We start from the raw sequence: 64,199 nt of genomic DNA on the forward strand, positions 1-64,199 counted from the left end.
CACACACAAAACAGAACAGAACACAATAGAATATTTAACTACAGGTAAACACTTACTAAAATATGTTTCAGCTAATGGCATTAAAACACTTAGAACACATCACAGATGAGAGCCGAATAGAATAGAATAGAACAGAATAGAATAGAATAGAATAGAATAGAATAGAATAGAATAGAATAGAATAGAATAGAATTTTTAACTACAGGTATAAATTTATTAAAACAAACATGTTTCAAATGGCTGAAGTCATTAAAACACTTAGAACATACTAGAGATGAGAGCAAGACAGAATAGAATAGAATAGAATAGAATAGAATAGAATAGAATAGAATAGAACATCTAACACAGAGTCCATTTTAATTTGGTTTAAGTTATTTTAAACACAAACACACACACACACACACACACACACACACAAAACAGAATAGAACCGAACCGAATAGAATAAAACAGAAAAGAATATTTAACTACAGACATACACTTATTAAAACAAAAGTTTCAGATGGCTGAAGGCATTAAGGCAATAAGAACACAGCACAGATGAGAGCAGAATAGAACAGAATAGAATGGAATAGAAAAACAGAATAGAATAGAATAGAATAGAATAGAATAGAATAGAATAGAACAGAATGTCAGCTTGTTTAAGAAATGTCAAAATCAAAATCAAACTACAAACACAACATATATAATAAACATGATTCTAGAACTTTTCGGTATATAACACATCACATGTGTTTTCTACACAACTACATACAGCAGTAAGCAGAGCACTCCACCAGCAATCAAATTAATTCATTAAATTATTTACTGCTTCAATAACAGACTGTTGTTGTAATTTTCTTCAAATTGAGACTCCCTTATTGAGACCAGAGAGGAAGGAGAACATACCAGTAAGATTCTGTCTGGTTGCTGTGGGTACATTGGGAAAAAAATGGTACAATACTCTTGGAAGTTTCTGGAATTGATGATTCTGTTTTTGATGTTTCCTAGAAACAACACCAGAACTTTCCTTAACAGATGAACTCCTTGTACAGAGAAGAATACAGCCCAAATAAAGACTCCACTATACCACAATCATATTTTCATTTTTATAATGAAAACATCATTGCTTCCTGCCAGTTCACAATACTGTAACTACTTCTGCACAGAATAAGGCATTTAGGGAGCATCTAAAATTATGACAACATAGGAAAGTTTACAGCCAGTCTTTAACTAGAATATCCCTCTGCTCTTCCTGGTGGTGTCAAGTTGAAACTCACTCAACTACATTCATTCTCAACTTCTGCACACAAACCTTTCTAACAGAAACCTTAAACAACCTTTGAATGTTTCTTAGACGCAAGGACTTTAGTTTACCATGTGTGAACTTGGAGAATAAAACAGAAATCTAACACTTCCCCATCAAATGCTCTGCTTCAGCACATCTGCTTGCTGACCAATGGGACCATGTGTTTACATCAACTATTATTTCCTTCAGTCACAGAATAAGAAATGATTATCAAACCAAAACAATTTGCATGATCATGATCATGATTACCAATAGGCCTACTTTTCACCAAAACACAGTGTTATTGTTACTAAAAGAAATCAATACATTTTCACAAGAAACTTGGTGTCAGTCACTGTCGTGAAAAAGAAAATGACTAAGTTTCATACTAAGTGAAAAAGACCTGTTTATTATGAGGCAGCAGCAATAACTGCGGTGCCCATGGTATTTAGAAAGAAAAGTGTGGTTACCATGGTAATTTTTTTAAAAGGGGAGACGTTTTAACCAAACGAAGTGCGCTTTGATAAACACAATGAAACAGGAGATAAACTAAAAGAGCAAAAAGATGCTGTATGGATGACAGCTAGGACTCTCACCCGCACGAGGTTGCTGACAGCCGCTTGCACTGCCGCCACTGGGCTGGTGAGATCTGGGATCGCTTTCCCATCAACTTCGCCCTCCTCGTGCATGATAACCAAGTGGGAAATCTGCTGAGCCACCGGCTCCAGGATACTCTCTATCGTCTTGGTGTGGAAAACTGGCATCCTGAAATCTAAATATCCTCAACACAAGTGGAAAAAAAGGCACGAGTTCGCTCTGTCCTGCGCTTTCCCCCGTTATTTCTTCCAAGGGCACCACGATCCAAACGTCTATTCCCAAGTCTATTCCACTCATGCAGAGAAATCTCTAAACGCCTCCTCAACGACCGACGCCTTCTTGTGGATAACCAAAGCAAGGCGCCCGGTGAGTGCGAGGGAACGCACGACTTAAAACGGCCAGGGCTCGTCAACCAATCAGCGCAAAGGTTTCACGCCAGGCAGAGCATCTGATTGGTGCGCGCTGACGCTGTTTCCACTCTCCTCCACCCCACCCTACCTGTGATAAGAGCTTCCCTGACTACGTCATGCGGGCAGTAGCCAAAAAAGCGAATGCGTCGGACTGGAATGACAAAGTGAGGATTCCGTGGACTACATTTGACTTAATGCTAGGTAATGGTGTTAGTGAAACGGAAACAAAGTAACTGATATCTCAGTGACAGACCATGCAAGCATGTCTATATTTAGGCTGCAGCATTTAATTCAGATCATCTGCTGATGACTTCTTCATGTGATCATTTCTGCGTGAATGAAACGTGTAGGTGGACAATTAATTAATTTTAATTTTAAAAGATAATGCTGAGCAAGACACAAGATTCAGAAGTATTGGAGATACTCGGATGTAAGCAACAGCATTGATTGCACTTTTAATGCACTACTGAATATGTTGTTTTGCTATTTTATGCTGTCTAAACCACGGAAAAACATGTGGAAGCTGTTAAATCATATAGAGAAGGACCTAGTAAGCAAAAAAAGGGTGCAATATTTTGACAAACTGAAGTTAATAGGTGGTAAAGATACGTATTAACCTAATATTTCACCTACCTGACTGGAAATGATAAGAACAAATAATTATGTTGTCAAGATTTTAACCCTGGATGTTCAATTTGGACAACCACAAATGCCTTTTGTTCCTCCGAAAGTTTTTTGCATTCTTCTCCTTCATTTTTTATAACTTTTGGCATTCTATAGTACTTCAAATGTTTTTCCCGGTCCAACCGATTAGTACAGCCCAAAACATGGCAATAACTGACCATTTTCAGCAGCAATAATTAGCCAAATTTGCAAGTTCGGTTCATTGTTTACGTTAAGTGCCGCCAATATGGCCGACTGATGGCGTGTTTTGAAAACACTCTATACTCACTCTAAAATTTTTTATCAAAAAAATATAGTAAATGAGAAATAAAGTGAAATATTATTACAATTTAAAACAACTGTGTTCTATTGTAATTTATTACAAAATGTAATTTATTCCTGTGGCAAAGCTGAATTGTCACATGATCCTTCAGAAATCATTCTAATATGCTGATTTCAATATGCTACTTAAAAAACATTTCTGGTTACACTTTACAATAAGGTGTCATTTGTTAACATTAGTTAATTTATTAACTAAAATGAACGAACAATGAACAATACATTTATTACACTGTTTATTAATCTTTGTTAATGTTAGTTAATAAAAATACATTTCCATAAATAAAATGTTAGTTAATAAAAATACATCGTCCATTCATTACTGATGTTAACTCACAGTGCTTTAACTAATGTTACCAACTTGTGATTTTAATAATGCATAAGTAAATGCTTAAATTAACATTAACTAAGATTAATAAATGCTATAGAAGTATTGTTCTTTCTTAGTTCATTTTAAGTAATGTAGTTAAATAATGTTAACAAATAAACTTTATTGTAAAGTGTTAACACATTTCTTATTATTATCAGTGTTCAAAACAGTTGTGCTGCTTAATATTTTGTGAAAAGCGTAAATTCTTTGAAGAATATTGTTCAAAAGAACATCATTTATTTCAAATAGAAATATATTACAACAATATGAATATTTCCTGTCAGTTTTCATGAATTCAGTGTGTTCATGCTGAATAGAAGTATAAAAGAAATCTTACTTTTACTAAAGATTTTACCCATACTTTTACATGTGACCACTAAGTGACCCCAGAAGTGACCACTTGCAAACTATAACACTGTATAACAAAGGCTATGCTGAGGCACTGTAAATTCTTCATTTAAGGCTAACCGCTGAACATTTAATACACTGACCTCGTTTGGTTTAGCTTAATACTTTAGATGATGTGTTTAGAGTCACGAATAAACATTTGGTTAAAGAGAGACTCCCCATAATGAAACACTTGTTTTGCTGGCAAAGGGACAGAAGTCTATGTAGACATCTGTGATGTGTTAAGGATATCTAGAGGAAAATAATGTTTAAGCATAATCATTATAAATAATTCACAGGTTAGGTCTTTAGACAAGTAAGACTCCATTGTGACTTTGTTTCAGACACCATTCAGTGCTAAGAAAACACGAGACCACTGTAAGGCTACCAAATAAGGAGGGATTTCAGATGGAGGAGCACAGAGATGTGCCTTGCAACACTAATAAGGTAAACTGTTTATTATATAAGTAGCAGCTGTCATTGAACCTTGTAAGTGCAGACTCACTCGGGGATGCTGCTTGCGTATCTAGGACGTTGTCTGCAGTCTCTCAGTGTTCTCAGACTTGACAGGAGAACTCCCGCTTTGGCTGTGCTTTTAAACTCTTTCCGACACCAAAAGTTGTCAAGTTGTCAGTTCACACTTCAAACCACCTTATAAATAAATGTACAACTCTTCCCTTCAGTATCATTAGAATCTGTCTATTTACCATTTTAATCATGAGTTTTATTTTGCTAAACTGACATATTTGTTTGGAAAATGTAAATGGAAAACAGCTGGCTGATTAATATGTTTACTTATGGTCAATTTTAATTATTAATTGTCATCAGTAGAAATTATAAATTGTATTATTGGTGTTGAAACTGTTTGTATTGACATGGAACGGTACAGAATCGCACCTATTACAGCCAAGGTCAGTAATGCTGCGCTCAGCAATTTTATGTCATCCAGCCCTAGTGCTGACTAGTCCATATTCTTTGCATTTGCTCCATTCACTGTGATTGCATTGTTTTCTCTCTCACACATACACATTCACTTACTCACAAACTTTTAAACATGCAAATAGATACTAGAATTAAAAAAAGAAAATAAATGAATATAAAAGCACAAGATACTTTTTGGATGTTTTTAATTAGAAAACAGTTCACAGTATATATATATATATATATATATATATATATATATATGAACAGTATGATTCATACATATACAGTATGATTTTTAATGTTTTTTAAAGAAGTCTCTTTTTCTCACCAAGCCTGCATTTATTTGATCCAAAGTACAGCAAAAGCAGAACTATTTTGAAATACATTTAATATATTTAAAATAACTGCTTTTATTTGAATATATTTAAAAAGGTAACTTATTACTGTGATTTCAAACCTAATTTTTAGCATCATTACTCCAGTCATATGATCCTTCAAAAATCATACTAATATTCTGATTTGCTGTAAACATATGTATATATATATATATATATATATATATATATATTATTATTATTATTATTATTATTATTATTATGTTGAAAACTGCTTAGTAGAATTTTTTCAGGTTTCTTTGATGAATAGAAAGTTCAGCATTTATCTGAAAGAGAAATCTTTTGTAACATTATACGTCTTTATCATCACTTTTGAACAATTTAAAGCATCCTTGATAAATAAAATTATTAATTTCTATAATTTCTATAGTTTCTTGAACATGTCAGCATATTAGAATGATTTCTGAAGATCATGTGACAATGAAGACTGTAGTAATGATGCTGAAAATTCAGCTTTGATCAAAGGAATAAATTACATTTTAAAATATATTCAAATAGAAAACAGTTGTTTTAAATAGTAAAAATAGACTGGTAGCGTATATAATGAATAAAGTTTAATCACTGTAGCCACAACAGTAATGCCATTAAAAGACAGCACACCTTGAAGCAATAATCTAATGATTTTAACTAATGATGATTATATGACTCAGACCTTCTTCAGCTATATATAATTGGCAGTGTGGTTTTTAACGAGTAACTAATGAATATCTAAGAGAGAACCAGATGCACATATATATATATATATATATATGTATATGTATATATATAATTAGATAATAATAAGAAAAATACCAGCTTTCCATCATTCTTGTAATGTAGCAGCGCCCTCAAATGTGCAATGACAGTCATTACAGAACTCAAAAACATATCTGTCCTACAACACATGCTACGTATATAAACCAGGATTTATATATATATTGGCAAGTATATCAACATATTTTAGCCAACTTTTGAACAGAAAATGTAGTAATCTACACAATGTACTAGACCAGGGTTGGCGAACTCCGGTCCTGGAGAGCCGCAGCCCTGCAGAGTTCACCTCCAACCCTAATTAAAACTCACCTGCCTGTTGCTTTCTAGTAACCCTTCAGACTTTGATTAGCTTGTTCAGGTGCGTTTGATTAGGGTTGAAGCAAAACTATTCAGGGCTGCAGCTCTCCAGGACCGACGGCCGCCACCCCAGTACTAGACAGTGTATCCTTCTAAGGAAACAGTTGAATAAAAAAACATCAATATAATATTATTTAATATATATAGTATGAATCTATGTATAGTTGATGTTTAAGTATAGCTAACCTTAACTGTCTGCTATAGCGAAGGACATGAGGAGGTGTCGTTGCAAGAAACAATGTGTTTAACCCTTGTATGGTGTTCGGGTCTATGGGACCTATTTACACTTTTTGTCAAAAGAAAAATTAGATGCAGAATTATTTTTTCAAGCTCATACTCATTGGCCTAGGCTCATTTTCTGTGAAGAGCATATATCAGAACAAATTTTCAATGTCCGCTCACTGTACACCCCCAACCCAACCCAAAATTTTAGGTCTTGTGTAACTTCACTCTGTCCCCCTATGTCTGGGCCTGCTATTAGTATGTGTATGGGTGTTTATGTGTGTGTATGTGTTAGTATGTATGAGAGAGAGAGTCTAAGTGTGAGTTGTGTGCTTCTGCCCCTGCCATTCCCGCACAAGGCTGTAGCACTTTAATTCATAAATGTGATCTAACAAAGGAAAAGGGCAAATATTAGCCAAACATTCTGTTTATATTGCTTGTAATTGGGATGAAGTAAACATCTGTTGAGTATTTTAACATAATTTTTTTAATTGTGTTGAATTAAAAACCCCAAAATGCAGCGGGTCCACCAGACCTGTGAACACTGGCTGAGTAACAAAAATATGAACAGCATACAAGGGTTAACACTGCATATATTATATTTCATTGCTCGTCATTTGTCTGTAAACCAAACTCTTTCCTTTTTAGGTCAAGGCGTTTTACTTTCATAAGCATATTGTATTCTTGGAAAAAGGGAAGGATCTTGTCCACGTATAGTCTTCGGTGATTCACTACTTCCACTTTTTCTCTCACGTTCTCAAGTTTTATTTTGATTTTGATGTCAACTCTTGCAATTGAGAAAAGTTTTCTGCTTAGGTTCTCACGGACACTTCCCCAAAATTCAGATATCACCTTCTTGTACGCAACAGCTTGTGGTTCTTCTCAGGAAAGTTCTCAGCAACTGAAAAGTGAGCATCTCACCACTAATTCACAACAATGACCATGAACAATATATGCCTACTGTATAACAGCATGATACATTCATGTACTGGGGCGGCCAGGCCGAGTTATTTTTAACAGTCAGCTTCTGTAGATACTCATACTTTAAAGCAGTGGTTCTCAACTCCAGTCCTCTGGGCCCACTGGGGCACATTTTGTAAGTTTCTGAATCTGACACACTCAGTTTAGTTCATGGATTGTTCTCCTGTTTCTGAATCTGACACACTCATTCTCAAGTTTTATTTTGATTTTGATGCCAACTCTTGCAATTGAGAAAAGTTTTCTGCTTAGGTTCTCACAGACACTTCCCCAAAATTCAGGTATCACCTTCTTGTACGCAACAGCATGTGGTTCTTCTCAGAAAAGTTCTCAGCAACTGAAAAGTAAGCGTCTCACCACTAATTTACAACAATGACCATGAACAGTATATGCCTACTGTATAACAGCATGATACATTCATGTACTGGGGCGGCCAGGCCGAGTTATTTTTAACAGTCAGCTTCTGTAGATACTCATACTTTAAAGCAGTGGTTCTCAACTCCAGTCCTCTGGGCCCACTGCTCTGTACATTTTGTATGTCTCCCTCATTTAATGCATCTGATTCAGATCATCAACTCGTTAGGAGAACAATCCGTGAACTGAACTGAGTGTGTCAGATTCAAAAACATACAAAATGTGCCCCAGTGGGCCACAAGGACTGCAGTTGAGAACCACTGCTTTAAAGTTGTGGCTATATAAAAAAAGACATTTCCATCATTACAGACCAGAAAAAAGGAACATGGTGGGTTTTTTTGTTTTAAACATGTCCTAATTTTACCATACAATATGTGACCCTGGACCACAAGTCTTAAGCAAGGTGGGTATATTTGTAGCAGTAGCCAACAATACATTGTATGGGTCAAAATGATCGTTTTTCCTTTTATGTCAAAAATCATTAGGATATTAAGTAAAGATCATGTTCCATGAATATATTTTGTAAATTTCCTACAATAAATATATCAAAACTTAATTCTTGATTAGTAATATGCATTGCTATGATCATTATTTGGACAATGAAGGCAGTTTTCTCAATATTTTGATTTTTTTGCACCCTCAGATTCCAGATATTCAAATAGCTGTATCTTGGCCAAATATTTTCCTATCCTAACAAACCATACATCAATGAAAAGCTTTCAGATGATGTGTAAATCTCAGTTTCAAAAAATTGACCATTATGAATGGTTTTGTGGTCCAGGGTCACGTGTTTAATTACAATTAGTTTAATGGCACAAGAATGTTTAAAAGGGTAGTTGCCGTAAGAAAAAAATATATACACATTATATGTATATTCCTTGTTCTTCCGACCTGAATGGCTTTCTTTCTTCTGTAGAACACTGTAAGAAAAAGTGAGGAGGACGTAGAAGATCTTGATGAAGATGTTTATTGCAGCATAGCAGTGGCAAAGTACATGTTGTACCTTGGGTTCAACGGAGTCAGAATGAACCCAGAACATCCTTAGCTCAAACCTTTTATACAGTTAAAGTTTACTACCCTTAATGTAAATGAAGTTGCTCCTTTCATAACAGCTGTGGTCTGTATGTTAATCATGTTCTAACACCTCTTTGTCTGAGATGGTTCTCAGTGTCCCACACCCGCTTCCATGCTACAATGGGTCACCATTTGCTCAGGATGTAATCATCCTAAATGGTCTAGAAACAACATAACTGTTGACTTTCTTCTTCTCTATAATAATTAAGCCATATTGTGAAATGAGCATGATTAAACATATATTGTGGAGTGGAATCTGGGTCGAGGCAGACTATAATTTCTTACAGTCCCCTCTTTGATGCTCTTGGCCCGGAAGAAGCATCACATCCACTCCCTTATACAGATTACACCTCCCTTCCTGGGTAGGCACCCAGTGGCGGTGAAGCCCTGGCTTAGGTTGTTCCCTTATGGCCATCGGAGAATCTTACCCGTCTTTGGGTCAACACCTCATGCACACTGGTTATTGCTCCATCCAATTAGGCAAAATTATCATAGACTTTTCCAAAATTTGGCAAAATGACATACAAACATTTTCTTAGGTTTGGGAGAGGAGCACTTGAGAACCATAACAGCAAAAGGAATTATGCAAACATACTAAACATTGTGACAGTACAAACACAGGCAAAAGCATAAGGAGCAAAAACATCCATCAATACCATAAAGTGTGTGTGTGTGTGTGTGTGTTTTGCGTGTGTGTGTCTGTGCGTATGTGTGTGTTTTCTTTCACACACGTTCTGTCCCTTTTATCAATGTGAACATCCTTTGTCCACGTGAGCATTCATTAGACAATACTTTTTCTGCATTCGAGTATTCATATATTTGTCTTTCTAGTGTCATGTGCATTGTGTCTGTTCTCTCAGTGTGGACGTCCTTTATCCACATATGTGCCTTCAGCAGACAATAATATATTTTCTGCATTTGGGTATGCATATATTTGTCTTTCTAGTGTCATGTGCAGTGGTAAGTCTGTTTCTTTGTGTGGGTATGTCCTTTGCCCACTTGTTTTCTAACTTGGTGATAAGACTGATGTCCATAGTCTCTAAAAATCTTGATCTCCTTGTGTTTCCCTTATCTGTTGTCCATTCTTTTCACATTGGATAGTAAGTTCTCAGAAAGAAGCAGTCACTGGTCTTGTTGCAGTTTGTGCGTTTCTCTCAAGTCCATCCATGCCATTGTGAATCTCAGAATTTCCAGATCTTTTAGGCCGGGAGTTCTGGATCTTGCAGGTCTGGAAATGTCTTGATTTTCTTTGTCATGGTGATCACTCTGTTCTTTAAGCAGACCTTTTCTTGTGGAAGTCATCTGGCTCCACTGGTTCTGCTGGCCTTCATGTCCTTCAGATGACCGGATCATTTTTCTCCAGGAGGTTACACCTTTCCAACAAACATCTCAAAGCTTATGCCTGAAACATGATCAAAATAAGAGGTTGCCCCCCTTTCCCCCACAAAAATCTTTTCACATTCAAAACATACAGAAATGTAATCATAGAATGTAATTAAAGAATTTCTCAGAAATTATATTTAAATATCAATGTCATTAACACTTTTCTCATACATTATGAAGAATCATTCCCCTTTTGATAGTAAACATATTTTTCTAAAATATGGTACTATGATAAAAAAAAAAAAAAAAAATCTCCAATTCACATCAGCATCTGCTTGTGACTGGACAACAGTCATGTTCATGCAGTGCTGTGTCTGGCAAGATGTGAATGGCCTCTTCCTTATTTCCTTTCAACAATGCCAACTGGGTTTCTAAATTGCCTATCTTCTTAAGCAAATCATGATAGCCCATCTTTCTTTTGTGTGAAAAGTGACACTGTCTTGCCTTGTGTCCCATCCTTCCACAAGCAAAACAAACAACTTCCTGACCTTTCTCCAAACAATGTCTTGCTATGTGACCATATTTTCCACATGCATGACAGACAAACCTTTGATGAGGTCTCTCACGGTCTTGACAATGTCTAGCAATGTGACCAGCTTTTCCACATGCATAACAAAGAGTAACACCTTCTGAATTTACTCTGTCAAATCTCCTTGGTCTCTGATGGAAACGACCAGATAATCTAGAACATTCTCTCCTGCCAAAGGCAGCAACTGGTTGTCTAGATTCTGCAGCTTTCCTTTGACTATTTGCATTGAAATACTGTGTCATTTTGGAAATGATTTGCTCGTATGGTGCATTTACATCTACATGAAGAGCAATGGCTTCTCGCATGTGTGAACTGCTCTGTGCAATTAATGCAGACTTATACATGAGGTTTTGTTTAGTTGCATTTGGCAAACCACTGTAACAGCTAAACATTTCCCACAACCTGGATGCAAATGTTAGAGGATGCTCCCCAGGTTCCATTGTCACCTCAGTTATCTTTCTCAAATTAACCATATCAGTCCCAACAAGTCTAAGTAGAGCTTCTCTCCTTGCCCCTTTGTCTGCTCTTTTGTCGCGAACTTCCTGTGAGAGAGCACTAGTTAATGAGCGAGGAATGGAGATTGTGAGAAGTCTACAAGCATCTTCATCTGACACACTATAAGTCTCCACTATATTCTCCAGTTTTGACAAGAACTCTACAGGATCCATATTATCAGGGTCAAAAGTACCCACTGCCATAACAAGACTTTGAAAGTCCATAAAAGACAGCGGTCTAACAGCTTGGCCATTTTCAGTTCTTTGATCAAGAACCCTCTCATTTCCCTTTCCATTCTGTCTTGTTCGCACTGGTGCTATTGGGAATCTAGCTGTGCAATCAGAATATTGAGTACTGAATGACTCAAAATCTCTTTCCCAACTCTCATCTTCCTGCAAATCTAACATTTCTGGAATTGGGTTACACAGTGTGACCCCTAATGGAGTCTTACTGCTGTGTTCCTTAGATGAGCCATTGTTTATCATAAACTGACAAGCAACTTTTGCTTCCTCCAACTCATTGGACAATGCTTCTACAGAGGATATAAGCATGTTATTGTTAGTTCTCAGACGTGTGATCTCACTCTGCATCCTAAGGTTTTCTTCTTTCCATATTGTTTCACTTGCATGGTACTTTTTAGTAGATATTATTCCAACACTAAGTCGTTCAATTTCAGACTCTAACTCATCTACTCTCCTTCTAGTTACTTTGTACGATGCAAGAACAGCTTGAAGTGCATTGGCAATGTTTCCTTTTTTGTTCCTAGGCATTTTTGGATAGTTTTCAAATTTAGAGATGGCCCATTCATATGGTTTATCAACAATCTTCTCTATCCCATCAAACATTCCTTGAGTGCCGTGTTTAGCAATGTATTTAACAATAATTTCTTCCATTTTCAGAATCGTATTCAATTGTCTTCAGCAATTCAATAGGCTTTATTCCTTCACTGACTGAACATTATCTAGTTACTTTATAGATACCTGTTAGTCTAATTATTCACAGCTCCTTTGCTTTGGATGCAAATGAATAAAACAGCCACACTACGTCGGCTTCTAAACAAAATTTTTACTTCTTCGGACATGGCCACATTCCGTCGGGCCTTACACTTTACTACACCAAACTGTTAAAAATATAACACTATCACAGTACATCAGACAAAACCACACTACTTCGGGTTTTAGGCTATATTTTTAAAACAGTTTACTTAGCCACAGTACGTTGGGCAAATCAACACTGCTTTTTGGGCTTTAAACTTCACAGAGTCACAGTGCGTCGGACTCACTACACTAAAACACACAACAGTTATGAAATAATTCTGTGACCACACTGCGTCGGGTCATTTCAGTTACTTTAGAAATTCATCAGAATTATCACAACAACTCACTCCGTTTCAGTTACTTTAGAAACAATAGCTCTAATACAACTCTGCTACCACACTGTGTCAGGCTGATTCAATTACTTTAGAATCTTAACAGAATTATAACAGACCAACAACAAGTTTCAGTTACTTTAGAAACTTTGACTTAAGCACTTTGCTTCAGTTACTTTAGAAACAACAATTCCAGTACAACTCTGCAGCCACACTGCATCGGGCTGATTCAGTTTCGTTAGAATCCCTAAACCAAATTCTCTTCTGTCCTTAAAATTTTCTTTTCTAGATTTTTTAAACGAGGGTGTTTTCCTGACAAAAAACAGCAAAAAGAAAGAAACTGCTTTTCTTACCTCTCCTTGCTTTTTTTCTTTTGGAAAATTCTCGTTGGGTGGCTCGCCAGTGTAAGAAAAAGTGAGGAGGACGTAGAAGATCTTGATGAAGATGTTTATTGCAGCATAGCAGTGGCAAAGTTTATTGTACCTTGCAGCATCCTTAGCTCAAACCTTTTATACAGTTGAAGTTTACAGTAAATGAAGCAATGTTAATCATGTTCTAACATGTCTGAGATGGTTCTCACACTTTGCTTGGGTCACCATTTGCTCAGGATGTAATCAGGTCTAGAAACAACATAACTGTTGACTTTCTTCTTCTCTATAATAATTAAGCCATATTGTGAAATGAGCATGATTAAACATATATTGTGGAGTGGAATCTGGGTCGAGGCAGACTATAATTTCTTACAACACATAATAAGATATTTCGAAGAATGTTCTCATTATAGTAAAACAGCATTGCTCATTGACTTCCACTGTATGGACAAAAACAAACCACATAAAGCCCTGATGCTTAATTTTCTAGTACACAATTATATTTTGTGTACTAGATGCAATTAATTCAAAACAATTATTATCGTCTTGTATATGATTGTTTTGAAAGCAAGCATCTCACCACTAATTCACAACAATGACCATGAACAGTATATGCCTACAGTATAACAGTATAATACATACATGTACGGTGGAGGCCAGACCTAGTTATTTTTAACAGTCAGCTTCTGTAGATACTCATACTTTAATACACATTTTGTATGTTTCTGAATCTGATACACTCGTTCTCAAGTTTTATTTTGATTTTGAAACCAACTCTTGCAATTGTGAAAAGTTTTCTGCTTAGTTTCTCACGGACACTTCCCCAAAACTCAGGTATCACCTTCTTGTACACAACAGCATGTGGTTCTTCTCAGGAAAGTTCTCAGCAACTGAAAAGCAAGCATCTCACCACTAATTCACAACAATGACCATGAACAGTATATGCCTACTGTATAACAGCATAATACATTCATGTACGGGGGAGGCCAGGGCTAGTTATTTTTAACAGTCAGCTTCTGTAGATACTCATACTTTAAAGTAGTGGTTTTCAACTCCAGTCCTCTGGGCCCACTGCTCTGTACATTTTGTATGTCTTCCTCATTTAATGCACCTGATTCAGATCATCAGCTCGTTAGGAGAACGATCCATGAACTGAACTGAGTGTGTCAGATTCAGAAACATAGAAAATGTGCCACAGTGGGCCACGAGGACTGCAGTTGAGAACCACTGCTTTAAAGTTGTGGCTATAAAAAAAGACATTTCCATCATTACAGACCAGAAAAAAGGAACATGGTGTTTTTGTTTTTTTTAAACATGTCCTAATTTTACCATACAATATGTGACCCTGGACCACAAGTCTTAGGCAGGGTGGGTATATTTGTAGCAGTAGCCAACAATACATTGTATGGGTCAAAATGATCGATTTTTTTCTTTTATGTCAAAAATCATTAGGATATTAAGTAAAGATCATGTTCCATGAAGATATTTTGTAAATTTCCTACCGTAAATATATCAAAACTTAATTTTTGATTAGTAATATGCATTGCTAAGATCTTTATTTGGACAATGAAGGCAGTTTTCTCAATATTTTGATTTTTTGCACGACCTGAATGCCTTTCTTTCTACTATAGAACACATAATAAGATATTTCGTAGAAGTTCTTCTATGTCATCGCTGTGAAGAACTTTTCAAAGTACCTTTATTATACTTTGTTCTATTCTTATATTTAAGAATATAATTAATGACAGAATTTTTATTTTGGGGTGAAATATCACTTTAAGGAGGCAGATGCATGCTAATTGCTAGACCATGCCTATATTTGAATAATTTTCAAAAAATTATTGCACATCATTGAGACTAATGGATGAAAGAATAGATGAATAATAAATGAACTACTTAATAAATGCTTAAAAAGAATGAAAAAGAATATGAGTGAGAATTCAGCAGTTGATTGTGATTTAAAAAGAAATATTTGTAATGATGTGTAGCCGGGGAGGTGATTAGTAGTGGAGGGCGTGTCAATGCAGGTAGTTTGAGTTTTTAAGCGGGCATTTGAAAGGACGCCTGGAGACGGGGTCCGATCTTTTGTGTGGAAGCGTGCTGCCTGGTAGCACTTCCCTGTTTGTTTGAGTATGGATATGGTCTGGGCAAGCAGACATAAACATCGGGCTGTCTTATGTACGTGCAGTACCTCTGTTTGATTATGCGCACGGTCTGGGTGAGCAGATGTAAGCTTCGTGGATTTGTTTGCTGGTGGTCACGCTTCTTCTTTAATCCAGAATGCTTTTGGAAAGTAGTTTGGGATTGATGGCTGTGTTGCAGGTTTAGTTGATCACTGTTCCTCCAGTGTTTGTTTATGTTGTATTTTCATAGCTAGCCGGTCCGTGTATGTGCGCGCTGTATGTCTCCAGCGCAGTTAAGATTTGATGAATTGTTGTGAATTAGACTGGCTAGCTGAGTATTTTATTTTTTTCTATTTGTTTGTTTGTTTGTTTTTTGTTTGTATATCACTTCTCAGCCTCATGTTGCCAGCCAACCTTTGTACTTTCTATACATGAAGATGCTTTAAAACACGTGATTATTTATTTGTATGAGGGTTATGTTTGCAGTGAAATTAACCATTGATTTTGAGTGTCTTTCTTGAGTGAGGTGTGTCTTACATGTAATAGGAAGTGGAGGGTGTTTATGTAATTTCTTCTCTTTTTTTCTGTTTGATTATTTTGTGTGGAGAAGCCTGGATTGTATTGGGGTTTATAGAGGGTGGGCTGGCTAAAAATACCCTTTATTTTGAGGGGGAATGAGTTTTTGGTATTTGATGTATGTTGATTATATTTGTTTTGTCATATCTGCTTATTTGTAAAAATAAATTCTATTTTTTGGACAGAAGTTGATTACTATTTTTTTGTGTGGTCACCCTTTGCTTGAAGAAAGAGTTTCTGGGGTTACAATTTGGCGTAGTCGGCAGGGTGACCACATTTTGTTGCGTTATTAAAGGCTGGGAAGTGGATAGTTTTGTTTTTTGTTTTGTTTTTGTTTTTTAGGGAGGAACAGCAGTCAGCTCGTACAACGGTTGCTTGTGGCAACATTGGACTGGTCAGCTGCCGATATGGCGGAGGAGCTGCAGCAGTTACGGGAACAGTTGGAGCAACTGCGAATGGAAAATGAAAGACTAAGACAACAGCCTCCAGTTGGAGGTTTAGTAAATGTTTCATCAAACTCATCAACTTCACCCCCAGAAGGTAATGGACAGCGGCGTGAACAGGCTATATATATAGACCACTGAGATATTTGCAGTTTAACGTGAATTGTACTGTTCTTCTTCTTCCTATGTGATCTTGCAACAACAGTTTTTTGATAGAAAACAGAGGGAAGGGGGAGTCTTTACAAGAGTTCTCTCATGCATTGATGGATATTATGGATAAGGTACGAAAAGCTAATCCTCATGCTGTTTCTGACTACCAGGTGGTTCTGCGAGACCAGTTTTGTGAAAATGTTCAGGACCATACGCTTCGAAGGGAACTAAAGAGGTTAGTGAGGCAGGATTCTTCCTTGAACCTCCTTGACCTACGCAAAGAGGCAATGCGTTGGGTGGAGGAGGGACAACCTCAAAAAAGTCGATCAAGTAAAGTAGTTAGCGAGATACTGTACTACCAATATGCAAGCTAGGTCCTTGCCTGCATCTAGTTCTGGTGGTGGGGCAGTTGTTGAGTCCGTCTCATTGACGGAAAACTAGAGCCCTCCAGGGTGCAGAGCCACACGCTGGAGATGGGGACATTAGGCTCAAAAGTGGATTCTCAAGCTTTTTCTAGTTTGGTAGGGTCTTGTCCAACATTGAATGTTAAGATGGGAACTGTTGATGTGTTGTGTTTACTCGATACAGGTTCTATGGTTACCACCCTGACAGAGAGTTATTTCAACTATTATTTTTCTGATTTGAGTAAAGGTGGTATTAATGACTGTGCATAGTTGGCATTGAAAGCTGCAAATGGGATGGATATTCCATGTGTGGGGTGTGTAGAACTTGATGTTAGTTTATTTGGGGTTACACAACCTAAGAAAGGGATTTTGATTGTAAAAGATGCTTGTTCTCCTGTTATGTGTGCTCATAAGGAGAAAATTCCAGCTGTGTTGGGTATGAATATCATTCGAGAGTGTTATGTCAACTTATTTAATGAACATGGTACTGAGCTTTTTCAGATTCCCCAAATACGATCAGCTACCCCAGCATGGAAACAGGCACTCCGCTGTTGTCAAAAACGTGTTGGTGCAGGTACTGTGACTATGGTTCCTGTTACCTGTCCCCAAGTTTCAGGCGCGGTGATAGAATTTCTTTTAGAACTGCTGGCACCGGAGGAAAACGCCCTTCCAGAAGGTTTGCTGCTGTCTCCCTCATTGGTATATGCTGAGAGGGGGTTGGTGTATGCACCCATTGTTAACGTAGGGAGTACAGAGGTATGGGTGGCACCCCGTCGTATTATAGGTACAGTCCAAGTAGTGAAAGTGGTGAGTGCCCCTGGACCTAAGTAACATGTTTGTCCTGAAAATGTTTATAGTGCTCAAGTGTCAGTTCATGTCGCTGAACCGCTATCTGGTTGCAACATTGACCTTCCCTCTTTTGAAGGACTTTCGGAACAGGAAGTGGAACAGGTGAAGCAATTGCTTAATAAATATCAGGTCGTTTTTTCTACTGTTGAGGGCGATATAGGGTGTACAGCTTTGATTAAACATGAGATTTTGCTAGTGGATGATAGACCAGTTCAACAACCATACAGACGAATTTTTCCTTCTCAATATGAGTCCGTAAGGTCTCATATTCAACAGCTTTTGGATAGTAAGGTGATAAGGGAGAGTAGTAGTCCTTACTCATCCCCAATTGTTCTAGTGCAGAAGAGGGATGGAACAATTAGGATGTGTGTTGATTGTCGTCAATTAAATGCGAAGACGAGAAAAGATGCTGATCGAGGAGTCTTTGGATGCTCTGACTGGGGCAAGGTGGTTTTCCACTTTAGATTTAGCAAGTGGGTACAATCAGGTTGAGGTAGCTGAGGCAGATAAGGCAAAAACAGCTTTTTGTACACCATTTGGACTTTTTGAATTCAATAGTATGCCCTTTCGGCTATGTAATGCACCAGGAACATTCCAAAGACTCATGGAACGGCTGTTTGGGGATAAGCGGTTCTCTTCTTTGCTTTTGTATCTAGATGATATAATTGTGTTTTCCTCTTCTGTACAGGAGCATTTGTTATGGTTGGAGGAGGTCTTTAAACGATTGCAGCAGGAAGGCCTTAAATTTAAAATGAGTAAATGCAGTTTTTTTCAGAAGCAGATAAAGTATTTAGGACATTTGGTATCTGAGCAGGGGGTTGCCACTGACCCTGACAAAGTGGCAGCAGTAAAAGAATGGGGTCGCCCAGTACATTTGGCTGAGCTTCGTTCATTTTTAGGTTTTGCCAGCTATTATCGCCGGTTTATTGAGGGTTTTGCTAAGCTGGCTAAGCCTCTTCATGAATTGGTAACGAGACTGAGTGGATCTGCAAAAAAGGGTAAGACCCTGCGGCTGCCTTTAGCCTCTGTGTGGAATGCAGAGTGTGAGAGTAGTTTTCAAACATTAAAGGCAAAGTTGGTTACAGCACCTGTGCTCACATATGCAGATTTTCACAAGCCTTTCGTGGTGGAGATAGATGCAAGCCATCAGGGTTTGGGGGCAATTTTGTCCCAGGAGCAGGATGGTAAGCATCGTCCCATTGCGTATGCCAGTAGGGGTCTGCGGAGGACAGAGCGAAATATGGAAAACTATAGCTCCATGAAATTGGAGTGTTTGGCCCTAAAATGGGCTGTATGTGATACATTTAGGGAGTATTTGTTGGGGAACAATTTTGTTGTTTATACCGACAATAATCCTCTCTGTCACCTGCAGACCTCAAAGCTGGGTGCTCTGGAGCAGCGGTGGTTATCACAGCTGGCCTCTTTTAATTTTGTGATCAAGCATAGACCAGGAAGGGTAAATCAAAGTCTCAGTAAGTCTCGGTAGGCCATGAATAATGTGTTGCCAGGAACAGAACTTCCTCAAGTTTTACAGCAGCAGTTGAGAGAAAGACCTTTAGAACAGGTAGTGGTGAGTGTCAGTGAAGTTGCGGCGTTGCCTGGGCATTCACAGGAAGACCTTTCCTATCTGCAGAAGGCAGACCCAATTATTGGCCCTGTTATGAAGGCTTGGAAGGCGGGCAGTGTCTTATGTTCTTCAGAGTTGGCTGGTATGGATCGAGCTGTAAAGGAGTTATCTAGGCAGTGGGATCGATTGCGTGAGAAGGATGGATGCCTCTATCGTGTATCGAATACACCTGATGGTCATCGAGAGACCTATCAGTTACTGTTACCTCAAAAACTTCAAAGGGAGGTGTTTAGTAGTTTGCATGATAGTCATGGGCATCAAGGAAAAGATCGAACTGAAGAATTGGTGAAGCGTCACTGTTATTGGCCAGGGATGATGAGGGATGTGGAACGGTGGTGTAGGGAATGTCAGCGGTGCATTCTTGCTAAAGCAGCCCAGCCAAAGGTGAGGTCTTTTATGGGAACATTACAAGCATCCCGGCCTCATGAAATTTTGGCTGTGGATTTTACCTTGTTAGAGCCATCAAGTGATGGGAGGGAGAATGTTTTGGTGCTTACTGATGTTTTTTCTAAGTTTACACAAGCCATCCCGACTCGGGATCAACGAGCAAGTACGATGGCAGAGGTTTTGGTCCGGCATTGGTTTCATTTGTTTGGGGTTCCATGTCGTCTGCATTCAGACCAAGGGCGAAATTTTGAAAGTAACCTTATTGGTCAGTTATGTAAGCACGGCGTACAGAAGAGTCGCACTACCCCGTACCATCCACAGGGTAATGGGCAGTGCGAACGATTTAATTGAACTCTCCATGACCTGTTGCGGACTTTATCCGAGAGGGTGAGTTGGTCTACCTTAAAAAAACATTATCGTGGACGAAGTAAAATTCAGGATGTGTATGATTCATGTTTGTATAAGGTGGTGCGTGAACCAGGAGAACAGGGTGCTGTGTATTCTGTTGTTCCCATGTCTCAGATAGGGCCGATGAAGCAGGTCCATCGAATGGAAATGCGTAAGGCATTGATTGACTCGGTCTCAAGTGAGGTGGATCCTATTGTGTCTGATGAAGCAGCTAGCTCAAGTAGTGGCTCTGCTACTGATTCAGACAGTGATGCGGCCTCAGGTGTATTATTGCAAAGGGATTATGATGTGCCACCTCTTACAGTAGCTGAGGATAGTGCTTCAGAGAGTTCCGCTGTATCAGAGACTCAACCCTTAGGGTTGCTGCGTTCTGGTAGAAGTACAGCAGGTCAGCACTCAAATCCACATAGACTGCCCAGGTGAGTAGCTATACCAGTATAGGAGTTGTAGCTCTGGGAACAGATTTGAGGTACTGTTCTTAGGATGATGAGTTTTTTTGTGTGCGTATGCATCGGCGGGTCGCCGATGAATTTCTAGGGGGAAGAATGTAGCCGGGGAGGTGATTAGTAGTGGAGGGCGTGTCAATGCAGGTAGTTTGAGTTTTTAAGCGGGCATTTGAAAGGACGCCTGGAGACGGGGTCCGATCTTTTGTGTGGAAGCGTGCTGCCTGGTAGCACTTCCCTGTTTGTTTGAGTATGGATATGGTCTGGGCAAGCAGACATAAACATCGGGCTGTCTTATGTACGTGCAGTACCTCTGTTTGATTATGCGCACGGTCTGGGTGAGCAGATGTAAGCATTGTGGATTTGTTTGCTGGTGGTCACGCTTCTTCTTTAATCCGGAATGCTTTTGGAAAGTAGTTCGGGATTGATGGCTGTGTTGCAGGTTTAGTTGATCGCTGTTCCTCCAGTGTTTGTTTATGTTGTATTTTCTCAGCTAAGCGGTCCTTGTATGTGCGCGCTGTATGCCTCCAGCACAGTTAAGATTTGATGAATTGTTGTGAATTAGACTGGCTAGCTGAGTATTTTATTTTTTTCTATTTGTTTGTTTGTTTGTTTTTTTGTTTGTATATCACTTCCCAGCCTCATGTTGCCAGCCAACCTTTGTACTTTCTATACATGAAGATGCTTTAAAACACGTGATTATTTATTTGTATGAGGGATATGTTTGCAGTGAAATTAACCATTGATTTTGAGTGTCTTTCTTGAGTGAGGTGTGTCTTACATGTAATAGGAAGTGGAGGGTGTTTATGTAATTTCTTCTCTTTTTTTCTGTTTGATTATTTTGTGTGGAGAAGCCTGGATTGTATTGGGGTTTATAGAGGGTGGGCTGGCTTACAATACCCTTTATTTTGAGGGGGAATGAGTTTTTGGTATTTCATGTATGTTAATTATATTTGTTTTGTCATATCTGCTTATTTGTAAAAATAAATTCTATTTTTTGGACAGAAGTTGATTACTATTTTTTTGTGTGGTCACCCTTTGCTTGAAGAAAGAGTTTCTGGGGTTACAGATGCAAAATGAAAATGTGAAGAGATTTAAAGCAAGTTTAATGTCAAATAAAATGATGTATCAATACAATGGTGTGTCATATAAACAGAAATTTTTGTAATAAAATAAATGACTGTTTTACATTCAGCGCTATCTATGTAAAAAAAAGAATACAAATAAATACATGTGTCATACATACATTCTTGCAATAAATTAAATAATGTATTATAAAAAGTAAAAAGAATGAATAAAAGACATAATGCCCTATCCAAAATTAAGAAAATCTAACTTTCTGGAACACTATTCCTTCTTTATATATACATAGTTATATATATAGTTATTGCCACAAACTGGACCAATGTCCATGTCATAAATATCAGTAATTTTAGATCAACTTGTTCAGTCCTCATTCAGTGTATCCTTCATACATCTAAACACTGGTATCACTATTCAATAAAAGCAGGAACATGTTATTATAACATTGTCAAAGATTCCTATTGATTGCAGTAGCTGCCGTACAATCTAAATGGCATAAATAATTGGCACATATTCTGCACAGAATATAACATTACCCTGAGTGGCTAAGCATCTGTGACCCTGTATTATAAAGTGACCCTGTCATAATTAATCCTTTTGTGGATACCTGGAGCCTGCTGTATATTTGGGTAAACTAGTATGCTGTGAGATCCAACGGTTGTAGTTAGTAACTTTTGTGTAAACTCCTGGGTTAAACTTTTTTGAACACTCTTTTCCCCAGCTAATGATACCGAATAGGAACATGGCGTTATCTACTTCACACACCAGAGGCCCTCCTGAGTCACCCTGAAAGCAGAAAAAAATACACACAAACACATTCAGATGTGTATTTCTTACAGTTTGATGAATATATTTTCACTTGCCTAGGGCCAAACGCCATATTCATCAATCATTAGTAAAAACTTCTGGTTTACCTGGCAAGCATCGTCCTCCCAGTCTCTACCAGCTGCGCACACCATGTTTTCAGTGACCTCATCCTTGCTGTAATACTTCTGACAATCATTCTGGGAAAAAAGCTCTACTTGAGCCTGTTTCAGATATCGAGAGTACTCAAAGCCACCTTAAAAAACAGATAAAAAGCAAGGATGAGTTACATTACATTGACGTCCAGAGTGACAAAATGGCATTACTAAAATGTCCTGCTACATTCTTTGCTATTTTTTTTAGAGATACAGCACAGTACAGTACAGTATGTCATGTCATAGATCTACTTTGTGGACACACCATGTTGTCCTCATATCTTGTTGTCATAGGAAAGCGATCATTGTTATTGTTCTCGGATATGCTATCTAGCTTAACATACAGTGTGTGTCATCTTACCGATCTGATGTCTTCCATAGCCTGCAATTTCACAGTAGTATCCCGTGGGAAGCATGTGCCGGAAAGGGGGAAGACATGCGGTTCTCACAGATTCTGTCCTCTCTGCACATTGTCCATTGCTGTTCACTATCTTCAAAAGAGCTAAAGGAAGGGATTGCACTACTTATTATTTATGCACTCTTATCTTAATGGCTGGAATAATAAAATATAACGCAAACATACCAATGTCGTTATTATAGTTCTCAGTTGTGTAGTCAAAGTCCTCGTGGACTATAAGTTCGCTCACGGTGAAGTTCTGCTCTTTGACAGAGTCGGTTTCATTGATGGCATTCTTTCCCAGAAAGACGGAGTATCTCCTTATACTTGTTCTTTTACTGTTCAAAGCAAAGAAACAGTAAAATTCTTTAATTTATACCACAATGTGATGGCACTACATTAATTGCATTAAGCAGTTTTATTACACACTCTCTAGAATACTTGATTCTGCAGCAGTGGTCGGATATTTTGTAGCACTGTATCAGGATAATAACTTATTGGTTTGCAATTGACAGGCAAGCTGACCAATCATAAAGCTGAATCTGCCATTTTTGTCTGACAAACAAACCAGACAGAAGAGTAGATTAACGCTGGTGGATTTAAACTTGAAAAATGGTGTGTATTGATGTCTTTCCACGGTTGAAACAAAATACCTTCTGATGTTCATTTATGTTTATTTCATGCTATAACTAGTAAAGAGGAAAAGATGATCGTTCACATGCCGCTTGAACTGAGGCACTACAGCAATCTGTCACAACATATTAAAAAGCCACAAAATGGCTCAAAACTGAATTTCTTTAAATATGACAAATTTGAAAGCTGAGGCTTTACTCAGTTGTTTTATACCAAAAGCTACCTGCTCTTTCTTGTCTGTCTGCGCATTGTCAGTTTCAAATCGGAGGAATCAACAATAATGAAGGGGGTTGGGTCTTTGCGATGGGTCAATTGGCTACGACCGAGATTGTGGCATTATTGCCACTTACCAAAATGTTTTTTTTGCAATTTACCATCTAGAGTGTTTAAAAGTAGTGTAATAGTTTTTCCTTGTCCTTCGTCTTGTAGATGATTGTTTTGAATGCTGTAATGGAATATTTTTTCTAAGTGGAAGCTTTGAGATATTATTTGATGAGTAATAAGCAGCATAATGTATTCTCAGCAGGTCATTATAACCAAATAAAGCTGACAGGGTCATATAAGACCTAGGAACGGGCTTTGTGTTAGCCAATTGCTTGCATAGAAGGTTAAATTTTCCTGTTAGCAACAAGTTGACATACTCGTTAGGGAAGCAGTGGGCTGCGGTGAGGACCCAGCATGGAGCAATAAGGGTTCCTCCACAAACAAATCCATCTCCTTTGAAGATAGCTGCAATCCAAGGCTGTGACTTAACGGTTGACCTTGATCCTCCTATTATCTTTCTATTGCGGTCCAAGTTTCTCTCCCCACACGTTGATTCTGAATAATGAAGAAACATCAGAAACATGAAGTCTGTGAGGAGAGATCATTTTCTAGGCTTTGTAAACAGATCCTAGTTGGGGAATGTGACCACAAAATCAGTCATAAGGGTCAATTTTTTTAAAATTGAGATTTATACATGATCTAAAAGCTAATAAATAAGCTTTCCATTGATGTATGGTTTGTTAGGATAGAACAATATTTGCCCGAGATACAACTATTTGAAATCTGGAATCTGAGGGTGCAAAAAAATCTAAATACTGAGAAAATCACATTTAAAATTGTCCAAATGAAGTTCTTAGCAATGCATATTACTAATCAAAAATTAAGTTTTGACATATTTACGGTAGTAAATTTACCAAATATCTTCATGGAACATAATCTTTACTCAATATCCTAATGATTTTTGGCATTAAAGCCAAATCGATCATTTTAACCCAGTGTACAGTACAATACAGTGTATTTTGGGGTATTGCTACAAATATAACCGTGCTACTTAAGATTGATTTTGTGGTCCAGGGTCAGAAATGATAGATTTTTGTTTAGAATGAGCAATATAAAGTAAATCAGTCAAAATTTTACCTGTGTCCTGCGTAGATGGGTCAGATGTTGGTGGACTCTCTGTGGCTGCTGCATTATCAAATACAAGTCATATTAGTCAATCTGCTATCAGTATTTCCCACGACTTCAATGATCAAAAGAGATTAACATCTACTTACTTGGTTTCATGTTTCTGTTCTCAATGTCACAGTATTCTTTAATATAACGTTTTTTTCTCCTTACAAAGCACCATGGCTGAATCTTGTTATCTGGATTCCTAAAAGAGCAAAATTCAGAAGTCTCAAAAAAAATCCCACAATATAATAGTGTCAAAATAATCTAAACTTTCACTGAGACAAACAATATAAATATAGAATACCTGCAGTAGTTATGATGGCAGTTCTTATAGGAGGCGGAACGGCTTGGTAATTTATTCCATGGTAGACATATCCGTCCACTGACTGTCACTGTCATTTCGTTTATGCTCCCCTCGCTTTCATCAAGTATGCACTTATCTGAGAAGAGAAAAGTCATGTTAAACCTATACATTCAAATACTAAAACTACAACCTTAATTAAATAGCATATTACTGAAAAAAGGTTAATGTTACAAAATCAAAAGAAATTTACCTTTTTCTTCAGCAGAAGTGTTTTTTCTCCAAGCGTTTCTATCCTAAAAACAGAAATATTAATATTAGCTATATGGGTATAAAGGTTAATTCTATTTAAAGACCCTTCCAAGGAAGTAAGAATTTTCACTTCTATTTTTTTTTTCCACTTACTGCTTCAGTAAAGCACAGGGCGCATGTCAACAGTAATATTCTGAGTAGACACTTCATCTTGACCACAAACCAACGTTTTCCTTTTTTGGAGATCCTAAAAACATTTTGAAGAAGTGAGTTACTATTCATAAGAAGCATCTTAAGAGAAGGCACATGCTCTCTCACCACAAGCAGGGGGAAGTTTTTTTTTAACAAGAACATTTTTAAAGTTGACAAACAAGTATTGTATTGCCACGAAAATCATATGAGTTTGCAAGCATGCATATAAAACTATAAGCTCACCATTGATCAGTTTTTCATACAATCCATCTACTAATCCAAACTACTCCTGCAGTACCTTTGAATAAGTTCTTAGTGCATTTCAGACATCTACAGCAGCCTTTGAAGGTTCTATTTAAACGGATACTCTAATTTTGTCATTTTATAAAATGTATTTGTATCCTTAAGTTTGGTTATAACAGTGTTTTACTAAAGCGCACTTACAGTCTCAAACATAGAAGTTCTTTGTTGGAATATATGGTTCTATGAAGAACCTTAAACATCCATGGAACTTTTTCATTGTGTTAATGCGAAAAGGTTCTTTAAAGGAGAAGCTCTGGAAGTGATCTTCTCCTTGAAATTATTAAATTAATCCTTACACTAAAGCTAAAATGTTTTTTTAAGAACTGTTAAGAACTCAAAATGGTTCTTCTATGGCAGTATTTGTAAAAGTGTCAGATAAACATATTTAAATGTAATTGTAATTCATTCATATTCCCACATGCAGTGTGTATAAATCAAGTCAATGAAAAAATAGTTATAAAAGCACAATATGCAAATGTAAAAGGATGAGTGCAAAGCAGATTCAGAAAAAGTCTATTTTATGCTCACCTTTTTGATAATATGCAGTTGATTTGTTTGCTCGCTTGTGATGTAGAGCTTCGCCAGGCTTGCTAAGCACTTGCTGTCGTGTGCCTGTTAGTGTTCCTCGCTTTATAGTGACGAGTCTGTGATTGGCTGAGGGGGGCCTGGCCTCGGGCAAACTGGCACATGCGCTGTGCGCTAAACAATGAGATAGCTGGCTATGCTTTCCGGGGAAGCTCATACTGTGACTCATGCTAAATGACTCAAGATCTCTTCCCCTTTTCTAAGACATAAAACACTTAGAAGGAGAAATATTCCTAATAGGGACTTGCCCCCTGAAGCAATGACAGTCATTGTTTTTTTATACTGCAGTGGCCATTTCACAACATGTTTTGGGAATAAAAAAACACGTTTTCTCTGAAAACTAATAAAATGTGTATCTGTAAGGGTTAATAAGTTGTTAATAAAAACCCTGCCTTCTTCTTAAATATCAAAACTTTACATATCAAATGTGTGTTGTTATCATTACATACATCTAGGTGATTCATCATTCGTCTGGTTGCCGTTGTCAGTCAATTTTAACTCAGACAATCTATTTTTAACATCACAGAGTAATGATGCATGATGAAATCACATTTCTTCATTGTTTCCTAACATCCGGAGCTATTCACATATGTTTTTACTCTATCCCACGCATGCCAGTTTGCATACCTGATTTGTCTTAAAGTTGTAATCCTGGGCTTTTATTTGAAATTACATTTTTATATCTTTTTTTTAATCACCCCCAAATATTTTTATGATTAATAATAGGATAATGCCCTTCTGTTAACCCGGATTTCATTCTCTGAGATCTATACATGATAAATGAGGGGGTTTTTATGAATGAGAGAGCCAGAGGAGATGATGTCACCTCTCTATCACCTTAAGAAATGTGCAGACATTTAAGAAATGTACAGACACACATATCCTGTTCAACACATGACTGAACTTCCAGTGTTGCTGTTGTTTGGCTTCTGTGATGATAAGATATGTTGTGTCAGCTAAATGTTTGAATCACCTTTTAAGATGCTGTCTATTAAGTGATGTCATTTTGTAGAAAGCAGTGTGGCGTTGGCTTTTCAGGTGGTTTCATTTTAAATTTCTTAAAATGAATGAAGTTTAAATGGACTCATACTGTATGTTAAGCAGTTTGGGCTGAATTCATTACAGAAGTATAATATTTAGGTCTTGCAAACACTGTCATTAAATATATATGCAGGCATACTCATACTCATCACCAGATGGGCATTTATTTAATCATTAAGATTATGATTTTTTCCTGTAAAGATGACATCAGTTAAGAAAATATGCAGACATAGCATGTCTGATATTATGAAATCACTTCAAAAGAAGAGATTATTACTGTCTGCAGCCCTTTTACTTGACCGGCTGATGCAGCCTTTATTGCTCAACGTCCTTTACGAAGACTAGATAAAGACATATTCCATTAGAATAGTTCATTTAAAATTATAAATATACTTTAAGGTTTCTTAATTGAACAAACATGTTTAGATAGGTCAACTGTCCAGTGTTACAGATGAGATGGATTTGTACTTGCATTTTATAGTCTTGAGCACCATCTGCTGGACATTGTTGTGAATGTTTACTCATTCTTGGCCTTGTCACATTACAGTGGGTCAGGTAAACAACACCTTGAATTTACAGATTGGTTTTAGATCTGTTTCCATGTCTATATGCTACAAATACAAAATAACATCTGAATATATGTATTTAATATGATCCAAAAAATATATAATAAAAACAAGCCGTTTAACTGATTTTTTTAAGGTAATCTGGGGTAAAATGGCCAACACAAACACAGATGTGAAAAGTAAAAATTAATAAAAGAACAGCAATGAAAGAAAAAAATTATTCATACTCAAAAATGTAAGGTGAGGCAGGGCTACAGTTTGAATGAATCTCCAAAAACCTCAAGTCTCATCTGTCATCTAATGTACATCTAACAAACATCAGACTCAGAACAGTACTGATGAACAAAACGCCAATAAGGTACTGATGAACAAAACCTAAATAGAAAGAAGAGTAGCAGAATGGCTCTTCACTGTCAAAGACACAAAGTAAAGTCAGCAATCAGTCTTAAAAAAAAAAAAACACTGAAAATTGAAAGGGCCCTCGCAGTGGCTCACCACCACTACCCAGTGGCTTTAGGAAAACAGCGAAAGATGGGTAATATGCATTTAAAGTGGTAAATACAGAAGGAATATGTCAAAGTCATTTGGCGCTATGACTATAACTGGATATTGGCATGTACATGTATTCAGGCCAGCACTTTTATCGAACATATTAAGTTTGGTGCAGATTGAACATTGTATGTTTTAGTTAGTAAGCATGACGTATCCTGTTGCCAAGAGGTGATGATTATAACTGAATAATGTCCTTTAGATGTCTTCAGGCTAGGACTCTCATCGAACGTTTAAAGATTGGGGCAGATTGGACATTGCATGTAAGTGTAAAACAAGTAATTTTCTGTTGCCTGTAGATGGTGCGCTATTATAATAACTGAATATTTGTCTTTAGATGTGTCCAGGCCAGGATTTTTATCGAACATGTAAAGTTTGTGGCAGATCTTACATTGTATGGCTGAGCTACAACACTTTCTGTTCCCATAGCCAAGTATCATATTTGTTTAACAAAAACTCAAGATCTTCGCAATTTAACAAAGGCCTTTAGAGTAGACTGACCAAATATAATGCTGATGTCATTAAATCTGTATGAGGAGTTCATTAGAGCATAAAACATGCCACATATGTGACCCTGGACCACAAAACCAGTCTTAAGTCGCTGGGTTATAATTGTAGCAATAGCCAAAAATACATTGTATGGGTCAAAATTATTGATTTTTCTTTTATGGCAAAAATCATTAGGAAATTAAGTAAAGATCATGTTCCATGAAGATATTTTGTAAAATTCCTACTGTAAATATATGAAAACTTAATTTTTGATTAGTAATATACATGGTTAAGAACTTTATTTGGACAACTTCAAAGGCAATTTTCTCAATATTTTGATTTGTTTGCACCCTCAGATTCCAGGTTTTCAAATAGTTGTATCTCGACCAAATACTGTCATATTCTAACAAACCATACATCAATGGAAAGCTTATTTATTCAGCTTTCAGGTGATGTGTAAATCTCAATTTTGAAAAATTGACGCTTATGATTGGTTTTGTGATCCAGGGTCACATATAACTTAAAGTTTGGCAGGCCGCCATTAGACTAAACTAACCAAATTTGGTGTTGGTCTGTTTAAATCTCTAGGAGGAGTCCCTTTAAATACAACGCCTGAAAATGGCAAAAACGCCACAAAACTTTTCAAAATAACAGACTTCCAGTTGGGTATCGGACTTTATACCAGGGGAATTTTGGTAGGTATTGGTGTGTTACATGTGTCTACCGAATTTCATACATGTATTGTGAAACATAGCTCGCACCATCTGTGCCCGGGCCTTAAAAAAAGACAAACATGTATTCCTAAGAAAGTACTGTAAGTATGATCAGTCTATGAGGTTGAGACACATTTCAATTTACTGTAAAAAGAGATACAGGAAAGAAATTCCTAGAAAGCTTGTTTCACATTTTTCAGCTGTCATAAAAATAGAGGAAGCAGCATGCATCTATTCCTGCAGTTCTGAGAATTCTTGAATACATTATCAGGGTTGCCAACTTTTAAGTTCCGCTATATATTTATATATTTGGTTTTATTTGTAGTAAAACCATGTTTAACTTCCGTAAGGGTTGCCTCTCCAGAATAAAATTATACTGTAAATGTCATGCGTAATATGCTGTAATGTTTATCAAAAATTGCTGCAAATACCTGTATAGTGAAGCTGTCGTCTCTATCCTACTCAAACATATTAAAATGTACTATCAGTGTTGGTTTTGGTTTTGGTCTGGGGAGCTCGGGGAATCACGTGACCACGTGGCGGCGACGCCGGCGAGATCAAAGCTTGTCGCAGCTCAATGGCTCTGGCGTTAACAGAAGCGCTACATTTGACGATTTACGCCACATTAAGTGCGCCAAAACGGTATTTAGTATTAAAACTTACAACATTTGAAAGCTGAAACTTTGTTTATAATCGCAAGCAGGGTTGCCAGTTTGTCGTGAAATTTACATGGGCAGAGTGAGAGCGTGAGACAGAGCCTGAAAGCGTGTTGGCAATCCTGTATTATATTTGTAACAAAATTATCAATCTTCTGTCTGTCTTATGTAATTTAAATCTATCTAATTTTATTTTATTTTGTGTACATGATTTATCGAATGATTCATATAGAACACGTACAGAGAGATCGCAAGAAACTATGATTTGAAGATCTGAACAAATTTACGTCACTGGAGTTACTTTCACAACAACCGGGTACCATTTTCTGAAAGTACTCGCTGACCACGCTGACTTGAGATCAGCTGTACGAACTTTGTTTTGGCTTTCTTTATATAGCGTCGGCCATGACTAACTGATCCTAGATCAGCGCTGGTGAAACCCAGGCGGGTTCTAACGCACCGCGCATGCGCGGACATTGTTTCGATTTTGACTGGAGTAGCAGCTGACTGGCGTGGCCGCCGTCAACAACAGTTAACACACAAGTGCGCCAGTCAGCGCTACTGTACCCCATCATCAATTTAGGGCAGCAAGATTTAGTTGTTTTGATTTTCTGGTGCTCTTTGGTCTTCGTTTTTACCGTGCCTAGTGTTATGGAAAGCTGACGTTTGGAGGCTCGTAAGACTGCAGGCTAACAGTTCACATCGACTTGTTTACGTGTAGCTAGTTAGCCAGTTAGCAAATCTGACATCCGACCTGATAGCTCGTTTAAGGATGAAATGGACAGCTTTGATGTTTCCTGTGAATTAATACGTTCTTTTGACAGGTCCCACAATTTTCCACATCAGATGTGGTCGGTTCAAGCAAGTTAGAAACACAAACTGACGCAAGGTAAGTCACTGCCGGCTGACACTTTGGATTAGCTCGCCTGCTAGCTGTGTTTTACCACATCAAAGTAAATATTGTGTCGTAAATTACAGGTCTCACTTATAAACTATTATTTAGGCTATCTACAGTAGAGAAGACTCTTTATAAGGCCTGCATTTTGATCAAACACGAGTAGCTGTCATAGTGTTGAAAGCAGCCATTACTGATGTGGTGTGTTACTGATTTGTACAGATGGAGAAACCTCCTTTCAGACAGAACCAAGTCTGTGGGTCATGGATTATGAAGGAGAGGCTGGGAACAGGTGGTTTTGGACATGTCTACCTGTATCAGAATCAGGTATTACTCTCCCTTTGATGTTACTGTTAACTACAGTTGATGTGGAAATGTGTTGTATTCTTTGCTTAATTATCAAAATATTAATTTTCCTCAATACTATTATTTGTTGCAGGAAACCTCAGAAAAAATTGCTGTGAAGCTCTGTCGCCTTGAACTTAATGCAAAAAACAAAGACAGATGGAGTCGAGAGATCCAGATTATGAAAAAGTGTGTAAATCTGTGGCAATCAAATGGTTGACTTATTTCTTATTTTAATGTAGTTCACAATATACACTGCACTCCAAACGTTTGGAAACGCCCTAGAAAAGTGGGGTTTTCGACAATACTGGCATGAATCCTTTTTAATTTGTGATCATTTTGCACTGATAAGGGACAAAACAAACTATGAAAACATATTTTAGTACATAAACAGTTTATACATAGAAAAAACTTCATCAAAATATCCACAGTTAGCGGCTATTACAGCTCTGCATAATCTGGGCCTAAATTCATTGTATTCTACACTTAACTGGCAATCAATTATTGAAGCTATTAAGGTGTGCTGACCCAAAATTCTTTTTAAAAACCTGGGCCAAGTTTAAACCAGTAACCAGGCATCACCATAGCGCGCTGACATATAGCGCTGTTGCTCTGCGGGTGACCCGAGTTTGAATCCCGGCTTGTGGACCTTTCCCACTCCCTTCTCTCTCTCTCCCACTTCGCTTCCTGTCCAACTACACTGTCCTATCTATATATAAAGGGTTAATGTATGTATACACACGTACACCCATACTTAATTAACTTTTTTTTTTTTTTTTTCCAACTTTTCAGGCTTAAACACCTTAATGTGGTGACAGCAAAGGATGTGCCTGAGGAGATGATGCACATTGCCTTGAACGATTTACCGCTTTTAGCCATGGAATACTGTTCCAAGGGAGACCTTCGAAAGGTGCCTTTTCTTTGCATCATGTCTCATGTGCCCTCTGTTTTCATTTTTACTAACTTTTTTCTGTTCTTTGTATTGCATCTCGTAGCTGCTTAGCAAACCAGAAAATTGTTGTGGGTTAAAAGAGAGTGAGGTGTTGGCTCTACTCAATGATGTTGGTAATGTGTCTTTTCAAAACTGTTACTATCTTTTTTTATCACTAAGGGTGGTAAAAGAAACAGCTTTTAACAGTTTGATGTTCAACAGGTTCTGGAATCCAGTACCTCCATGAGAATAAGATCATTCACAGAGATCTTAAACCAGAGAATATTGTGCTACAGGATATCAATGGAAAGGTATTGTCTATTCAGTAGTTTGATTTTTGTTATATAGACACTTTTTCCAACCAAACTTTTTTTATGTTTAAGCAGCAAGTCCACAAGATTATCGACCTTGGCTACGCCAAAGACCTGGACCAGGGGAGCCTATGTACTTCATTTGTAGGGACTTTACAATATCTGGTATGTCTTTGCATTCATCAGCGATAAGAGAAAATAATTATCACAAGAAGTTTGGGGTCAGTAAGAAGTTTTTAGTTGTTGTTGAGAGAAATAAATACTTTGCTTTAGTAATGATGCATTAAAATCAATAGACCATACAAAGATAAAAATGCTGTAGTCATTTACCCACCCTCTACTTATTCTAAACAAGTATGAGTTTCTTTGTTCTGTTGAATGTTGGTAATGTTAGCTGACGGTAGCCATTGGTTTCCATATTGTTTTTTTTCCTCAGTACTATGGAAGTCAGTGGCTAAATGATGAGAGAATTGTCATTTTTGGGCGAAATATTTCTTTAAATGTAACAAAAGTAATGGTGTATTTTAAACACATGCTGTTCTATTGAACTTCCTGTTCATCAAAGAATCCTGAAAAAATGTATTAAAATATTAAGCAGCACAAGGGTTTTCAACATTAATAATGATAAGAAATCAGCATATTAGAATGATTTTTGAAGGGCCATGTGACATCTTGATTGTTTCAGGCTCCAGAGCTGTTTGAAGGCAAGTCGTACACAGTTACCGTGGACTATTGGAGCTTTGGCACTATGATCTTTGAGTGCTGCTGTGGGTTCCGGCCTTTTCTTCACAATCTCCAGCCTGTGCAGTGGTATGTGTTCTGGTAACCCATATACAGTTTAAGTCAAAAGTTTACATACACTTTGCAAAATCTGCAAAATGTTAATTATTTTATCAAAATAAGAGGGATCATGCAAAATGCATGTTATTTTGTATTTAGTTCTGAACTGAATAAGGTATTTCACATAAAAGATGTTTACATATAGTCCACAAGAGACAATAATAGTTGAATTTATAAAAATGACCCTGTTCAAAAGTTTACATACACTTGATTCTTTATACTGTGTTGTTACCTTAATGATCCACGGCTGTTTTTTTCTTTAGTGATAGTTGTTCATGAGTACCTTGTTTGTCCTGAACAGTTAAACTGCCCACTGTTCTTTAGAAAAATCTTTCAGGTGCCACAGCATTTTTGTGTATTTGAACCCTTTCCAACTGTATGGTTTTGAGATCCATCTTCTTTTCACACTGAGGACAACTGAGGTACTCATATCCAACTATTACAGCAGGTTCAAATGCTCACTGAAAAACAATGCAAACTTTATGAATTTGAAGATCAGGGTATATTTAACTTATTTTGTCTTTTGGGCAACATGTAGGTTCCTTATGTCGCTTTTGAAGAGCAGTACTGAATGAAAAAAAATATGATATTTAGGCAAAACAAGAAAAACATACACATCTTCATTCTGTTCAAAAGTTTTCACCCCTGGCTCTTAATGCATCGTTTTAAGAGCCAACGCTATAAAGAACCAAAGAATTTTTGGGAACAAACAAGGGACTCATAAACAACTAACACTAAACAACAGAAAAAACAAACACACACACACATTTGTGGATCCTTCAGGTAACAACACAGTTTTAAGAATCATGCGTATGTAAAGTTTTGAACAGGGTCATTTTTATAAATTCAACTATTATTTTCTCTTGTGGACTATATGTAAACATCTCTTATGTGAAATATCTTATTCAGGTCAGTACTAAAAAAATAACATGTTTTGTATGATCCCTCTTATGAACCTTTGCAGATTCTGCAAGCTGTATGTAAACTTTTGACCTTAACTGTATTAATTATGCCACAATGCTTGTATCATGGAATACATTCAAATTGTCAAATAACAACATACTTGCTTTTTCTAGGACAAGCAAAGTGCGAAACAAAGGTCCTAAGGACATAATGGCTGTAGAAGACATGAATGGCGAGGTCCGCTTTTCCACCCACCTTCCATACCCCAACAATCTGAGCAGGTAGCCGTTGTACAGACCAACAGACCTTGCAGTTCTTGCCACACAATTTTTGTTACTTTTTTGGGGGGTGGGTCTCCGAGTTGATTAGTTGTTTTCGGTACTGCAGTACACTACGGGAACCCTTGGAGGGCCTGCTACAGCTGATGCTTAAGTGGGACCCAGTACAGAGGGGAGGAGGATTGAATCCAGACACAAAACAGCCCCAATGCTTTTCTCTTCTAGATCAAATACTGAACATGAAGGTTTGACATTGGCATATATCAATTCTTTGGAATGTTACATCTTAGGAAATAAACAAATAGGCAGAAGAATGAGCTGAAACATGAATTGCTTTGTAGGTTGTGCACATCTTGAACATGACTACGACCCAGGTTCACTCATTTTTACTTAGCCCGGATGAAGGGCTTCACTCTCTGCAACAAAGGATTGAGACCGAAACCAGAATCGAACTTTTGAATCAAGAGCTTCTGCAGGAAACAGGAGTCATGTTAGATCCCAGGAAACCTGCTGCACAGTGTGTGTTAGATGGAGTAGTAAGTATTTTGGGACTCTTTAATGTGTTCTCATTCTCCACACTTTGGTAAATCATTTTTTTAATGACTTCGTTGTTTTTTAATCATCAGAGAGGATGGGACAGCTACATTGTTTATCTGTTTGACAAGAGTTTGACCAAGTACTCAGGACCTCTAACGGCTAGAAAACTTCCTGAGAGTGTGAATTTTATTGGTAAAAATTGATTGATTTATGTGCCAATTCTATGGATAGTTTGTTCATTTAAATATGCTTAGAAGAGGTTTTAATTGTAACTATTTACATTTCTCTGTTTCAGTGCGGGAAACCAAAACTCAGCTCCCTCTGAGTGCCCTCAAAAAGGTTTGGGGTGAGGCGGTAAGCTACATTTGTGGCCTCAGAGAAGACTACAGCCGCCTCTTCCAGGGCCAACGTGCAGCCATGTACGTGCGTTACATTACCATGCTTATTAAAGTATATATCTTGTGTTTTGGGACTTTTCCTGCTCAAATTTCAATGTTTTTTTTCTATTTGTGTGTCTGTAGGTTGAGCCTTCTCCGCTACAACACCAACCTTACGAGATATAAGAACATGATGTTCTCCTTTTCGCAGCAGCTCAAAGCAAAGCTTGACTTTTTTAAGAGCAGCATACAGTACGACTTGGAGAAGTACAGCGATCAGATGCAGTATGGCATATGTACGTTTTAATATGTTGGTTTTCTTTGAATAGTCAGAAGTGTATTATTGCATTAGTAATGATTATCTAAAATGACTTTTTTCTTCTTAAAGCCTCTGAAAAGATGCTGAAGGCTTGGCAGGACAATGAAGAGAAGGCTGCTGCATTTGTACAGGTGCTGTAGATAAATTATATATATATACATTTGTTTTGAACCTGCCCATCTAAGTATTCATCATAGAAATGTAGTACATTATCGTTCAAATGTTTGGTGTCAGAAAGATTTTTTTTTTTTTGCATATTTTTAAAGAACTCACCAAGGCTGCATTGTTTTTAATTTAACAATGCAGTAAAACAGAACTATTTTTAAATAGTATTACAATTTAAAATGTTTTCTATTTTTTTATCTTTTTTTTTTTTTTTTTTTATTCAAATGTAATTTATTTCTGTGGTGGCAAATCTAAATTTTCAGTGATCATAATCATGATTCTTCAGAATTTTTTTTATTGTGAGTGTTGTTAACGGTTGTTTAATATATATTATTTTTTGTGAACACTTTTTTGTAAGATTCTATAATAAATTTATTTGAAATTCATTTTGTAACATTATAAATGCCTTCTTTGTCACTTTTGATCAATGTAGTGCATCCTTGCTGATTAAAAGTTTTAATTTCTTTTAAAAAAAACCTTGCAGACCCTTCACTTTTGATCAGTAGTGTATGTAAATTTATTCCCATGTGGGATGGCATTGTTTTAGCAACAACTTACAGGTTATGTTTGCTTTTTAAGGTGGCAGAGATCGGCCATCTTGATGAAGAAATAATGGCTTTGCATTCAGAAATTGTTGAACTTCAGAGAAGTCCTTACGCTCGTCGACAAGGAGACGTCATGGAGCAACTGTAAGTTCATTCTTTTAGCGATGCTGTGTGAATTGTCTGATCATAGATGCCTCTACCATCTTAAGCCTTTTGTATTCATGTCTTGTCACAGGCAAGAAAGAGCAATTGAACTCTACAGACAATTGAAGGCAAAATGCAAAAGTAAGTACAATCCCATCTTGCATGCTCATAAGTGAATAAAATTTGCCCCATGTCCTATTCCAAGTAGTGTGTAGGAAAAATGCCCTTACATATTCATACTGTTAAATAAATTACGGAAGACAATATATAGTGTTTTTCATTTCCCCTAGTGCCAGACCCCCAGCATGGCTACAGTGACAGCTCTGAGATGGTAAAAGTCATTGTACAGACTGTCCAGAATCAGGACCGGGTGCTGAGGGATCTATATGCACACCTGAGGTAAAAAGCTTTTGAAACCATCCAATTCAGAATAAGGGGATTGTGATAGTTTAAGTTTTACTATACAACCTGTTAATAAATGAATGGAACCAGTGCATTTTATGGATGGAATCTAGCATTGCTGTTTTATTTGTCTTATTTGCAGTAAAATCCTTCTGAGTAAGCAGAAGATCATCGACCTCTTCCCTAAAATCGAGAGGACTCTGGAGAGCATTAAGGAGGCAGACAGCACTGTCATGCAGATGCAGATCAAAAGACAGAGAGAGTTCTGGCATTTACTGAAGATCGCCTGTGTGAGTCACATGCTTCTAATGTCACAGGGCCAGATATGCTCATAACATGCACACAATCATGGACTTTCCATCATTGCGGTTTAGTGTGTATTAGGGGTGGGTGATGTGACCAAAGTCTTGTTTCAAGGAATGAGTAAAGCAGCATTTTTGCTGTAAATAAAATGAAAAAATTATACTTCAGTAATTTTTTTTTCTTTTATTTAGCAAGGATGTGTTAGTTTAGTCAAACGTTGACATTAAAGACTTTTACATTGTTACAAAAGATTTGTTTCAAGATAAATGCTGTTCTTTTAACTTTTTTTGTTCATCACAGAATCCTGAAAATACACTACCATTCAGAAGTTTTTGAACAGTAAGACTTTTTGAAAGAAGTCTCTTCTGCTAACCAAGCCTGCATTTATTTGATCCAAAATACAGCAAAAGCAGTAATATTTTTACTATTTAAAATAACTGCTTACTATAAGAATATTTTTTAACATGTAATTTATTTCTGCGATCAAAGCTGAATTTTCAGCATAATTACTCCAGTCTTCAGTGTCACATGATCCTTCAGAAATCATTCTAATATGCTGGTTTCCTGTTCAAGAAACATTTTAATATTCTTCTCAGTATTTAAAACGGTTGAGTAAATTTTTTTTAGGATTCTTTGATGAATAGAAAGATTCAAAGATCAGCATTTATATGAAATATAAAGTCTGTATAATTTCATTTTTTGGGGGAAATTATAGAAATTGATACTTTTATTTAGCAATGATGCTTTAAATTGATCAACAGTGATGATAAAAACATTTATAATGTTACAAAACATTAATGTTTCAGATAAATGCTGTTCTTCTGAACTTTCTATTCATGAAAGAAACCTGATAAAATTCTACTCAGCTGTTTTCAACATCATAAATGTTTTTTTAACAGTAAATCAGAGCAATATAATGATTTCTGAAGGATCGTGTGACTGGAGTAATGATGCTAAAAATTCAGCTTTGACATTGGAGGAATAAATTACATTTTAAAATATATTCAAATACAAAACAGTGATCTTAAATACTGAAACTATTTCAACATTTTTCTGTATTTTGTATCAAATAAATGCAGGCTTGGTGAGCAGAAGAGACTTTTTTAAAAAACATTAAAAATCTAACTGTATAAAAACTTTTGTCTGGTAGTGTATATCATGGTTTCCTGAAAAATAATCATCATTTTTAACATTAATAATAAGCAGAAATATTTCTTGAGAAGCAAATCATCATATTAGAATAATTTCTTTGTGACATTGAAAACTGGAGTAATGAGTATTTCACAATATTACTTTTTTATTGTATTTTTGATCATATAAATGCAGCCTTGGTAAACATAAGAGAAAAATAATACGTATGAAAATAATACATTACTGCAAAAATTACAGCATTACTGCAAAAACAGATGGAAAGTGAAGTAACAAGTTAAAGGGATAGTTCACAAATGAAAATGTGATGTCCTTACTACCTTTCTGTGCCTTGACCGTGGTAGTACCCTTGCTGTCTATGCAGGGTCAGAAAGCTCTCGGATTTCATCAAAAATATCTTAATTTGTGTTCCGAAGGTTGATGATGAACGAAGGTTTTACAGGTTTGGAACGACAAGAGAGTGAATAATTAATGACAGAATTTTCATCAAGCCTCTGCATGCGAGGCTTTGTTTAAAAACTTGGATCAACAGTTGTAATTAAGTGTGTTTTCATATAGGCACAAAACACCACACGAAGCTCTGTGAGTCAGAGTGGAGAGATGCCCTCCTCGCTGTCAACATGGAACCAGACTCAAGCCCAGTGCTCCTCTCGCCTGCCCATGTCCTTGCAAGTGCCACAAGAGGGGTAAATTTCTCTTCTGAGCCTTAATGAGCAGCCTACTAGTAGTGATACTAAGAACACCTCCTATGTTTCAAACCTCTGTGTCTGAGTTGATCAGCGTATGTAATCACAAGTATTTGTTTTTCATGCTGCTGTTTGTTTTCAGAGATTCAGTCAATCATTTACTGGAGGAGAACCAGCGCTATTTGAGTCAACTTACCAGTTTACTGCAAGAAACCACTGAGGAGAAATCAGAGAGCATCATGGTAAGCGCTTTTTGTAGGTTTATTATGAAATTCATAGAATTTGCTGCAATGACGCTCACTGCTTTTGTCTTTCACACAGGCTCAAGACTGGAGCTGGACTAAGTATGAATCCCTGGTTGCTAAATCACAGCGTTTGTAGAGTCATGCTGAACTCTGTGACAGGAAGTAACAAGTCATTTTTACATACATTTATTCATCATCACTGGATTGGGGTTGTGTTGACATGTATGATTTGTTAATCATAAAGTAACTTGTCAGTATCTGAATTCATTTAAAATCACATTTTCCAGTCTTGTAGCAACTCTATATATTTTGATGATGCATTTTTAATTGACACCAAGAACATGCAAACAAAATTCAGGCAATGTAACTCAAGAAATGTATTTATTTGCATACTTCATAGTTCTCTGTATGGGCTGATTGTACTTTCATCTTTGGTGGTCGAGTGTATTTTTTTTTTAATTTTTTTTTTTTAAATAATTAAATATGGTAGTTCAGCATCTGCACTTTAAAGGCTCACTGTGAATGTTTGGAAAGGCGTGAGGTCCGGCAATGAAATTGGTTGAACTAATGCACTTCAACTTCACTTTTTGTAATATTAAGAGTTCCGTGAGGCCCCAGGTAAAGGTTTACAACAGATGGATTGAAAGGCAGAAAAATGTTGAGAATGATAAAAGCTAACTCTATGAAAATGTGTTTGGTTGGACATATTCCATATTTATATTTTGAATTTACTGATGGCAGCAGACATCTGCATATCAGGTATTAGTAGCTAAGAATGAATGTGATCAGTGGGCAAATTATAATCAATGAATTTCTTACAGTACAGTAAGATACAGTCATGTTAGTCCCCTTTTAAGTCACATTATCAACCATGTTTTTGTCAAAAGATGATCAGCGTCAGGAGACTTCCATCACAAACTGTTGTATAAGATTCTGCATATTATATTTTGTTTGTTTTGTTGGATATTTCCGACATGGGTTAAATGCATCATATGAAAAAACACTTAGGTTTTAACGTGTTTACTGTATACATACAAATAAAGTAAATAAAGTGATATCCATTATCTTATCTGTGTGGTGTGAAAAGTCTTTCTTCCAACCACAGTAATTAGATGGAACGGTAACACTACAATATGGTTCATTAGTTAACATTAGTTAACTACATTAGTTAGCATGAACTAATAATGAACGATACTTTTACAGCACTTATTAATCTTAGTTTATGCTAATTTACAAAAGCATTAGCAAAATTAAGTGTAGTGTTTTGTAACATTAGTTAATGCACTGTGAACTAACATGAACAAACAATGAACAACTGTATTTTTATTAACTAACATTAACAACCCAGATAGCACACATACGTCTGCAAGATGTCTGTTAAAGATCACCATCTGGAAAGCATCTGCTGTGTACAAACATCTGACAGACGCCTGTAAGATGTCAGTTTTACATACAGTACCCTGATAGCACACATACATCACGGAGATGTCTATTTGACGTCTGTATTTACATGTGGAAGACGTAGTTTGTTCATCTGCAATACGTCTATAGGACGTTTCCTATCAGATGTCAAATAGACACCTATTAGATGTCTTTCAGATATTTATGATTTAGAATGTATGTAAAACTGACATCTTACGTCTGTCAGTTGTTTGTAGACTCCAGATGCTTTCCAGATCTTTAACAGACATCTTGCAGACATATGTGTGCTATCTGGGTACATTCTGAATCATAAACACCTTAAAGACATCTAATAGATGTCTATTTGACATCTGATAGGAAACGTTCAATAAAAGTATTGCAGATGAGCAAACACTCTAATAAATACGTCTTGCAGATGTCAAATAGACTATCAGGGAAAGAATAATAAATACCCTGATAGCACACGTACATCTTAGAGACGTCTATTCGACATCTGCATTTACATCTGCAAGATGTATTTTTTTAGTGTTTGCTCAACTACAATACGGATCAGATGTCAAATAGACGTCTATTAGATGTCTTTAAAATGTTTATGATTTAGAATATATGTAAAGCTGACATTTTACAGACGTCTGACATATGTTTGTACACAGTAGATGCTTTCCAGATCAAGTGATCTTTATATCTTGCAGACATATTGTGCTATCTGGGTACGTTCTAAATCATAAACATCTTAAAGACATCTAATAGATGTCTATTTGACATCTGATAGGAAATGTCCAATAAACGTATTGCAGATGAGCAAACACTAATAAATACGTCTTGCAGATGTCAAATATACTATCAGGGAAAGAATAATAAATACCCTGATAGCACACGTACATCTCAGAGACGTCTGTTCGACATCTGCATTTACATCTGCAAGATGTATTTTTTTTTATTGTTTGCTCAACTACAATGCGTCTATTGGATCAGATGTCAAATAGACGTCTATTAGATGTCTTTAAAATGTTTATGATTTAGAATATATGTAAAGCTGACATTTTACAGACGTCTGACATATGTTTGTACACAGCAGATGCTTTCCAGATCAAGTGATCTTTATATCTTGCAGACATATTGTGCTATCTGGGTACATTCTAAATCATAAACATCTTAAAGACATCTAATGTCTATTTGACATCTGATGGGAAATGTCCAATATACGTCTTGCAGATGTCAAATAGACTATCAGGGAAAGAATAATAAATACCCTGATAGCACACATACATCTCATCTTATAGACATTTATCAGATATTTATACACAGCAGATGCTTTCCAGATCAAGTGATCTTTAACAGACATCTTGCAGACATATGTGTGCAATCTGGGTAGTGTAATAAATATATTAATATTCAACAAATGACACCTATTGTAAGTGTTACCGATGGATCTATTTACCAACAATAAGGATAAAACTATTGTAAAATGTTACAGTTTGTCTATATTAAAATATTTCCTCACAAGATCTCACACAGCACAGAATATGTAACATCATTTTAATATCCTGAGGCAAATATAAGTGCAAGACTCAAAATATTGAGTGCAGTATTATGATTAGACCAACCTCAGTATACAAATATATGTAAAAAGCCATTCGTCATGCAAATTGATGTTAAAAATGACAGGTCACTAAACAAATGCATACCAATTGACGATTTTAAACGCTTTTAGTAAGAGAGATTCTCACAATTTGTGATTACAAAATAAAAGCAAAAATACGCACCTTTAGTCGAGAAGAAAAATAAAGTGTAAAAGGCATGTTTTTAATTCGTGCTTTTAATTACATTTCAAGTATAGTTGTTGTACGTTTGTCGATGACTTTTATTTTGAAATAAAGTGCTTGCAGTTTAATCATTGGATCACTAGACATTCCGCCTTCTCTCCAATAAATAGTCCAACTTCCCATTTACCAAAGAAATTGTGTGGCAAGTCATACAGTTAGACAAGTAAGTATCAGATTAAGTGCACCTTTCAGTTATTAAATATTTTCTTTATTCTTTAGGTATTTTATTTCTTTAGGTCGATGCAGTGAAATATTACATTATTGCATTTATGCAAGACAGTGGTTATCTAACTTTCTACTTAACTACTGTTAACAAATGTTAATCTGTTGCGTCTTAGTTAATCAAATACAACAATGGTATTCAGATTAAAGCTGTCTTGACTTCTAACTTTAATTCTGCCTTTGCAGGTTTACCTTCCACCACCACTCCTCCACTGCTAATTAAAATAATGGCACCATCTCAGAAAACTCTTGGAAAAGGTAAGAAATCATTACGAGACACCAAAAATGCAGTTTAGCGCAGGATTTTCCATATGTAGTTTACTGTATATTTCATGACTAAGCAGGACATAAATAGCAGATAACAATCTGCTATTTATATAACAGCTACTCAATTGTCTTAAATGTAGTATGACCTCTTTAAACATGTCCAGATGTGTCTTTGTTGTGTTAGGAAACTGGGAGTTTCAGTTATTTCATTGTACACAGTTATTCATTTGTACACGAAAACTTGACAAGTGACATAACAGTTATGACCCCAGGTGCGCTTAGTGCTGACGAGAGCATGACACTGCACTTTTATGTAATCACTAATGTACATTACCTATGATATGAAATGACTGTGCGGATTCCATACATGTGCTGCGTCACCTGTCACAGATTGCATTGTTATCCTGTATATTTTAAACAAGTGAAACTTTCAAAACATGCCTATGTTGTGATTTAAGGAATTGTTTAGTAGACAACCATAAGAGTTCGCTTACAATAGACAGTTTACTTTAATGTTCATATAACCATGTTTTTTACAGAAGCCTCTTCTTCTCACCACGCCTGCATTTTTATTTGATCCAAAGTACAGCAAAAACAACATTTTTGAATAGTTTTACTATTTAAAATAATTCTTTTCTAATTGAATATACTTCAAAATGTAATTTATTCCTGTGATTTCAAAGCTGAATTTTTAGCATGATTACTTTAGTCACATGATCCTTCAGAAATCATTCTAATATTCTGATTTGCTGCTCAAAAACATTTTTATTATTTTATTATTATTATGTTGAAGTAGATTTTTTTTCAGGTTTCTTTGATGAATAGAAAGTCAAGAGGTGTTTATTTGAAATAGAAATCTTTTGCAACATTATAAATGTCTTTATTATCACATTATCAATTTAAACCGTCCTTGTTAAACAAAAGTATTAATTTGTATAATTTATTTTCCAAAAAAAAAAATACTGACTCTAAGCTTTTGAATCAAAGAATCCTGAAAGAATGTACTCAACTGTTTTAAATATTGATAATAATAATAATAAAAATGTTTCTTGAACAGAAAATGAGCATATTAGAATGATTTCTGAAGGATCGTGTGACACTGAAGACTGGAGTAATGATGCTAAAAATGAAGATTTGATGACTGGAATAAATTACCTTTTAAAATATATTCAAATAAAAAGCAGTTGTTTTAAATAGTAAAAATATTTCACAATATTACTCCTTTTGCTGTATCAAATAAATGCAGGCTTTGTGAGCAGAAAAAAACTTTAAAAAACATACTGTTCAAAAACTTTTGACTGGTAGTGTATTATGTGCAATGCTCTTGTCAACACTTAAAAACCTGCTCAAGACATTTTCAATCGTTAGAAACATATACAAATGACTCACATTATTATACATCAATGTCATGGCAAAAACAGGTAGATCAGGTCTAATGTTTTTCGTTTAAATTGTGCCACAGGAAGTCCTGCTCCTGGCCCTGTGCCAAAGGACCATATTCGGCTCTACAGCATGAGATTCTGCCCTTTTGCCCAACGGACAAGATTGGTGCTCATTGCCAAGGGAATTAAGTAAGTACAAACATTAATAGGCCTTAGAGAGAAGTCAAGTATGAGGGTTAGTTGTTGTGCTGAGGATGTGCATGAGATTACATGAAAAAAATCAATTTGGAAAACATTGTCTCTGCCTTAAGTGAAAAGAAAACCCCCTATGAATAACTGCATTTTGTTCTAGACATGAAATCATCAATGTCCATTTGAAGGAAAAGCCTGACTGGTTTTTGGCAAAGAATCCTCTTGGGTTGGTGCCAACGCTGGAGACCCCTAGTGGTCAGGTGATATACGAGTCACCAATCACCTGCGAGTACCTGGATGAGGTCTATCCTGAGAAGAAACTGCTCCCATCTGACCCATTTGAGAGGGCCCAACAGAAAATGCTGCTGGAGCATTATTCAAAGGTATTTCCCAACTCGCTTCCACAGGATATTATATATAGTCTTGCTAGATTGAATGAATTTAACGTTTATATATGGATGTTCTTATTAGGTGACTCCCTACTTCTATAAGATCCCTGTGGGCAAGGCAAAAGGAGAAGATGTGTCTGCACTTGAAAAAGAGCTTGAAGAGAAGTTCGCCCAGTTTAATGAGGTTTGTTGAAATATTAATATAATTACATACTGATAACTGGAATAAAGATCCAATATTGGATTTCTGATGTTAAACGTTGAGTATAAACTCCTGTTTTCTCTCTGTTTGTCAGATTCTTGTCAACAAGAAGACCAAGTTTTTTGGAGGAGATTCAGTAACAATGATTGACTACTTGATGTGGCCGTGGTTTGAGAGACTGGAGGTTATGGATCTGAAGCAGTATGTTTTGATCTTTTTATCACATTTATTAAAAGAGAAGTTCACTTCCAGAATTAATATTTCCTGATAATTTACTCACCCCCATATCATCCAAGATGTTCATGTCTTTCTTTCTTCAGTCAAAAAGACATTTAGGTTTTTGAGGAAAACATTCCAGGTTCTTTTCCACTAAAGAAAATTAGTAGAAAATATTTATTCTGGAAGTGAACTTCTCCTTTAAGTGCATAATAAATAGAGAAACAGAGATAATAGTAGATGGTTATGACAGCAAAGTAAACAAATCCAAACACAAAGTTTTTTTTTCCCTCAATAAAATGTTTTACACAAAAAAAAAATTAGTATTAAATTTAAACCGTTTAAAGTAGTGAGGTTTGAAACAAAAATTAAATTTAATTAGACTTCTTTGCATATTAACACTTTTTCTTTATAATTTCCAGCTGCTTGGACAGAACTCCTCAGCTGAAGAGGTGGACTGAACACATGCTGGAGGATCCTGCTGTGCAAGCCACAATGTTCAGCACAGACACCCACAAGGTTTTTTACAAGTCCTTCATGGAAGGAAACCCCGATTATGATTATGGTTTGTAGGATAAATAATGGTGAAACACACCTGTCTGTTTTAACAGAAGTTGTTGTAGAAGGTACGTTAATATCCGTCCATCTTTTTTACTGTGATCCAGAATAATATGAAAAGAGAATTTCAGGCCTGGTTTATCATTCTTTATGTCTCTTTGGCTTGTGAGTGACAAGATCTTAAAATCTTTTATAACTGATGAGGTTATAGTGCCTGAGAAATCAGAATGAATTATATGCTGTGAACTGTATAACTCCTGTCAGTACAATGAAATAAAATATATAATGATGAAACATGAAACGTTTCTGGAGTTCATTCAATAGATGAAATATTCACTTTAATCATCTTAGAGAAGGAATTGTTGCTGCCATCAATCTGAGAAGAGTAATACGGCCATTTCCAAACAATTTGAAGTTTATTCACAAGTGGAAGACATTTAAAACAGACACTTCTCCTTCCAGGAGTGGACATCCCAGAAAATTCACCCCAAGATCAGACCGTGTAAAGCTTAGAGAAATGGCAGACAATGCAAGAACTACACCTCAGACTCTACAGGCCACAGTTAACATATTAAATGATAAAGCTCATGACAATACCATTAGAACAACATGGGACAAAAATGGCATGTTTGGAAGGCTTGGCAGAAGAAAGCCTCTTCTATCTAAAAAAAACATTGCAGCACAGTTTAGGTCTGCAAAGTTGCATCTGAACAAAACACAAGTCTTCTAGAATAATGTCCTTTGAACAGGCGAGACCGAAGTGGAGATGTTTGGCCATAATGGCCACAGCGCCAAGTTTGGTGAAAACCTAAAGAGCATATCAACACAAACACCTCATACCAAAAGACAAGCATGCTGGAGAAGGGCTGATCATTTTGGGCTTGTTTTGTAGCCGCAGGACCTTGGCACCTCACAGTCATTGAGTTGACCATGAACTTCTCTCTATATCAAATTATTCTAGAGTCAAATGCGAGGGCGTCTGTCCGACATCTAAAGTTGGGCCAAAATTGGGTCATGCAACAGGACAATGATCTCAAGCCCACCAGCAAATCTACAACAGAATGGCTGAAAAGAAAAGAATCAAGGTGTTGCAGTAGCCCAGTCAAAGTCCAGAGCTCATTCTGACTCAAATGCTGTGGTGAGAGCTGTGCATAAGCAAATGCCCAAAAACCTCAATAAACTGGAGCAATGTTGAAAAGAAGAGTAGTCCAAATTCCTCCAGAACAATGTGAGAGACTGATAAATTAACACAGAAAATGAATGCTTCAAGTTATTGCTAAGAAAAGTGGATCTACAGGCAGTTGAAGTATAGGGTGTCCTAACATTGTCACACATGTTCTTTCCCTCTTGGCTGTATTTTTCTTAAATAAATAATGACACTGTGTGATATGTCATGTGATGATGTTTATCTGAGGATTTATTTTACAAATTTTAAGACCAGCAAAAGACCAGATAATTATTTATTATTCCTGATACAGAAAACTTTGAAAACTTTTTCACATGACTGTATATATATATATATATATATATATTTTTTTTTTTTTACTTCAGCCCAGGTTTATTCTTTTGATGGCCTGTAATGAGATTTTCCAGCATTTTTCATTTTCCAATTGCTGTAGTTTTTAGACTGAGATAAAAGTGCAGTATGCTAACTGCAGGTACTGTCTCCCTGCTCAAGGGTTAACAGGGTTTTCATTATCTCAGTTCATGGGTCACACCTCTCTGGAGTTTAACCTGCATTGTTGGCCCTAATAGCCCTACTCATTAGGTGTCTACCACTTCTCTGAGTCACCATCCTATACAAAGTTCCCAGAATTATACATAATCCATAAACTTATCAGAAGCAGGTGCCACTGAGGTTTAACAGACAATCAGGAACGATAACCACCTAAATCTGTCAACCTCAGCTGGCCAAGAGTAGAAGCAAATACCATGATAAGCACATAGAACTCACCCTCAAGTTCTAAACCTACAGCTGAGGTCAAAAGTTTACATACTGCAATCTGCAAAATGTTAATTGTTTTACCAAAATAAGAGGGATTAAAATAAAATGCATGTTATTTTTTATTTAGTACTGATCTGAATAAGATATTTCACATAAAAGATGTTTACATATAGTCCACATTAGAAAATAATATTTGAATTTGTTCAAAAGTTTACATACACTTGATTCTTAATACTGTGTTGTCACCTGAATGATCCACAGCTGTTTTTTTATTTAGTGATAGTTCATGAGTCCTTTGTTTGTGTAAACGTTTTGAATTTGAAGATAAGGGTAAATTTCACTTTCTTTGTCTTCTGGGAAACATGTAAGTATCTTCTGTAGCTTCTGAAGGGCAGTACTAAATGAAAAATTTGCTTTTAAAAAAATGTACACATCCTCATTTTGTTTAAAAGTTTACACCCCTGACTCTTAATGCATTGTTTTTCCTTCTGGAGCATCAGTGAGCGTTTGAACCTTCTGTAATAGTTGCATACCAGTCCCTCATCTATTCTCAGTGTAAAAAGATCAATTTAAAAACCATACAGTCATTGATGGATGGGTTCAAATACACAAAAATGCTAGAAAATCAAAGAATGTGTGAGACAAGAACTAAAGAACATGAACGACTATGACTAAAAAAAAAAAAAAAACAGTTGTGGATCTTTTGAACAGGGTCATTTTTATAAATTCAACTATTATTTTCTCTTGTGGACTATATGTAAACATCTTTTATGTAAAATATCTTATTCAGGTCAGTACTAAATAAAAATATCCTTCTAATTTTGGTAAAATAATTAACATTTTGCAGATTCTGCAAGGTGTATGCAAACTTTTGACTTTAACTGTATATGAGTTTCTTCTATTGAACTCAGAATGCGGGTAAACATTGGCATCCTCTGATAATCAATGGCTACCATCAACTGTTGGGTAACTAGCATTCTTCAAATTAATTTCTTCTGTGTTCAAAAGAAAGAAACTAAACATCTGAGGGTGTTTTGTGCAGTAACGTTAGTCAAAACTTCTAAAATGTAAAGGGGTTAGGTGATTTTTCAATTCTTCATGTGTTTGCTCAAGTGCTCCACCCTGTCCAGAACAATAACGCTTAAAAACTAACAATGGACATCTGCCAGTTGCCATTAAAATATGTATTGCATTGCTAAGCATGACTTTGCACAACAGAAGCTTTGAGATGTCAGTGTCATAACCTATGAGCAAGTGATCCTTAGGTTAAGACAAATTCAAAGGAAAAGATCTAGATTTCCGAGAAAGATCCATATGCTTACAAATTGGCAAGCTGACTCATTCCAAGTACTGCTCACTGCAGAGCCGAATGGCCTCCAGCTCCCCCTCTCTGGATGTCCAGCTCCACCTCTGTGTGAACTAATGGGTGGAGTTAGGTTTAGGATAGGGTAAGGGGTAGGGTTAGGGTGTGGTTAGGTGTCTATCTCCACCCATAACCTTCAGCAAGGGGGAGCTGGAGCTCCAGCTCCTCCCATCTGGCTCTGCAGCGAGGACCCTCTCACTCATTCTACAGCTGTAGAACTGCTAAAGAACCTTTGCATGACTTTGCAAGACGCCCACGCTAACAACAGAATCATAAACAGTGAACATTATATGGATACAAACAAATAGATAGTCTTTTTATTTAATATGTTGTATACTTGAGATACGGATAAGATAAAAAGTCAATAAACAATCCAGAAATCTGCTGCCATCTCAAGTCTTACATCTGCAATAAGATACAAGTAGCTATAATGTGAATACATCATGGCTACTTAGGCAAGGAATAATAAATGGTTAATAAAATAAAGTGACCTAATTTTAGAAATGGAAACCAGGGACATTTTCTAGTTCAGTAGTCTATATATTGAAATATTAGCCTACTTGTTATTATCTATTAATTAAAAAATGATACAAATATATGTTTTAATTGTTGTGGGTTTCATACACTCTTATTGAAATTAATAATTATTATGATGTTTGCAGGTCAAACTGTTCCCAACTGGTTTACAATTTACCACATATCATACTATTAAAAAACAGTGAATAGTAACACTGCAAATACCAAATAGATCAAAACAAATCATCAAAATGATTTTATCACAAAACGAAAACAAAATAGTATGAAACCACATAACATTTATTTTCAAAATGTATTTAATATTTTCATTTCACAGTTATTACAACTGAAAATTCACTTTTCAAATGTTTTTTAACGTTTGTGCTTTTGGAGGCTGTTGGTCGGTCTTGCACTTCAGGACACCAAAAAAAAAAAAAAAAAAAAAAAGGTCTGTTCCCACAAAACGGGGACGTCTGGACGCCCTATAATAAGTATTAAAAGTATTAAGAACACACGCTGTTTTTAAATTGTTATTTTATTAAGCAGATTCGTTTAGTTGTATCCTTCCGCTAGAAAATAAAGTTCCTGGCAGAACATTCCTAAAAACGATCAGTTAGAGAAGCCGCGCATTGATACAAACGGTATGGGAAATTAGTTCCGCAACATAGCTGTTTACTAGGGTGGCACTGTATGTTCATAGTTGATTGTACAGGAAACGTGAGACGGCAAAATCAGGGAAATGTACCATAAATCAGCACATCCTGGAATAATATCAGGCTTTAGAGCAGTTTGATAGCTGTAAACGTAATATGGAATACTTATCAAACGATGAAAAGTAACTTTGAGAATCTTTTATTAAACGTTAAGTAGTTTGGTTTTTTTTCATGGATGTAGTAGTAAGTATGTGAGAGGAGGAGTCGTATAGTCTTCAGCCACACCTATTTTGCTATAAAAAGTTAACTTTCTAACAAACGTTTACTTCAGTTAGGTCAGCCGGTTTAACAGGTAAGCAAACCTTCGGTGAATTTCTGTTTGCTTTTTGTAAAACATGTTAAGCATTTATGATAGCATCGGAAATATGTTTCCTCTCTTCATGCGTGTTATGTAACATAGACAGCTTTAGATTCTTATGCATAAAACGCGGTATTTCAATTGTTTGTACAGTCACAATCCATTGTTTTATTTTCACCTTTAAGATCTTGTTTAAGTGAACACTCTGAACACAATAATGGCTCCATCTCCAAAATGCCAAGGAAAAGGTAAGTGAAAGTATGGAAATTAGACGTAATGCATTGTTTGATCTGTAACTTGTAAATGGAAAAGCATTCATAAAAACGTCCAGATATGAATTCATGTTCATCTACAAAGATGTTCAGCTAATTTCATTATCAACAAGAGTTTCGTTACCAACCCGGCTGCAGACAACTCAACCCAGATGTTTTCAGACCATGACGTTGCATAATCATTAAGAATTTCTTTCTGATAAAAAACATTAATAAGCTATTAAAGTGTAATTCATAAACACTTAAGAACCTGGACTTGGTGGTCCACATTATTTTACTGATGAAATTCCATGCATGTTATGTAAATGTAAATAACTTTTTACAGGCATGTAAATATTTACACTATTGCGTCCCATGTGTTTCATTGGTGCAACAGCATGCCCTGCTCCCGGACCAGTGCCGAAAGGTCTTATTCGGCTCTACAGCATGAGATTTTGTCCATTTGCTCAGAGAGCAAGGCTGGTGCTCACTGCCAAGGGAATTAAGTGAGTAATATTGTTGACCTGCTGTGCAATAGTGGGCTTTGTGGAGTGTTGAGGAGCGCCTGATCATGTATACAAATGTGACCTTGCAACATCTGAAAGCTGAATAAATAAATAATAAGCTTTATAAATAAGCTTTCCATTGATGTATAGTTTGTTAGCACAGGACAATATTTGGCTGAGATACAACTATTTGAATATCTAGAATCAAATCGCCATTAAAGTTCTTAGCAATGCATATTCCTAATAAAAAATTAGGTTTTTATTTATTTATGGTAGCAAATTTACAAAATATCTCCATGGAACATGATCTTTATCTAATATCCTAATGATTTTTGGCATATAAGAAAAATCGATCATTTTGACCCATACGTTGTATTGTTGGCTATTGCTACAAATATAACCGTGCTACTTATGACTGGTTTTATGGTCCACTAACCAATATTGATTTTGCATTCCTTTTTACACAGACATGAAATTATCAACATCCATTTGAAGGATAAACCTGATTGGTTTCTGGCAAAGAATCCTGCAGGGACAGTGCCAGTATTGGAAACCTCAAGTGGACAGGTGATATATGAGTCACCAATCACCTGCGAGTACCTGGAAGATGCCTACCCTGAGAAAAAACTGTGCCCATCTGACCCTTTCGAGAGGGCCCAACAGAGAATGCTGCTGGAGCATTATTCAAAGGTAGGCAGTTTGTCATTTTGAAACAAGTACATTACATAAGTACGATTCCTAAAAAATTCGATATTCTTGGTATTATCTTTTTATTATCAGTTAACAAATTAGATAGACCCATAAGCAGCATTGCTTATGTATAATCATATTAATAATTTGTATTTCTTTGTTTTTTGATTTAACTAAATGTAGGCATACATTAATACTAATTCATCATCGTTTCAGGTGATTCCATGCTTCTACAGTATCTGTATGGGAAAGAATAAAGGACAAGACGTTTCAGCAGCTGAGGCTGAATTTACAGAAAAAGTCTCCAAATTAAATGAGGTGGGCTGAAATTACTTTCCAAACTCATGTAGAGTACAGTACAGTATGCTGTAATGACGTATTAACTTCTAACTGCTTTTCTCATTTTTTTCAGACTTTGGCGAAAAACAAGACCAAATATTTTGGAGGCGATTCCATCACCATGATTGACTACTTGATCTGGCCATGGTTTGAGAGGGCAGAGATAATGGGTGTAAAGCAGTATGTATTTTTTTTTATTATTAATATTATTAGTACATACATTAAATATATAATGAATGCATGATTTAAAAACAAAGAAAACTCTCACAAAATTGGAGCCATTTAGTTGACGACAGTGTGCTGAATTACAAAGCTTAAGTCAAAAAGATATGCAAACAGTGATGAATGATGAGATTAGTAAAGGCAGGGCTCTGGTTTCGGCTGAATTGAAAAGCACTTTGGTTTAGTGAACTTTGTGCACACAAGAAAAACATACTTGTCTTTACAAGTACACTTCTGCGAACGCAGCAATGCCTGTTTTATGTTTTACCAATGTATAACTTGCTTGTAAATCTAATAGTTGTGTACCTCTATTCAAATTTCAGTTGTTTGGCCAACACTCCTGAGTTGAGGAAGTGGATTGAACGTATGTATGAGGATCCAGCGGTCAAAGCAACCATGTTCAGCTCAGAGGATCACAAAGTGTTCTTCGATAGCTTCATGGCTGGAAACCCTAATTATGATCACGGTTTATAGAGTAAAACAAGAGGATATCCGTCCATCTGCGTGTGTGGATTTTATTATCATTTTCATAATCTAAGTATTTTTATATTGAATGTTACAGCAAATTTAGCTTTTAAGCCTTAGATGTTAGACTAGATCACAGATGACCATGTAAAAAAGGATATAATGGGTATATTAACATGTTTGTCATTTATACATGAATATAAATAAAGCAAATGTTCAAACCATAAACATTATGGGCAAATCATACATCCTTGTGTTTATTCCTTCATTCCCTTATCTCTCCAGTAGGTCATGGGTTTGATTTTCAGGGAAATCAAGAACTGATAAAACAAATGTGTACCCTGAATGCAGTGCAAGTTGCTTTCGATAAAAACACTCGCCAGATGCATAAATAGAATTTTAAATCAATATATATCACCAGTTTCCTCTTTGGTTGCAAGTGAAATGCTACTGAGCTATGAGGTTGCACAACATAGCTTCCTGGGAGGGGAAACTGCACAACTGCATACTGCATAAAAGTTTGTTTAGTGCATTTCTGCTTTTTTTAAATCATAATGAAGACTAGAAAGAGTCTTACGTAAAACCATCTACCTGCTACTGTACTGGCTTAAAAAAAAAGGAACAGAATGCTATCTAAAATCTAAATAGTGCATTGTAAATCAAAGACAGGCCTTCTTAAACCTGTGGAACTGCTTCTGTACATGACTGTGCACTTTTTTCAGTTGTTTATCAGATGTGCTTGTTGCCCATACTTTGTTTAGGAAATTCAACAACCCCATATGTGGTGGCAGACAAGATCAAAACTCCAAAGTACTCTAATAAAGTGACAGAATTTACATCATTAACATGATATTACATCATTTGCAATATCTCATCGTTCAAAGATCCTGAATCAGCTGCCAAAAACGATGATGAATAGAAAGTGGGCGTTTCTTCAACCTTTGGCACTTTTTGGCCCTGTGGATTTTATGAAAATAAACTTTCTTAAAATCCTATTATTTTATTGCAGCAAATATCATTTCAGTCACATCTCAAATTATGCATTGTGTTTGTTAACATTCTGTGTTGGAAAGTATCTGTTCACAGGTGATATTTTGTTTGATTTTACTTGGGTTTTTTTACACATTAAATCTTACCTAAACTTGCACTTCACTGACCTTTATATTATTATTAAACTTATTTTTATTATTAAAGGCAAAGTTTGTTGTGAAAAGTACACCAAAAAAGGTGGTTGATGGTTTTCATATTTTAAGATTGAAAGTCTCAGTCTAGGACTAAGAAAAAAATCTAAAATTATGAGATTAAAGTCATAATATTTTGAGAATAAAGTTGAAATATTTCAAGAATAGAGTCAAAATTACAAAAAGTTTAAATATTTCGAGAATAAAGTCTAAATATTTCAGCAATAAACTCAAAATTATGAGAATAAAGTCAAACTGTTTTAAGAATAAAGTCAAAATTACGAGAATAAAGTCAAAATGTTTCAGGAATAAAGTTAAAATGTTTCGTGAATAGTCGAAATGTTTGAGAATTTTAGACTTTATTCTTGTAATATTTTGACTTTTTTAATTGCAATTTCAATATTAATCTCTAAACAACTTTACTCTCAAAACCTTTTGACTTCATTCTCTAAATATTTCAACTATTTTTGTAATATTTTAACTTATTTTCATAATATTTTGACTATTCTAAAATATTTTGACTTTATTCTCGTAATTTCGACTTTATTCATGAAACATTTTGACTTTATTCTCATAATTTTGACTTTATTCTCAAAACATTTTGACTTTATTCTCAAAACATTTTGACTTTATTCTCTAAATATTTCAACTATTTTTTAAATATTTTTACTTTATTTTCATAATATTTTGACTATTCTAAACTATTTTGACTTTATTCTCGTAATTTCGACTTTATTCTCATAATTTAGATTTTATTCTCAAAATATTTTGACTTTATCCTCGTAATATTTTGACTTTATTCTCTAAATATTATGACTTTAATAATCGCATCTTAGATTTTTTTTATTTTTTAACGTGGCATTAAAACACTGCCATAATGACAAGAGTACAACGGTAAAAAGCATTTGAAATGTAGCCAAAAAAAAAAACAATTATAAAGAATTTCCAAGTTTCCAGGAACGCTTTAAAGTGACCTTCATATAGCAAAAATGTAAAAGAATTTGGCCCCTGCAACCAAAAAAGTGCGCATAGTTGAAAAAACACCCAAATATCAAAATAGCATCAGTAACAGTCAGTGCATGTTTACATTTGAGGCGGAAAACGTCATCATGTAATTAGGCTGTAGAAATCCCCTGCACTCAAAATCAGATCGGTGAGTAAGTCTACATCTGATCTGCTGAGCTAAATTCATGTCTCATGTAACCGTTAGACACGTGTGGTGTATATTCTTGAACAAGCACAGAGGTATTTCTGACCATCTCTTGAAAGTGTTCCTCCATTTTGGCATATACGTGCCTCTGCAACACAAGAGGCCTAAACAGGTTTATTGGTTCTGCAGTACGGATTATTTTGGGAACCAGAACTTCAACAGGCATGCGAGGGTTCCCAACAACAACGTGATAGAGTCTCTTTTCTTCCAGGCTTTGCTGAAGGAAGCTGAGCAGATCTCGTAATCTGTCATCAAGATTCTGCGCCTGCCACATTGCGGGACGTTTACTCAACAGCAGATGCAAAAGTGCCGTCTTTATATGGTAATTAGAAAAGGCGCTTCTCCCAGTCAAAGCCGTCTGCTTTTTGTGCAAGAAGGACACTATCTGAAGACAGTGAACATGACACGAATTTGTAGGAAGTTTTTTTCCTAGATGTTTAAGCAGATTCTTTTCATAAACGGTTAGTGAGAGTTGCCAGTGAGTATCTGAGGGGTTGCTAGTGTCAGATGGGAAATGAGAGATGAGGTAAGCATCCGTGTCCTCAAATTGAACAGCAGGGGTGATGTTGAGAACGACACTCTTTCCAGACCTAAATCTTATTTTCAGAGCACCAGGGAAGTCCAGGTTCCGAAACGCCAGCTCAAAATCGTACTTGTGAGCGATCTGGCCCCAGGCTTTGCTCACCGAGATCTGGAACCATCTCATGATCTGATCTTTCGACAAATACGAGGAGTTCTTCTCACATAGTAGCTCCACCAAAGTGTGTTCCTCAGGCTTTTCACACTCATTTCTATTGTGAAGCAGACATAGCATGTCATCGCCGAGATTGGCTGAGCCACAAAGACAGTCGGTGCCATTCCCACCTGGTTTTATTAGTTTAATCCTTCCACATCCTTGCAAGTCCAGTGGGATTTCAATGGAAGGGTCGCACCAGAGCTGAAACTGGAAACTGAATGGCTGTGGAGGAGCAAAAGGCACAATGAGATCGCACGTAGGAGGTTTAGACACCCTCCAGGACTCAAACATACTGCCTATGCAAACAAAGTCCTCAACTTCCAGGTCAGATTCTCGATCGCAAACACTTCTCAAAGCCTCAAGCAAATCATCCGCAAAGCCTTCGATGAACTCTCGCACTCTCACGCTCTCGTGGATGAAAGGATGGAAGCGGGTCTTGCAGAAGTTACTCAAGACACCTTTATCTAGGGCTACATTCTTAGCGCTGATATATTCAGCGTTGGAATCTCCATCTTCATCTTCCACGGAGTCTGGAATTTCAGTAGGGATTATATCCTGCCTGCACACCTCAATTGTAAAGAATATGACTAGGCAGAGAGTGCTCCAAAAGTACCAGCTGTAACCTTCTTGATCAACGATCAGAGCTGTTTCGGTTTGTGAGATCTCCTCTTCCAGGCGCTTCTGTTCAGCCTCCAGTTTTTCCTGGTGCTCCTTCATACGGGTCAGGAGCTCATCATCTTGCTCAGGGATGGTGGTGTTCTCATTAGGGAAGAGCAGCGGGTGGTTGAGGATAGCGGCTACTACCACCATGCAAACCCGTGCTATTGCACCTTGCATCCTTCACTGTGCGTCTGGGAAAACACACATTTCTAGATTAACGTGAGCTTCTTGAAAGGAAACACATCTTCTAACTTTTGTGAAAACAAGTCATTCTTCAGAGCAGTTATTTGTGAACTGTAATACAAAGGAGTGCCCCGAGCTGGGGAAGGAAGTCAGATAACCCCTGTTAAATGTCATGAATTAAACCAGCAAGATAACTGTATCCAGATAAAAGTATCCACTGAAAACAGATGTGTTTTTAATCAATATTAGAGAAAAAAAAATCAGTTTAATGGCTTTTTATTAATTTAAGGTTTGGATAAAAACCCTGCGGTACCATGTCATCTCTGTTATTTTGTCATTTCGCCTTGGCCAAAACTTAGGAAGGAACCTCATATATACTGAGGAGGACGTTATGTAATTGGTTTATTTATAGTGTGGCACTTGGAGTCTAAGTGATTCTTGGAACGAGGCAGATAATTTTCCATATTTATACAATCTGCAAGCTGCTGGCACATTCCATCAACATGGTACACTTTGGTGTCCCGTGATTTTTGACACAAATTTTGTCAAAATCTGTTGTTGTTGACAGAATTCATCAAGCTTAACAGTATTACTCAAGCTATTATAAAAAAAAAATTCAAAACAAAATTTGATTGTTAATAAATTTGTTTGGCCACTTTTTATGTACACATTTCAGTTACACAATTTTTGTAAATGCAAACCACAAAGAGAATCAACAAAAAACAATTAAACGGCTTAAATTTTGCTTTGATCTTTTCTGAAGGTTAAGCACCTCTCACTTTTCAAGCTGAAAGGAGGTGTTTAAATGTTTCTGCTACTTTCCCCCCCAGTTTAAGCCCTATTTTTGTTAGTGTACATAAAACAAATGAACATCTACACTACCAAATGTTTTTGAACAGTATGATTTTTAATGTTTTTTTAAAGAAGTCTCTTCTGCTTATCAGGCCTGCATTTATTTGATCCAAAATACAGCAAAGCAGTAATATTGTGAAATATTTTTACTATTTAAAACAACTGTTTGAATATATTTTAAAATATAATTTCAAAGTTTAACTTTTAGCATCATTACTCCAGTGTTTAGCGTCACATGATCCTTCAGAAATCATACTAATATGCTGATTTGCTGTTCAAGAAACATTTATTAGCAGTAGTAGTAGTAGTAGCAGTAGTAGTATCAATATTTAAAACAGTTTTTTCAGGATTCTTTGATGAATAGAAATATCCAAAGATCAGCGTTTATCTGAAATAAAAAGCTTTTGTAACATTATACACTATAACATTTAAAAGCTCAAGTCAGTATATATTATTTTTTGGGAAGGTAATTACAGAAATTAATACTTTTATATAGGAAGGATGCTTTAAATTGATCAAAAGTAATTATAAAAACATTTATAATGTTACAAAAGATTACTATTTTAGATAAATGCTGTTCTTATGAACTTTCTATTCATCAAAGAAAACTGAAAATATTCTACTCCGCTGTTTTCAGTGTAATAATAATAATAATAATAAATGTTTTTTGAGCAGCAGATCAGAATATTAGTATGATTTGTGAATGATCATGTGATGTGACTGGAGTAATGATGCTAAAATTCAGCTTTAAAATCACAGGAATAAAATATATTTTAAAATATATTCAAACAAAAAACTGTTATTTTAAATAGTAAAAATATTTTGCTAGACTTTGGATCAAATAAATGCAGGCTTGGTGAGCAGAAGAGACTTTAAAAACATTAAAAAACTTACTGTTCAAAAGCTTTTGACTGGTAGTGTATGTGGAACTGCGTCATATACCAAGTTAAACATCACAAAATAAAAAAAAAAAATGTTTTTAAATACATTATATAATGATAGGTAGTTGACTAATAATGGGTGAGTTCCAGTAAAGACGGTAATTGGGGGATTTGTGTGGCGCTGCAACGATTCCCACAGTCTACAAACATTAAAAGGCGGAGTTTAGACAACAACAACAATTTACTCATTAAACAGAGAGAAATGTACAAATAGTTAGATACTATTACAGAGTTAATGCTTGTTAACGCTTGACTAAAAATGATTTTAGTCAATGTTAAGTTCAGCAAAAGGGCGGCTGAAACGTGTAGTGGAGAGGGCGGTGACGCAATAAACTAACGACGTAAAGGCAAAGCATCTAACAACTTCTCTTTTTATCAACACTGTTGCGTATTTTCTTTTTGACGCCTTAATCTGTACAAAACTCTTGTGGTTTACAAAACTCTTGTTTTACATTTGAACAGCTGTTACGGCGTCTTGAATAATATATGAAACAGCAGACGGACACCACTCGCCAGGAGTCTTTGTTTTAGACCAAGAACAGAAGAGTAACTTACACTGTAATCCAAGAGTTAAAGTCCAGCGTTGTTCATTGTTTCAGAGCGATTCTGAAACGACAAAAGAGAAAGCGCTGCAGCACCGTTACTTCTCTGTTTCCTCATCTGCTTGATACTCTGTGAAGCTGTTCTCACATCCAGGAAGTGACCAATGGGGCCGTTTTCGCTCCTCTAAAAAAAGCACGTGGGTCAGACCCGCTCTTGAGTCAACATCAGAAGTCACGCGCGCACGCGCGCACACCCACACTCCGGGGTGGTGGAAACATTAACACTTCACCTCGACGTGAAGAAAAAGATTTTTCACGGGTAATACTTACAGTGATTATTATATTGTTAATTGTGGATGTACATGCAGTTACAAAAATAAAAGGCTTACCTGTTAAACAATCAAAATTTTGTTACATGATCTATGGCGAGAAGAATATCTACAAACTCCGGTATTAAAATAGGATTTTCCGACAAGGCTTTTCTGTTTTAATTTAATTTAAGTTACCCACACGGGGTCGCCACCTCACCAAAGTTTAGTAGCCTATCCACAATACACCAAAAACAATATTTTGATATCAGAGAGTTTGTCAAGTAACCCCCATTGCAATCATTCGTTTGTAGGATCATTTTGAACTTTCTTTTTAACGTTATTTTACCGAGCCTAATTATTAAGAAAAATATTTATAAATGAAACATTCTCCAAACCAGGGTTCTCAAGTTTTGGAAAAAGTTTGGAGTGAGATTACTATTATGGGAGGAGCTTCTCAAATATTTGCAGCATAGGCCCCTCTACGCCACGCAGTTCTCTCAAGTTTTTGATAGAAATTCAGTTTTATCTATTGTTCAAGACTGACCAGCACAAAATAGAAATTATCACAACTGGTAAATCTAATAAAAGTCAAATTCATACAAAATTTAAAAAAAAAAAAAGTTTTATATATTTAAAAAATATAAATGTATCAAAAATAAAAAGAAAGTTGGCCCCAAACGAGCCAAATTAACAGCAGTGCTCAATGTACATACTGTACACATACAGTAGGATTGCAGAACCTGCCCTGAGCATGTAGCTTATGTCAAGCTGTGTGTGTGTGTGTGTGTGTGTGTGAGAGAGAGAGAAAGAGATAGAGAGAGAGAAGGCCTACACATTTCCACTTATGAATGGCATTTTGTATTGCAAGCGTTTTTTGCACATTTTGATGCCTTGATGACAGTGGTAGGGGCTCGAACCTAACTACACTAACTAGTAGTTGAATTATGTAATTTAATAACAAAATAAAATCTGTTACAGTTACTGAGAAACAATGTACAGTTGAAGTACAGTTGCTTAAGAAAATGTTAACGATCCACACACACAGATTTGATTTCCAAAACTGCACTGACTGGTCTAAAATATGAGACACCAATGTTTCAGGAGTTTAGAACACAGAACAGGACACATGCTTATTTGATAACTGAATTTTAGAAAAGTAATCAAAAAGTAATCAAATGTAATCAGTTACATTACTTTTAAAGCACTTAAAATAGTTATGCTACTTATTACATTTTAAATAGGGTAACTTGTTTTCTGTACCCCATTATCCAAAATAACCTTCCCAACAATGTTGGTACATTTGCATTTTTGAAATATATAAAACAATTTATTTTATAAATTTGTTTGTCTTTTATCAGATTTACCCAGGGTGTAATTTGTGAAAAAAGCTGAGGGGGGATTGCTTTTGAAAACTTTTTTCTCTCTACATAGGCGGAGGTTGAACCAACTCCAGTAAAGCTATAGCCTAACTAAGTAACCTAATGTTAGTGTAATCTATTAACAATGCACATTATATACCGTTTTTTTAGGCAAGTACCAGATAATGAGTGCCATGTGAAATGTTTTAATACGACGAAAACTGTCTAACGTGATAGCAATTTAATAAAAACATTGTAAGTTAGGCCTATTAATTGTAATGATTTCATTTCAAACAACGAATAAATTATATAGAGAAAGGAGCAAAGAACACAGTATCAACAAAGCTTTTTGAAACTCCGAATCAGTAAAACACTGCGTCGCAAAATGATTTCAAAGCGCTCCAGTCGGATCGCGAATCATTCGATTCAGAACGGGACTTCAAAGCGTGTATCGCGAATCGTTTGATTCAAAACGGGACTTCAGAGCGCCTATCACGAATCATTTTTTTTAGATCGGAACTTAGGAGCGGGTTCGCGGGATGTTCTTATCACCACCGGGGATAAAAAAGATTCAGCAGAGGCAGGGATGCATAGACCAGAGTGGGAGAAATAGAACGGGACAAGTTGTCCCTTTCTCAGCGTGAGAAATACAAGGTGTGGCGTGAGAGCGGTTGAAATGCGTGTGTCTCACGGTGAATGCGTGAGACTTGAGAGCCCTGCTCCAAACCAATTATCATCTTTAGGGTCGCGAGAGGGCTCCAGAATCAAATGGCTGAGGGTGCTTCTTAAATTAGTCAGGGTGCTCTTATCTTTCGCTTAATCACTAAAAAGCTGTTACTCATCTTACCTCACAAGTTACCTTATAATCAATGATGTTGAATCTCCTGTTTACAATGAATATCTTATTTACATCGCGTCCACTTTGTTATGAGATGATTTGTGCTGAACCAGGGTTCCCAGGTATTCACAACAAAACCCGGGAAACCCGGTAAAAATCGCGTCACGAGGGGTAAAATACACTTTTTTGGCGGGATTCCCTGGGTAAAATTAGCATTCCATGGGCTAAATATCACGTTGTTGGGGTTTAACGTTGCATGAAAAACAACCCGTGCCAACAGTGTGCTGAACTGAATTTTTAGAGTGGTGAGTGGATTCTAACTTAAACGCCTCTGATTGGCTGTTGGGTTCAAGAAATCAACAGACATGTCTGTGATTGGCTACACTGCTCAACGCTGCAAAAACACGTTGAAATAGAAAATGATCTCTAGAGCGCAAACCATAACGCACTAGTTAGTTTGCCAAATCTGCAGTAAAATTACATATATTACATCTTTAACTGAGGGTGCTATAGATTTCGTTTGAGGGTGCTGCTTAGCATCTGAATGAAAATATTAAATAGGTTGAATTCAGGTAAAGTGGGCCGTTTAAGCTTAATAATACTGTTCTTAATTAAAGGGACACTATTTTTCTAAATAATAAAAATTTTGGTTGATGCAATAAGACACTGGTGGGTGTGGCCACACACCTCAAAGGAGGACTGTCATGGTGAAAAGTAGAATACCCACTGACATAAGATTTTTATTGTAACTTACAAGATTGCTCACTAAATGTAAACAAACACTGTGACAGTTCCAGTTTTATGCAATACTACTATCAATAGGGTATAAAATGCAAAACATTAAAAAACAAAACAGTTTTCTTGTAAGGGGTTTAAATATACTTGGCCCACTTTGCCAGAATGTGTTAGATAAAGTGGGCCCTTAGGATTCAGGTAAAGTGGGCCGACCTTTAAACTTCAGTATTTATACCCAAATTCATTAAATAAATTGAATTCACTGGTTATTTTATAGTTGACATTTATAATTTACTTTTTAGAAAACAGAAATAAGACTGCAGTCAGGAATTCAAGTCACCGATGAAAGAAAGGAAAGAGAGGATAGAAAAGAAGTCAAGGAATGAAGTTCAATCTGTGGAGTGAAGAAACGATGAGAGGAGAAAATATAGAT

General features: G+C 36.2%; 7 protein-coding genes across 12 annotated transcripts in view; 4 read left to right on the forward strand and 3 right to left on the reverse strand.

The window, feature by feature from the left end:
* Positions 1–2,243, reverse strand: part of vcla (vinculin a) — a 57,131-nt gene extending 54,888 nt beyond the window's left edge. For 4 of the 6 annotated variants that reach the window (XM_051125510.1, XM_051125511.1, XM_051125509.1 and 1 more), the window contains exon 1: positions 1,864–2,243. In XM_051125510.1, the coding sequence (XP_050981467.1) occupies positions 1,864–2,031 (168 nt within the window). In that variant the 5' untranslated portion in view covers positions 2,032–2,243. The remainder of the gene's footprint in view (positions 1–1,863) is intronic. The other 2 variants (XM_051125513.1, XM_051125512.1) reach the window with 1 other exon arrangement.
* Positions 2,244–21,847: 19,604 nt separating this feature from the next.
* plaua (plasminogen activator, urokinase a) lies at positions 21,848–27,531 on the reverse strand. The gene is made up of 11 exons (XM_051125170.1): positions 26,790–27,531; positions 25,920–26,013; positions 25,768–25,810; positions 25,518–25,653; positions 25,318–25,415; positions 25,181–25,228; positions 24,421–24,598; positions 23,333–23,484; positions 23,111–23,251; positions 22,705–22,850; positions 21,848–22,576 (listed from the first exon to the last, which is right to left on the reverse strand). Exons 2-11 carry the CDS (start codon positions 25,974–25,976, stop codon positions 22,379–22,381), a joined length of 1,197 nt encoding a protein of 398 aa, XP_050981127.1. The 5' UTR covers positions 25,977–26,013; positions 26,790–27,531; the 3' UTR covers positions 21,848–22,378.
* Positions 27,532–31,347: 3,816 nt separating this feature from the next.
* chuk (component of inhibitor of nuclear factor kappa B kinase complex) lies at positions 31,348–41,301 on the forward strand. The gene is made up of 22 exons (XM_051126336.1): positions 31,348–31,749; positions 31,978–32,082; positions 32,195–32,289; positions 32,893–33,010; positions 33,096–33,165; positions 33,254–33,342; positions 33,418–33,507; positions 34,028–34,152; positions 35,259–35,366; positions 35,473–35,608; positions 35,705–35,899; positions 35,990–36,092; positions 36,196–36,319; positions 36,422–36,573; positions 36,666–36,727; positions 37,341–37,450; positions 37,542–37,591; positions 37,741–37,849; positions 37,995–38,142; positions 39,863–39,990; positions 40,133–40,232; positions 40,312–41,301. The coding sequence occupies exons 2-22, from the start codon at positions 31,978–31,980 to the stop codon at positions 40,369–40,371; spliced, it is 2,277 nt and encodes a 758-aa protein (XP_050982293.1). The 5' UTR covers positions 31,348–31,749; the 3' UTR covers positions 40,372–41,301.
* Positions 41,302–43,551: 2,250 nt separating this feature from the next.
* gsto1 (glutathione S-transferase omega 1) lies at positions 43,552–47,212 on the forward strand. Its single transcript, XM_051126126.1, has 7 exons — positions 43,552–43,646; positions 43,892–43,963; positions 45,435–45,543; positions 45,707–45,929; positions 46,018–46,119; positions 46,232–46,338; positions 46,776–47,212. The coding sequence occupies exons 2-7, from the start codon at positions 43,933–43,935 to the stop codon at positions 46,924–46,926; spliced, it is 723 nt and encodes a 240-aa protein (XP_050982083.1). The 5' UTR covers positions 43,552–43,646; positions 43,892–43,932; the 3' UTR covers positions 46,927–47,212.
* Positions 47,213–51,406: 4,194 nt separating this feature from the next.
* On the forward strand, positions 51,407–54,409 carry LOC127175197 (glutathione S-transferase omega-1-like). Its single transcript, XM_051126127.1, has 7 exons — positions 51,407–51,740; positions 51,932–51,994; positions 52,395–52,503; positions 52,971–53,193; positions 53,410–53,511; positions 53,606–53,712; positions 54,078–54,409. The coding sequence occupies exons 2-7, from the start codon at positions 51,964–51,966 to the stop codon at positions 54,226–54,228; spliced, it is 723 nt and encodes a 240-aa protein (XP_050982084.1). The 5' UTR covers positions 51,407–51,740; positions 51,932–51,963; the 3' UTR covers positions 54,229–54,409.
* itprip (inositol 1,4,5-trisphosphate receptor interacting protein) lies at positions 54,256–60,695 on the reverse strand. The gene is made up of 2 exons (XM_051126125.1): positions 60,538–60,695; positions 54,256–58,197 (listed from the first exon to the last, which is right to left on the reverse strand). Exon 2 carries the CDS (start codon positions 58,181–58,183, stop codon positions 56,564–56,566), a length of 1,620 nt encoding a protein of 539 aa, XP_050982082.1. The 5' UTR covers positions 58,184–58,197; positions 60,538–60,695; the 3' UTR covers positions 54,256–56,563.
* A 1,847-nt stretch (positions 60,696–62,542) lies between these two features.
* The window catches only part of calhm3 (calcium homeostasis modulator 3), a 4,421-nt gene continuing 2,764 nt past the window's right edge, over positions 62,543–64,199 (forward strand). Inside the window, exon 1 of the mRNA XM_051126573.1 lies at positions 62,543–62,847. The gene's annotated coding sequence lies outside the window, so the exon portion shown is untranslated. The remainder of the gene's footprint in view (positions 62,848–64,199) is intronic.

Source organism: Labeo rohita, chromosome 13 (genome assembly GCF_022985175.1).
Source record: "Labeo rohita strain BAU-BD-2019 chromosome 13, IGBB_LRoh.1.0, whole genome shotgun sequence".
Taxonomy (NCBI): Eukaryota; Metazoa; Chordata; class Actinopteri; order Cypriniformes; family Cyprinidae; genus Labeo; species Labeo rohita.

Bases quoted from the DNA above. Each gene is read 5' to 3' on its own strand.
- chuk (XM_051126336.1), top strand. From the start codon at position 31,978: ATGGAGAAACCTCCTTTCAGACAGAACCAAGTCTGTGGGTCATGGATT. The intron at 32,290-32,892 runs GTGTGTAAATCT...CCAACTTTTCAG, and splicing joins GAGATCCAGATTATGAAAAA to GCTTAAACACCTTAATGTGG. The intron at 33,011-33,095 runs GTGCCTTTTCTT...TGCATCTCGTAG, and splicing joins CCAAGGGAGACCTTCGAAAG to CTGCTTAGCAAACCAGAAAA.
- plaua (XM_051125170.1), bottom strand. From the start codon at position 25,976: ATGAAGTGTCTACTCAGAATATTACTGTTGACATGCGCCCTGTGCTTT. The intron at 25,654-25,767 runs GTAAATTTCTTT...TTCTCTTCTCAG, and splicing joins CACTTCTGCTGAAGAAAAAG to ATAAGTGCATACTTGATGAA. The intron at 23,485-24,420 runs GTATGTCAACTT...TGCTTTGAACAG, and splicing joins GCCCACTGCTTCCCTAACGA to TAAAAGAACAAGTATAAGGA.
- itprip (XM_051126125.1), bottom strand. From the start codon at position 58,183: ATGCAAGGTGCAATAGCACGGGTTTGCATGGTGGTAGTAGCCGCTATC.
- gsto1 (XM_051126126.1), top strand. From the start codon at position 43,933: ATGGCACCATCTCAGAAAACTCTTGGAAAAG. The intron at 43,964-45,434 runs GTAAGAAATCAT...ATTGTGCCACAG, and splicing joins TCAGAAAACTCTTGGAAAAG to GAAGTCCTGCTCCTGGCCCT. The intron at 45,544-45,706 runs GTAAGTACAAAC...ATTTTGTTCTAG, and splicing joins CTCATTGCCAAGGGAATTAA to ACATGAAATCATCAATGTCC.
- LOC127175197 (XM_051126127.1), top strand. From the start codon at position 51,964: ATGGCTCCATCTCCAAAATGCCAAGGAAAAG. The intron at 51,995-52,394 runs GTAAGTGAAAGT...TTGGTGCAACAG, and splicing joins TCCAAAATGCCAAGGAAAAG to CATGCCCTGCTCCCGGACCA. The intron at 53,512-53,605 runs GTGGGCTGAAAT...CATTTTTTTCAG, and splicing joins AAGTCTCCAAATTAAATGAG to ACTTTGGCGAAAAACAAGAC.